This window comes from Gastrolobium bilobum, unplaced genomic scaffold, assembly GCF_033153095.1.
Source record: "Gastrolobium bilobum isolate Gb01-03AN ecotype WA unplaced genomic scaffold, APGP_CSIRO_Gbil_v1 utg49475, whole genome shotgun sequence".
NCBI classification, from domain to species: Eukaryota; Viridiplantae; Streptophyta; class Magnoliopsida; order Fabales; family Fabaceae; genus Gastrolobium; species Gastrolobium bilobum.
The window spans coordinates 39661-111749 of record NW_026895710.1 but is presented as its reverse complement, the minus strand read 5'-3'; the positions used below and the strand labels follow the sequence as shown (position 1 = coordinate 111749).

General features: G+C 36.7%; 4 protein-coding genes across 8 annotated transcripts in view; all 4 read right to left on the bottom strand.

Moving 5' to 3' along the window:
- Positions 1–22342: 22342 nt before the first annotated feature.
- LOC133293687 (photosystem II 5 kDa protein, chloroplastic-like) lies at positions 22343–22926 on the bottom strand. Its single transcript, XM_061492295.1, has one exon. The coding sequence runs from the start codon at positions 22854–22856 to the stop codon at positions 22539–22541; it is 318 nt and encodes a 105-aa protein (XP_061348279.1). The 5' UTR covers positions 22857–22926; the 3' UTR covers positions 22343–22538.
- An 851-nt stretch (positions 22927–23777) lies between these two features.
- Positions 23778–42657, bottom strand: LOC133293646 (uncharacterized). Of its 3 annotated transcripts, none has more exons than XM_061492237.1 (13): positions 42565–42657; positions 41774–41894; positions 41530–41656; positions 36569–36696; positions 36408–36477; positions 36202–36304; positions 31451–31568; positions 31295–31376; positions 30512–30573; positions 28503–28575; positions 28290–28370; positions 24640–24720; positions 23778–24122 (listed from the first exon to the last, which is right to left on the bottom strand). In XM_061492237.1, exons 2-13 carry the CDS (start codon positions 41806–41808, stop codon positions 23919–23921), a joined length of 1164 nt encoding a protein of 387 aa, XP_061348221.1. In that variant the 5' UTR covers positions 41809–41894; positions 42565–42657; the 3' UTR covers positions 23778–23918. The 3 variants fall into 3 exon arrangements, with proteins under 3 accessions (XP_061348221.1, XP_061348231.1, XP_061348225.1); XM_061492247.1 differs by having other exon boundaries at positions 23778–24073; XM_061492241.1 differs by having other exon boundaries at positions 41774–41858; positions 42565–42641.
- A 10116-nt stretch (positions 42658–52773) lies between these two features.
- Positions 52774–53783, bottom strand: LOC133293697 (uncharacterized). Its single transcript, XM_061492305.1, has one exon. It carries the CDS (start codon positions 53655–53657, stop codon positions 53085–53087), a length of 573 nt encoding a protein of 190 aa, XP_061348289.1. The 5' UTR covers positions 53658–53783; the 3' UTR covers positions 52774–53084.
- A 16253-nt stretch (positions 53784–70036) lies between these two features.
- The window catches only part of LOC133293708 (polyamine oxidase 1-like), a 10099-nt gene continuing 8046 nt past the window's right edge, over positions 70037–72089 (bottom strand). For all 3 annotated transcript variants that reach the window (XM_061492312.1, XM_061492318.1, XM_061492322.1), the window contains 3 exons: positions 71385–71639; positions 70365–70446; positions 70037–70248 (listed from right to left, as the gene is read on the bottom strand). In XM_061492312.1, coding sequence (XP_061348296.1) covers positions 70037–70248; positions 70365–70446; positions 71385–71639 — 549 coding nt within the window. The remainder of the gene's footprint in view (positions 70249–70364; positions 70447–71384; positions 71640–72089) is intronic.

Below are 72089 nucleotides of genomic sequence, written 5' to 3'. Positions count from 1 at the left end.
TCTTCTCATGTCTTACGTGTCCTCTTCTTTTTATTTCTTTTTAATAAAATATTTTTATTTATATTAATTTTTCTTCACTCAATTCTTTGGTAATAACTACCAGCACGGCTATATTTCCACTTGGAAAATAAGTAGGTCACTTTTGGTTACTTTGACTTCTTTGTGTAATAATTAATAATTTTACTACGTGTTGTCAAAAAGCTTCGTCGACCGAATTCTTGTCTCTCGTTTCTTTTTTAATTTCTTCTTACCAATTGGGGAAAAGGTCACCCATAAAAATCAAGTTCGTAATAATTACCTTAATTTGTCAAATGAAAAACATAATCCACACTTCTAATATAGATCGTGAAAATTAGATAATGGAATATTTTATTTCAATTTTCATCAGAACCATTTGTCTCTGGTTGGACTGACCAAGTGATCTTCCTCTACACAAATGATTTGGTGTAGCTTTAACCCATGGGTCTTCACTGGAACAAAATGAGGGGTGTACCTGCAAGACACTCCGACACTCTAGTCAATTCAAGGTTCAAGCAGGGTTCATTCATATAAGAAAAGATGTGTAAATTTGGTTAACACATTCATATTTATAGTAGAGAGATGTCCAGCTTGGTGGAAGGAAATATAGGGAGAGATGACCAACTTGCAAGTGGTGAGGCGACAAGCTTTCTAATTGACTTTTGTGGGTGGTTAAGATAAGCTTTTTCCTTGGAGGTGAAGTTTTGTAGAATCAATCACGGCAAACAACCTTTGTTTGACTGAACCTTTTCTTAATGGTAAAAGCTTTCAATATGGACCTCATATTTCATTATATTTATTCCATATCAAAAGTCCTACAGCTAGTTGCTTATGCTAAGAGTATGAGTAGCGAGATGCATAAGTTCACGAGATAATTTGCCTTTTTATCAACCCAAAAGATTCATTTCACTTTGCTTTTATGATCTGTATTCTACTGGTGTTTGAGAGTTTCACAATAATATTTATACCCTGCACCTTACATATATTTCACAATTCATAAGTAAGTTGTCTGGTGATCAAGAGAACCGGGTATATCTTAATATAGGGTGCTTGATGCTCACCGGCAAGTATACTGATCGCACAAGTAATATAATGAGTAAGTAGAGTATCGTCTCCGCAGGAATTGTAAACCAAGTACCACAATAATCAGTCCCCTTAAGTTGGAAAATTCGGTTGTTTTTGGAAAATAATGAATTGATGTTAAAATAAAGACAACAATTTAAAATATAATTTTCAATTTAGCAATGGTAAAATTTGGATTTTTGAGAGAATAATAAAAAAGATTGCAGCTAAGGTACACGCACCATATGATCCCCACTTTAAACTTTGGATTGATAAGAAAATTGTTCATGAATTTTAATAACTCAGACAAATTATCATCTAAACATAATTAGTTAAATCTTAATTCCTTGGTAATCTAACCCTTTAATCCAATTGAAACCCTAATTCCTTAGCAATTCCGCATGAAATTAAGCATTAACCACGATAAATTAAGCGACTGTAATTCACACAAGTCTATCCCTAGAGCATGTATAAATTGTTACTTTATCCCCTTTCGGAATCAAAATCCCAATATTCCTATTGCGAATCCTAATTCCTAAATTATTATCTCCTATTAGGTTGATCAAGTCTAACAGAAATAATAAACAATACGCACAGGGTAAAAATAAAATGTATTAAAATAAATGAGCGAAAATAAATCAATCCATCGTAAAAAGGGTTCACATAGGGTTTATGACCCTAACTACAATAAAAAAAAAATTAGCCAGCCATAGACATAGCTCACATACAATTATAAAAGAGAATTCGAAATAGAATTACTAAGAGAAAATGAAGAATGATCCTCTGCTCTTCTCCTCTTTCTGCAATCCTTGTTCTGCTCCGTCGTACCAATATCACTCTGAAAAAAGCCCTCAATGCGTCCTTTAAAACGTCAGGATCAGTCCACGCTGAAGTTCGCGCGGGTCGCGCCAAAGTGGCGCTGCAACCGCGCCAACTCTCTGGAATCAGTACTAAAATGCATACCCGCGCGGGTAGCGCCACTTCCGCACGGGTAGCGCAGTTCTCCTTTCCTTGTTTTTCAAATTTTGTATTTCTTCACACTTTTAACCTGTAAAAAATTATAAAAAATGAAAAATAAATTGAAATAGAAAAACTAAATAATAAAAGTGATTAATATACATAAATTGCTCTTTTATGACTAAATTTTTATTAATTTTGGCTTGAAAAACATTACATGCCAGAGGCACATCAAATCATTCCCAAATTTAAACGTTGCTGCCCCAGCAACGAACAAGACTCAATCCAGGAAACAAACAATCATTCCAGCATAACAATACATAGACACTCTCAGACACAATATACTAAGCATGACTGATCCAACATCACAAAATTCCAACAATATCATCAGCTTCTTTAAGATGCAAGTCTACATTGATTACCCCTCACAAAGATAAATAATATTCACTCAACACTCAGTGTTTTAGGGTATCATGAGCACTCAATCCAACACAGCTATAACACTACCATAAGCTTGATCATATTCTCACAATTCTCAAAAATGAAGAATCAAACACATGCCCTAATTGATCAAAAGGACTTCACAGGTTGTATCTTGGCCGGGTTAAAGGGTAGGAATATATGGATAGTAGCTCAAAACAACATTGAGATTGAAAATTGATACTCTTACAATTTAGCACATTCAACTTAATGGTTTTGCTCCACTAACATTCCCATAGAATTTCGGGAATTAATTCCTTTCAGCCACCTTTTATGCATAAATTGAAATAATTTTTTTTTGGTATATACACAACCCCTTATCACTTAACCTTTGTGGAGCTTATCTCAAGTTCTTTATTTATTTTCAACATATCAGTAATTCAATCTCAATCAGGGTAAGTCACATGGATATAAGCTAAGCCATCAATCAGGTCAACAGGTAATTTATCAACAACATATGCTCAGGCTCAAGGGGCTAGCAATGGAAAAATTTCTTATGGGTGGGTTATTTTGGCCATAGGCTAACAAGAACAAAATGCCTTAATCATCTCAACCAATGCATGCATCACAGAGAAACAAATAAAGTTCTAGAATGTTACAACAGTGAAATCTCTCAAAAAGAAAATTCAGTGTTTAAGCTCAACCTCACAAGTTGTGGTATCAATATAGACTCATGAAAATTAACCTCAGACATTATCAGAATTTCACAACATCAATTCAGAAAAACGAGCAATCACGTAATCCAATTATACCTATGCAATGCCATACCAGAATGTCATACAACATACTTCCTAAGATTCAATCAAGCAAGTTAACTGAGTAAGCACATTTAAACCTGAGAATTGCTTCAGAAATATATTTCCAAATTTTTTTTAAAAAAAAAAACAACACAACTAACAATTAACTAAAAATAGAATGTAAAGAGTTTAGAATATCTCCCCTGATAGAAAGGATTGCAGTTCCAGAGTGCTTTCCCAATGCCTACCATTCCCAGATTTAAAGAATTGCTATCCCCAGATATATTTAAACCCAAGATTATCGAAATATCTGCACCATGGAACAAACAGCAGTTTATAGAATAAACTATAATCCGCACAATAAAAACATCAGAATGTATGGGACATATACCAACCTACATCATCTAAATGACCCTAACATCAACCTATGGTCATAATAAAACAACAAAAGTTCTAAAAAAATAAACTAAAATAAAGAAAATAAAACAATCTCCAGCAGCAAGGAGATATAAGCAATCCTCCATGTCATCTCCCTCATCAGCATGGGAGGACTCAGCAAATGGAAGAACTGGTGGTACTGGATGCATCGGTGCACGAGAAGTGTCAGGTGCTGGGTAATACGGAGCTGGGGGCACAAACGGGTACTGCGGCTGGAGTGATGCATAGTCCACGCCCCCAGCCTGAGCTAATCCCTCAAGGATGCGAGTCTGGTAAGTGTGATGAATGGACATGAATTCCATCTGTACTTGTATGCGCAAGTAACTCGGTGAATCCTCGTAAACTAGCTCATCTGGTGGAATAGGTACTCGGGTGGTTGATGCAGAAGAAGCAGTAACTGGTGGAATTTCAGGAGCACGGGGTGAAAGAGGGACTCAGGGTGCTCTAGGAGATACAGGAGCATTAAGTCCTTTAGTGCCAGTCTTGACCACTAACTCCTGGTCAGATTTAGCACAAATATTGGCATAACTAATGAAGTTCATAAGAGCATCAGTAGTAACATCTAACTCTTCCTCTTCAGGGATCTCCAAACCCGCCTAGACACACAAATGAGAAATCAAAGAAGCATGTGCCAGGAGGTGCTCTTTTCTGCTACCCCGTATCATATGGCAAATACGATCAGATAAAATAGCTAATATATCTAACCTTTCCAACCCGGTCAGAATATATAAGAGTGGAGCTCGCTCCATATTAACATCAGTGAGATTAGAAGAAAGAAGGACATTAGAATTCATAAACTGATGCCAAAACCTACACTCACCAGTCAGATCCTTCATATGTAGCTTGTCAGGTATATTAGCAGACTTAAGCTTCCATTGAGAATAGGGAGTAGTGATCCATTTCCTAATCCTGTCAGCAAGCATAGGCATCTCCTCTCTATACAATAGTCGCCTAGCTGTAGGCATCATCCTATTGTACAAGTCAATATATTCATACGGACCAGCAGCATGATCATAACTAGTCTGCAGAAATCTCTCAACGGCCTCAGTAGAAAATGACACATCAATCCCTCTAACTCGGGACATCCTGGTCTGATCCAAGTCCTTCAGATTAGCATTAGCACAAAATTCTTTAATAATGGCACTGGAAGCAGGCTCAGCATAAGTTACCAGAACTTCCCATTGCCTTCTTCTGATGGTCCTCATGATAATATTGTCCACAGGCATGCCCAAACTGATGTTTCTTTCTCGAATGAAACCCCTGCCCTCATATTTGTCAAAATAACTTTCCTGGGCCTCAGCAGAAACAAACCGGAATTCATCAAAAGATACAGAAGCAGAAGTCTTGGCCTTTTTTGCGCTGCCAGTTTTTTTCGTAGTTTTTCCAACTAGTGAACCCTGAAAACCAGAAAAATTTCCTAATGCACAGATATGACAATAGGGCAATTAGATCACAAGTAATCAGACCGAAAGTATATAGCAACCCACCATTCCTAGATTTGATTCCAAATTTATCTCAAAAATAAAACAGTCAAAGTAACAGTTGGAATCAAAATTAGAAAACAGGTAACTAATTCAACATCTTAGCATACAACTCATCATCTTAATCCAGATAGTCAATATAGCCAAAGAAAACAAGTAACTAACTAGAAAACAAACATTTATTAACACCAACTAATTAATTAGAAAATAAAATAATAATACTGTTAAACAAAATAACTAATCAGAAATCTGAATAAAAGAAAGAATTACAGGTGACTTACCTGTGACGCCATGGGAAGAAAAAAGAAAACTGACAATTGAAGGAAGTTGAGAGGAAAAAGAGAGAGAGAAATGGAAGAATTGGAATGGAAAAATGGGAGAAATGAGGAAAAATGAGGTGCAGACCTATTTTAACTGGCGCGAGTTTCGCGCGGATAGTGGCGCGGGTCGCGCGGTCCTCCTGGTCTGACTTCGCGCGGGTCGCGCCATAGTGGCGCTGGTCTTGCGCCAATTCTCAGGTTTTTCCAAAGCTTGGTGCCATAGAGCATCCTTGATCCTTGCTTGCTAGTGTTTTATCCAATTGTTGGGAAATAACTAACTTTTGAATTTTGAATTTTAGTTGTTCCCTTGTCCACGCTGTCATGCTGTATCGATTGCTATATCATTACTTCGTCACCTCTCTACTACAGCATTCTATCGTCAATTTTTCCTGCAAAGACAAACACTCAACAAGTCATCTATTCTTATACAAAATCAAGGAATATTGTCTCATTTTCCATACTTAGTTATCTCAAAGCACTTAATCATAAATATACAACATTTAACTCAATTATCATGCAAACAAGATAACTTATATGGAATTTATGCAGCAAATTCATCACAAAAATATCAAATTAACTCTCATTTGGGAGAGTTAACACGACCAAATGGGAAACTTTGACCCTTCGTGAATTTCTTTACTGGCGATCAAGTGGGCAACTGGGCCCTTTGGGAATTTCTTTGTTGGCGACAGAATGGGCAACTTTGGCCCTTCAGGAATTTCTTTGTTGGCGACCGAGTAAGCAACTTAGCCCTTCGGGAATTTCTTCTTCGTATCCTGGAGGTCTTCAATGGCGACCGAATAGGCAACTTTTGCCCTGAGATTTTCTTTGTTAGCAACCAAATGGGCATCTTGGCCCTTCGGGAATTTATTCGTTAGCGACTAAATGGGAAACTTTGACCCTTTAGGAATTTTGTTGTTTGTGATCGAGTGGGCAACTTGGCTCTTCAAGATTTTATTTGTTGGCAACCGAATGGCAAACTTTGACCCTTCAAGAATTTGTTCTTTGTTATTCAGGATTTACCTGTTAGGTGATGTGCCTCTGGCAAGTGTGATTTTCTGTGTTAAAATTGATAAGAATTGAGTCATACTAGAGCAATTTAAATATATATTTGCTTATTATCTTGATTCTTTTATGTAAATGATATTTCTCACCTATTTATTGTGTTTTTACAGGAAAAAAAGAAATAAAAATTATAAAAGCTTGTTAACGCAATTCTAGACGGGTGCAACACATTACAAATTCCAGCAATATGGCGCGGAACGGCACCACACTGGCGCGGACCCGCGCCAGTTTGCGAACTGTGAAGCGGACAATTGCATGTGGCGCCTAGTGGCGCCAAACCCATGGCAAATCCATGGCGCCAACAGGCGCCCAAAATGAAGACTAAAGTGGCGCCACTCATGAAGCCACCTTGCGCCAATATTGAAGAAATAAAGTGGCGCCATTTTGGCGCCCGACTTTTCATAATGAGGCAGTGGCGTGGCGCAAACTTGCGCCAAATCGGCGCCAACTAGCGTCGGGTTGCGGGAAAATAATACCATGTTGTCCTGGGGGTATTTTTGGAAGAAAGAAAAGAGGCTTATAAATAGGATTCATACCTATTCTTCTGAAGAGAGACGACGGCGGTACTCAGAGAGGATTCCGGGGATCAAGTTCTTCTTCTACCTTCTCTTTAATTTTATGCTTTCATTGAATATTGGATTTTTAGCCATGAGTATGTTTGGCTAGTTTACTCTTTATTGTAGTTAGGGTCACGAGCCCTATGTGAACCTTTTTTACGCTGGATTGATTTATAATTCTTCGTTTATATAATTATCTTTATCTCTACCCTGTTCGTAATTTATATTTTCTTTATTAGAATTGATCACTCTAATAGTTGATAATAGTCTGAGGGTTAGAACCCTAGATAGGAATATTGGGGTTTTCATCCTGAAAGGGGGTAGGATAACGGTTCGTATGCATGCTAGGAATAGATGTGTATTGAATTGCGGATGCCTAAATTATTGAGTTCATTGCTTAATCTTCATGAGCGGTTGCTAAGGGATTAGGATTCCAATTGAGATTAAAGGGTTAAATTGCCAAGGGATTGAGATTTAACTAATTATTTTAGATAATAATTTATCCGAGTAATTTTATAAATGAATATTGTAAGTCAATCCAAAATAAGAAGTGGGGATCATAAGGTGAGTGCGCTCTAGCTACAATGTTTTTCATACATTTAGAAAAATCAATTCTTATTTTTATTGTCTGTTTCTCATAAACAAAAATTACAAAAATAAGTCTTTAATTTCAGTTCTCAATTTCAAACCAATCGACAATATTTGTCACAACCTTTGATCTCTTCCATTCTTAAAAGGAACAATTAATTGATATTCGACCCAATCCCGGTGGAGACGATACTCTACTTATCATTATATTACTTGTGCGATCGGTACACTTGCCGGTGAGCATCAAGTTTTTGGCGCCGTTGCCGGGGATTGGCGTATCTTTTATCAATTAATTTTGATTTTTAAGATTGGATTTTTTGTTTTTATTTTCATTTTTATTTTATTTTTATTTTTGATTTCTCTGCGATTCTTGAACAGTGCTACTAATCCCTTTTCTGAGTTGTATGCCAGATAAAGAGCCAGAATTTCCACTTGACTTGGAGATTACAAAAACAGTAGAGGAACAGAAAACGTGCTCGGAAGAAGCTTGCATTCAACGAGTCAGGAATTCTGTCTGAAGAAGCACACAAGATGGCAGCAAACGATGAAGCAGATAATCCATTCATGGATTCCATTCTCACTCCATTATTCAACAGGCCCAATGCGAGCATTGTTCAGCCGAATGTTGCCAACAATTGGGAGCTCAAGTCCTCCCATATTCAATTGGTGGAGAGAGCTCAGTTTGGAGGAGAGGAGAGGGAAGATCCTCACTGATTTATTGACAGATTTTTGATGATCTGTGACTCCACCAAGCATCCTCAAGTATCTAATGATGCGATCCGGTTGAGATTGTTCCATTTTTCTGTTAAAGGGAAAGCTCTCAATTGGTTGGAAAGACAGCCAGCAAGAAGCATTCCAACCTGGGATGATTTATCACAGAAGTTCTTTGCTAAGTTCTTCTCGATGGAGAGGTACAACCAGATGGTGAATGATATCACCAATTTCACTCAATCTGAGGGTGAATCAATGTGTGCAGCATGGAACTGGTTCAAGGATTTAATGAGGAGGTGTCCTTATTATAACTTGACTACTGGTAATCAAGTTAGAATCTTCTTCAATGGTTGCAAACCTGAGGTGAGGATGGTGTTGAATGGTGCAGCAGATGGCAGTATTAAATTCTTGAGAGCTAACGAGGCTCTTGAGTTGATCGAAAGGATGGCTGCGAATGAGAACCAAGGCTTGTCATCCAAGCCTAAGAGAGGTATCCTTCAGCTGGAAGGTAATGATGTGGTGCCGGCCGAAAACAAATTGTTATCTCAGCAGATAGCAAACTTGACCTCAAGGCTTGACAAGATGCAGATTGCTGGTGTTCAGACTCAAACTGTTGCTGCTGTATGTGAATATTGCCAAGGCAACCATGAATCTAATGAATATTCTTCTCTGATGGCTTCGGATTCACCTCAACAAATGCAAGTGAATGGCATTTGGTACGATCAGAGACCTCCACCACAAAATATTCCGAGGAATCAGAATTTTCCTTCTGGGAGTAATAATTTTCAGAGGAGGGTGCAAGGAACTGGTCTTGATTACCAATCAAATAACTACTTGCAGCCTCCACCAATCCAACCCAAGGAACCTTCTGATTTGGAAGAGGTTAGTTGGACAAATGGCTCAACACTCTAGTGCTTTCATGGAGGAGACAAGGGCCAATACCAAGAACACACAGGCTTTTATCAGAAATTTGGAGAATCAAATTGGCCAACTGGCAAAACAAATGGCTGATAGAACTCCAGGTACCTTCCCTAGTAACACAGTCACCAATCTGAGGGAAGATTGTATGGCCATCACAATTAGAAGTGGAAAAATACTTCCATCTCCTGAGGTTAAAGAAAATCTAGACACTGCAGGTGAGCCAGAAAAAGAAAAAGAAATTGAAAAACCTGTTGAAGTGGTGAAGCCAGTGGAAAAGAAGAAGCGTGAATTGAGTCCCGAATATGTGAGGGCTATGGCACCGTATCCAGAAAGATTCAAACAGGACATTCAGAAGAAGCATTATGAAAGGTTCTTGGATATTTTCAAAAAGCTTCATGTTAATATTCCATTTGCTGAAGCTTTGGTCAATATGCCAAATTATGCAAAATTCATGAAGGACCTGTTGTCAAGAAAACACAAGCTGCAGGAATGCCAAACGGTGACACTCACTGAAGAGCGTAGCGCTATCATTACGAAGAAGTTTCCTCCTAAGCGTCATGATCCAGGGAGCTTCAATATTCCTATTGAAATTGGGAATACCAAAATTAGCAGGGCATTATGTGATCTAGGGGCTAGCATTAATTTGATTCCCCTTTCTGTTTGTAATTCCTTGGGGATCACCGAGTTGAAGCCTACTTTGGCATCTCTTCAACTTGCTGATAAGTCTGTAAGGAAGCCTAGTGGAATAATAGAAGATGTTCTTGTGAAGGTGGACAAGTTCATCTTCTCTGCTGACTTTGTAGTGCTGGACATGGAAGGGGGAGCAAAGATGCCTCTTTTGCTGGGTAGACCTTTCTTAGCTACATCTCGTGCACTGATTGATGTTGAAAGCGGGAAGCTCGAGCTAAGAATGAATCATGAAACCGTTACTATTCATGTCTTTGATTCTTTAAAACAGTCTTCTCACAAAGACGATTGTTTTAATCTTGAAGTCTTAAAGGAAGAAAAAGATGTAGCGGTTAAGGTTCCTGAAAAAGCTGATGATTACAAAGAAGATGGGACCTCAAAAGTGGAATTGAAGGAGCTTCCTCAAACTCTGAAAGATGATGTCAAAGAGGTGAGGACGTCTCAAGGGAGGCGTAATCCTACAAAGAAGAAGGCAATGAGAAAGGAAGTGGTGAGACTCTTTGATACGAGTTGGAAGAGACACTGGGAGCTGAAGTTTGACAAGAGACACCGAGACTCTATCTCTCGGAAAAAGCAATGCTTCAAAGAGTTCCTCACATGGATTCATGGTTTGAATCAAATCTGGGAATAGTGGTCTCATACACCAAGGCATCCAGTACCACCAGATCCTCCATTTGCTGAGTCATCCCACGCTGCTGAAGGGGATGACATGGAGGGTTGATTATATCTCCTTGCTGACGGAGATTTTGTATATTAGTTTATTTTTCTGTTTCGCATTTTTAGTTTCTTTGCGTTGGTATATTTCTCTCTGATATTTTAATGTGCGCATTATAGTTTATCCTATATGCCACTGTTTGTTTCATTGTGCAGGTTTTTCTTCCTTCTTGTGGTTTAATTATTGCTGAGGACAACAATTCTCTAAATCTGGGAATGGTAGGCTTGCATCTTAGAACTGCAATTCTTCTATCAGGGGAGGTATTCTAAACTCTTTTAATTTTTCTTAGTCATTTTAGTTAGTATTTTGTGTTGCTCTTTATCTTTAAAAAAAAAGATCTGTTTTTCAAGCAATTCTCAAGTTTAAATGTGTTTATCTAGTTAATGTGCTTGACTAAATTTTTGGAAGTATGTTGTATGAACTTCTGGCATGATATTGTATGGGCATGAATAGATTTCATGATTGCTCATTTGTCTGAATTTTGTGCTTGAATGATTAACGATGCCTGATGTTTCTTTTGGAAGTCTAGCTTGACATCATAGCTGGTGAGGTTTTGTGCTTAAACACTTATTTTATTCTGAGAGACCTCACTGTGATAGTATTCTAGATCTTGCTTTGTTTTTCTGTCATGCATGCATTGATTGAAATGATTAAGGCAATTTTATTCTGTTAGCCATGGCCAAATAGCCCACTGTTTGTTTTCTCCATTGTTAACCCCTTTGAGCCTGAGCCTTTTTGTTCATAATTTCTGCTGATTGCTTAGCCATATTCCTATTGTCTTACCTTAATTGAGATTGAATTACTGATGTGTTGAAAATAAAACAAAGAAATTGAGGTAAGCTCCACAGAGGTCAAGTAATCAGGGGAGGTAAAATTTCATCTGTGCCCTTAAAACAAAGGGAGAAAAAGAAAAAGAAAAGCAAGAAAAAGAAAAAGGGTGAATGTAAAGAAAAGGTGGTTGATAGGAATTAATTTCCAAAATTCTGTGGGAATCTGAGTGGAGCAAAACCATTGAGTTGAATGTGTTAAAGTGAAATAATACCAGTTTTCAATCTCATTGTTGTTTGAGCTACTGTCCATATATTCCTACCCATTAACCCGGCCAAGTTACAACCTGTGAAGTCCTTTTGATCAATTGATGCATGTGTTTGATTCTTCATTTTTAAGAATTTTTGAGAATATGATCAAGCTTATGGTAGTGTTATTGTTGTGATGGATTGAGTGATTGCTACTCCCCCAAACACTTGAGTGTTGAGCGTTATATGTTTATCTTGGTGAGGGGTGTCCAAGCTAGATTCTGATATTTTCATGAGAATAGAAGGCATTGTTGGGAGTTCTTTGCATTGATTCAGTCATGCTTTGCATATTGATCTATTGATTGTCTGTGTGATGTTATGTTGGATTAATTAATTGTTTCCTGGATTGAGTCTTGTACATTGCTGGGGACAGCAACGTTTAAATCTGGGAATGGTTTGATGTGCCTCTGGCAAGTGTGATTTTCTGTGTTAAAATTGATAAGAATTGAGTCATACTAGAGCAATTTAAATATATATTTGCTTATTATCTTGATTCTTTTATGTAAATGATATTTCTCACCTATTTATTGTGTTTTTACAGGAAAAAAAGAAATAAAAATTATAAAAGCCTGTTAACGCAATTCCAGACGGGTGTAGCACACTACAAATTCCAGCAATATGGCGCGAACCGGCACCACACTGGCGCGGACCCGCGCCAGTTTACGAACTGTGAAGCGGACAATTGCATGTGGCGCCAAATTGGCGCCAACTAGCGCCAAACCCATGGCAAATCCATGGCGCCAACAGGCGCCCAAAATGAAGACTAAAGTGGCGTCATTCATGAAGCCACCTTGCACCAATATTGAAGAAATAAAGAAGCGGTCCCGACTTTTCATAATGAGGCAGTGGCGTGGCGCAAACTTGTGCCGGGTTGCGGGAAAATAATACCATGTTGTCCTGGGGGTATTTTTGGAAGAAAGAAAAGATGCTTATAAATAGGATACTTATGACAGAATTAGGGATTCATACCTATTCTTCTAAAGAGAGACGACGGCGGTGCTCAGAGAGGATTCCGGGGATCAAGTTCTTCTTCTACCTTCTCTTTAATCTTATGCTTTAATTGAATATTTGATTTTTAGCCATGATTATGTTTGCCTAGTTTACTTTTTATTGTAGTTAGGGTCACAAGCCCTATGTGAACCCTTTTTATGCTGGATTGATTTATAATTCTTCGTTTATATAATTATCTTTATTTCTACCCTATTCGTAATTTATATTTTCTTTATTAGAATTGATCACTCTAATAGTTGATAATAGTCTGAGGGTTAGAACCCGAGATAGGAATATTGTGGTTTTCATCCTGAAAGGGGGTAGGATACGGTTCGTATGCATGCTAGGAATAGATGTGTATTGAATTGCGGATGCCTAAATTATTGAGTTCATTGCTTAATTTTCATGAGCGGTTGCTAAGGGATTAGGATTCCAATTGAGATTAAAGGGTTAAATTGCCAAGGGATTGGGATTTAACTAATTATTTTAGATAATAATTTATCCGAGTAATTTTATAAATGAATATTGTAAGTCAATCCAAAATAAGAAGTGGGGATCATAAGGTGAGTGCGCTCTAGCTACAATGCTTTTCATACATTTAGAAAAATCAATTCTTATTTTTATTGTCTGTTTCTCATAAACAAAAATAAGTCTTTAATTTCAGTTCTCAATTTCAAACCAATCGACAATATTTGTCACAACCTTTGAACTCTTCCATTCTTAAAAGGAACAATTAATTGATATTCGACTCAATCCCTGTGGAGACGATACTCTACTTATCATTATATTACTTGTGCGATCGGTACACTTGCCGGTGAGCATCATTAGGCATTTCGAACGCTATGTATTTGGATAGATTAGTCATATGTTTACATTTGGTTGGGCTTAATATTGAATAAATTGTAAGATTTGAAAGAATAGAAACATTCAGGGCATTGTTATATAGATAAGTGAACTGTATATACCAAAATTACATCTCATTTAATCTAACCGCCCAACAGTTAACTAACTATAGTATTTCTTCATCTTGTCAGCGTTTCATGCCTGCAATATAGCCTTTCCATCGAGCATTTCTAGAGAGTATGCTCCTCCTCTCAATTTGTTTGCAATTTGGTAAGGGCCTTCCCAATTTGGGGCGAGTTTTCCTTCATGAACATTTTTATTTCCCACATTCGCCCTTCTGAGTACTAGGTCTCTAACTTGGAAACCTTTTGGGATCACGTTCTTGTTGTACCAAGCAGCTGATCTTTCTTTGGATACGAAATTAATGACAAAACTTTTTTCTCTGTGTTCGCTTACTAAGTCCAGTTCTTCTCTTAGGTTTTGACCGTTTGTTATTTCTTCACTGTTCTCCTTCCTCCATGAGAGCACTCTAATTTCAACCAGAATCATGGCGTTTATCCCATATGTCAATCTAAATAGAGTCTCTTTCGTACTGGTTTGAGTGGTCGTATGGTATCCCCTGAGAACTTTGTCAAGGTGTTCTGCCCATGCTCCTTTGAGTTCTTTCACACTCCTCTTGATTCCTCTGCTCAACATTTTATTGGCTGACTCAACTTGCCCTTTGGACTGTGAGTGCTTGACGGAGGCAAGGTGGTCTTTAATTTCTAAATTCTCCGTCAACTCTCTGAACCTGGCGTTGGTAAATTGGGTGCCCTTATCAGTGTTTATTCATGAAGAACTTTCTTACTTGTTGAGATGTTATGATGAAACTGGTTCGGCTTCAACCCACTTCTTGAAGTAATCAACTAATACAATTATCCATTAAACTTGGTCAGTTGCCTGGGGGAAAGGGCCAACAAGTATATTCCTCACTTGTAGAAAGGCTAAGGGAAAGAGATGGTCGTTATCTCTTCTGGAGGAGCACGATGAATGTATACATGGTGTTGGCATTTTTTGCACTTCCTTATGTGTTCATGAGCATCTTTTCCAACGGTCGACTAGTAGAAACCAGCCCTAAGTTCTTTTCTGGCTAGAGAACGGTCGCCTAGGTGATGCCTTTTATTCCTTCACGAATTTCTTCTAGCACGTATTGAGCATCATTTGTTTTTAAGCATTTCAAGAGTGGATAGGAGAAACCTCTCCTGTATAACCGACTGACAACGAGGACGAAACTTGCGCTCTTTCTCATAAATTTTTTCCTTTTTTTTCCAACTAACGATAAGCTTCTTTGGGCAAGGTATTTTATGATTGGGGTCATCCATGATTCTTCTTCAACTTCAATTGCACCTTCAGAAATGGCCATAATTATGCATAGGTTGGGTAGATTTTGTTGTACAACAGACAGGGCTTTTGGTGCTTACTAATTTGGCCAGAATGTCTGTACTTCTATTCGCCTGATATGCTCCACCTCTACAATCTCGAATTCTTTCAAAAGCTCTTTAACCTTCTCCAAGTACTTTTCCATCAATGGTCCTTTGGCTTGATATTCATCGCTTATCTGGGAAGTCACTAATTGGGAATCCCTGAAGACTTTGAGGTTCTGCGCGCCCAGCTCTTTGGTGTGCAGCCCGCAATTATGGCCTCGTATTCTGCTTGATTATTGGTGGTGATGGAATTGAAAGTCAAAGAGTTTTCAACTGCTACTTTTGGATTTTCCACAATAATTCCTGCGCTTGAGCCTTTGGAGTTCGAGGAGCCCTCGACATATAATTTCCAAATGGTTGGGTTTCTAGGGGCTTGGGGGAAAGGGGCTGCGTCATTTCTACTAGAAAGTTCATCAGAGATTGTGCTTTGATGATTGTTCTTGGTTTATAATCTATCTGGTATTCTGAGAGTTCAATCTCCAAGGACATCATTCTTCCTTCCAAGTCAGGCTTGTGGAGTATTTGTCTGATTGGTTGGTTGGTTTGGACTATGATGGGGTGACATTGAAAGTATAGCCTCAATCTTGTTGTAGCAAAAACTAAGGCCAAGGTGATCTTCTCCAGTTGTTGATAATGTAGCTCTTCTCCTTGTAATACTTTGGCCACAAAGTACATCGATCTCTGCCTTTCGATAATGTATTTGCCAAGTAGAGTTACATGGTTTCTCCTTCATCCGGTCGTGTAAGTACTGGTGGGGAAGACAGTACTATCTTGAACTGCTAGAAAGCTGCTTCACATTCTTCATTCCATAGAAAATTGACTAAAAAGGGGGAGGGATTATATGCTGAGTTTGCTAGGGAACGGGTTAGGGCTACTATCCGACCGGTTAACAACTGAACCTCCTTAGTTGTTTGTGGGCTTCGCATTTCAACAACTGCTTTGCATTTGTCTGAATTTACTTCTATTCCTCTTTTTGTTAACATGAATCTGAGGAACTTTCCAGTTGGAACTCCAAAGGCACATTTGGCAAGATTCAATCTCATATTGTGCTTTCTTAACTGGGAAAAAGTTTCCTCTTGGTGCTTCAGGTGGTCTTCCTTAGAGAATGAATTCACAATCATATCATCGACGTACACTTCGAGTATCCGGCTGATTTAGTCTTTGAATACTTTGTTCATCGTCCTCTGGTAAGTTGCTCCAGCATTTTTCAGTCCTAACGACATCATGGTGTAGTAGTAATTGGTATTCTGTGTGATGAATATTGTTTTATCTTTATCCTCTTTATACAAGGGGATATGGTTGTAGCCAGAATAGGCGCCCATGAAGGAGAGTATTTTAAAGCCTGAAGCACTGTCAACTAGCTGGTCATTGCTGGGAAAGGGATAGGCATCTCTAGGGCAAGCTTTATTCAGGTTTGTGTAGTCTAAGTACATTCTCTAGTCCCCACTGGGTTTCTTGACTAGAAGTGGGTTGGCTAGTTAGGTGGTGTAGTCTATCTCCCTTATGAATCCAACGTCCAACAGTCTTTGGACTTCAACATCATTGAATTTTTGGCGATTTGGACCATTCTTCCTTTTCTTTTGGGAGACTGGTTTTGCTTTAGGGGAGATGGATAACCTGTGACAACAAAAATAAGGGTCTATACCTGGCATACCAGATGGCTTCCATGCAAAGAGATATTTGTTCTCTCTAAGCAGCTTAACAAGTTTGTTTTCCATTTCTAGGACTATGATCACCCCAATCGTTGTGGTTTGTCCCTCAATTTCTCCGAGGGTCAAATGCTCCAACGCTCCATCAGGTGTTGGTCGAGAATGCTTTACTCGGGGGTTGTCTCTGGCATCGAATTCAACCATGCAGCATTGCGGGATTTTTTTTCCTTTCTTTTCTCCCAGAGGCTTTTAAGCGCTATCATGCTTAATCTCATATTTGAATTTAACTACTAAGGTGGGCGGAGGCTTATATTGTAACAACTTCTTGCTACCTTTTGGTCTCCTCGTATTGTCGCAATCTTATTATCTCTAGCCACAAACTTCACGGCCACGTAAGGGTGAGAGATACTGGCGTTGTAGGCGGCCAGAACTCATCTTCCCAATATGACAGAGTAAGCATAAGGTAAATCATTTACCAGGAATTTCACATTGACAGACTTTGAAGTGGAAGGGGTCCCTAGGGAGACATCCTCACTAACAATATAGTCCCCACACGGGGAGAGATAACAATCTCTGTAAATTAGGGGTCCTCGAAGGATTGCTCTTCTCCTAAGTTCACTTCAGGTATAATCATAACAAAAATAGTATAATCATAATAGAAACAGTTTATCATCATAAAACAATATAATGCATCTACATATATACATTATGCGTGTGCAGTAAAAAATCATATTGGCCAGAGAAAATATATTTATAATTTATGCAACATCTTGCTACATACCAAGTATAAAGAGTCCACCTTATACCCCAGGAGTTACCATCTTGTGTGGTGTCACACCACACTTAACGTATTTATTAATTTACCATTTTACCCTTCATGCGTATTTTGACCCAAAACTTAGGATTTTCAATAAACATACCCTCTAACCCATAATTTAACTATTAATATGCATTTTAAATATGTGAGGTGTTATAGTTTGCATATGTATATATGGTATACTATTTTGTTAAATTGAGATATCGACATATGTATATGTGATATGTTTTGTAACTAAATTGGTGGTATAATGTATTGATATATGGATGTGATGTTGTTACCTACAATAGCAGGTGGTGATCCTGAGTGTAAGGCATAGGGGGAATCCTTACGTTTTGGGTAGGTTGCAGATTTGTGTAATGCCTACATTGTTCTCTGGCTAGTTGAACCGAGTTGCACACGTTACATGATATATACTGTATTATACTATTTATGAAAATTAACTGTTTTCCTATGATCACACTGCTTAATAATTATTATGCTAAAAAGTGAACTTGGAGGTGGAGAAATCCTTCAAGAACCCCTAGTTTACTGAGATTGTCATCTCACTCCATTTGGGGAACATTTTTCAAGTGCTGAGATTCATGAGATGGGTGCATCTCGAGGCAAGAGGCCGACTTAGAGATATTGGCATGATGCATTATTTTCATTTGATATTATTCATATGAGACATGATTATTATTTATCGTACTATGTATGTTATATTGGAAGTGAGCATAGGGGTTGTCTATGCCTTTGAAAATAAACTTGTTTACTTTGTTTAGATTAGGTGTAAGCTTATGAGTTGAGTATTTGTATTATTTGGTCATTGGATGTCATGACATAATTTACTATGTTGATTATTTATCGAGAGAATGGTATGCATATGATAGCTATTGCAACGATGTGCTAAGCAATATCATGTATGCATGTATGCGTGTATGACTTGCATAATGTATTGAGAGACGATGATGTGAGTAGTAAGAAATGTATGAATATGAATAAGTAATGTACCTAGAATTCACATGTCTAACTTAATGACTAGGTAATGAAAGAATTTGGTAATGGTTGTATGAAATGTATAATATAAGTACTGAAGCGCTAAGTATGGTCAAATATGACAAGTAAGAGTGTAATTTGATAATACAGACATCCAGACTTGTATGTTTTAAGAGGGGACATTAAGCTTAAGGACATTCTCTCCTAAGATAAAGTTCATGAAATGTGTAGATAATCATAAGGGTGTTCGCGGTCTGGATTGGATCGGTTTTGAAGCAAAAAACCATCCGACCAAATTCCTTCGGTTTGGTCATTACATCATCCGATCGGTTTGAATTTTTTTCAAATCCGATCCAATCCAATCCAATTTTTTCGGTTTGCATTGGATCGGTTTTCGGTTTTTTGAAAAGCCAAAAAAACAGAACTTATAAGAATTATTTTTAGAAAAAATGAGGAGTATTATTTGTCATGGATCCTTTGTAGTTTGTATTTCTACATTTATATTATCCGAGCTATTTAATGTTCTCATCTGTAATTCAACTTTGACCTTTATATAACTAGCAATTGAGAAGGATTTCTACCTGAATCTAGTTATGATTAAGAATTGGTTTTCAAATACTTATACATTTATATATGTTGCTAGGCAAATGCCAAAATTTGTCATCATGTAGTGTTTTTGTTCTTTCCTTCTCTATTAACTAGCTACAATTTTGAAAATGTAGATACATGATCTCCATGATAGTCATTGGCTTTGCAAAAGTGGCCACTATGAACACCGGCCAAAACATATATGATATGATAATTCTTACCAAAATAATAAGATCTGTAAACAAAGAACACAAATTAAACAACAACACACATATATGATATGATAATTCTTACCAAAATAAAAAAGGGAAAACATAAATTCTTATGCAAATCTGAGCAAAACATAAAAAAAAAAAATTAAAGAAAAAAACATATGAGAAAAATGAAATCAAGATTTCCATTCAACTTTTATCCCCCTATTGTATCCATACCTATCCAATCAAGCCCACCCCCAACAAGAGAAACGAGAAAAGAGAGAGAGACAAGATTTTACTTTATGAGCACAAGAAACAAAAAAACAATAAGCAGAGCTCAACCACCTCAATCATCACATCACTTGGCTCCATCCAGTTATATGTTAAGAGTATTCATTAATAAACAAAAACAAATTGTTTTTTTTGTTAATTCGTATTTGTTATCAAAACATACTTCAGAAAATTGAACTGACAAATCAAATAGCATTAATTCTCAGCTCATTAAGTTGATATAACGAATGTCTAGAAGCCCAACCGAGCAAAACAAAGAGCAGTAAACAAACTAAAACGAAACACATACAGCAGAAAGAGACACCCATGAAATGGAGATCCCGAAAGAAGCAACACCAAAGATGAAAAATCAAAATAGAAATAATAAAATGGATACAAAAAGGAGCAACCTAGGTAGACAGAGACGACGATGTTGATGCAGAATTGAAGAAGTAGGTGGTGCAACCCAAATTCCAAATCAAATGTCAGTTTCTGGTTTGTTGAGATATTATTATTTTATTTTTTCCCCGCAGCAACCTATCGAAGAACGAAAAAAAGAGATGAAAGAAGCGTTTGTTTTTTGACTATGAGAATGTGACATTAGAATTTGAGAACTGTTTGGAAACTCATTGACCGACGGAACAAGAAAATAATATTAAAGGTTTCTGTACTGTTTGAACTGTGAAAATTGAGATTGAGATTGAGAGATGAATAATTACCTACCGACACGACACCGTGTTTCTCTTCTTCTCAATCGGACTCGGACAACTTTGTAATGGAGAAATGGTGCCAAGATGCCAACAGAATGCTCTTAAAAATGGAGTTTCCCACGCCCAATGAAGATGGCTTCGGGTGTGAGACTGTGAGTGACTGAGAAGAGTGAGAGACTGAGAGAGCAAGACGACAGCAAGACCCTCACCCACAGATGCCAGAGCGTAAGTTTGGATGGATTAGGTTTAGAATTTTTGTGCGTTTCACTTCAAAGCTGATGGGCTAATGGGTGGGTTTATAACTTTGGGTTATTATTTGGGTTAGGCCCAATTTGGTAGAAAATAAGTTTGGATCGGTTTGGATTCGATCGGTTTTCAACATTCAAACCGAAAACCGATCCAATCCAGTAAATTTTTTCGGTTTTTTTCGATTTTCGGTTTTTCGGTTTTCGATTTTTCGGTTCGGTTTTTGCGGTATGAATCAGTTTATGAACACCCCTAGATAATCATGTATGTAAAATTGCAAATAAGATAATTGAAAGAACAAGTAATACAGAATGTAATTAACTTGACATCAAAGTGATTATTATAAATTGATGCACAATTGAAAAAGTTAGTTGCATTTTTATATGAGAATAATTATGAATTAATATGAGTAGCTTTCGCATTTAGTTGATTAATTAGTTGTACTCAATACTATAAAGCAAGATAACAAACCGAGAGCTCACAGGGTGATACAAAAGTAGCCCAAGTGGATTCCCTATGTTTCGGGTGGAAATATTTTTATTTTTATTTTTGGATATAATGGTGGAAATTGAACACATAGTTTAATGCAAACTACAAAAATCCCTCACCACTAGACCAATCATAATGGCTTCAGGTGGAAATATTTAAGTGTGCCCAGTGGTGAAGTCTCATATTAATTAAAAAAGAATGAAGTGAAGATTATGTAAGCCTAAAAAATTCATTGGTGTCTTAAAATTTTGGTTGGAGACATGGTGTTAATTCACTTTATCATTTGGCCCATTAATATATCTATCTTTTGCCAAAGATTTTGGGCTCTTCATACCATTCTAACAGTTCGTGGTAGAGGCTTCATGATTTTTACGAGAGTTGATTTCGAGAACTTGAGAAAAGATATTGCTCTAACAGAGATGGAGGCTAATGTAGGATATGTTCCGGTGATTGCTTCTTCTCCAACCATTTGATCACATGAATTTTTTGGGTGACTTTCAATCACATTAACTTGGATATCAACCAATTGTTTTGCATTTGTCGATAGTTGTTTGTCGAGACATCACAATTGTTCTGTGCCACAAGGTGACATAGGCGTTAAGCTCCAAGACTCCTATTTTCACCATTGGCTTCTATGAGATCGCATTGGCTTTATACTTACTAGAGGCCATGGTGTCCATTAAATGTGAGGAATAAGCCGAACCATGATACTGAAGAAAGTGAAGAATCCAACGATGAGATCGATGAAGATAAGTTGACACTAATTCTTAGGATTTATAAAAAGTTCTTTAAGGAAAAAAAAAAAAAAAAAAAACAAGCTTTGCTTCCATCCCCTTGCAAGTTCTGATATGCACCCAATTTTCTTGGTTCTTGGTATAATGGAAGGGGCCTCATATGAAACGGTGATTTCACAAAATACAGCGTTTTTCATTTTATTTTATTTTTTCATTTTTATCAAATTGCTTCCAGTTAAATCTGCAAAAATTGCTTCCTTATATCTTTGTAGATTGCAAATTTTTTTCTTCCCCCCTCAAAGGACGATAAAGTAAGCTATAGTTCAACTTCAAACCCTCTAACTAAGGGAACAAAGAAAAGCAAGCAAACACCAAATGATGGTAGCTAGTTCAGTTTGCGTCACGGAGCATGTGAAGGTGAGAACATGTGTTCGATCATTTCCAATACCGTCTTTAGGAAGGGTTTAAAGCTTTAATTTCGGAATCCGTCACGAATCAAGCTAGTTGCGAAGCGATGAACCAATTAGAATATCTCTAAAAAAAAATAAAAAGCAAGCAAACAAAAAACAAATTGTGAGATTATGAAAATTTATTAACTAATTCCTTGGCTGATCATTAAATTTGCGACATCAAAGAGACAAGGCAAAGCTGATGGTTTTATGAACAACTAGTACAGTGAGGATCACATGAAATCAAAACATTACAACCCCATTGTACACTTCCAATAAGCAAAGTAAATCATAACCCAAGACCCTCACTTGCGACAAATCCTAGCTGTTGGCATGGTGACACAAACAGGGGCATACTTTTTCTTGGCTTCTGGGGTACCACGTTTAGGCTCATCATCCGCCACCGCAATCCCAGCAACCGAGCAAACCGCAGCCGCCGCTGCCGTAAAAATCAAGTTCCTCCTTCCATGGATACCGTCCTTGTCATTGTCATAACTTACCATCTTTTCCCCTTCAACTGCTTTGGAAGCTTTTACTATGAGTCCCCTCTGTGTTGCCACCACTGAACGGTTGGTGATGGTAGTGGAGCCAAGGATTGGGGCAGTCACGGTGATTGATGCCATTTCTATAATGTAATCCGAATCCTGAACTAGTCTCCTTGCTACCTTCTATAGTGCAAGTAGTTGGATCAAAGAAAGAATATATGGAACGTAAATCACAATAAAGGACCGAGAGTTGGACCATACAATATCTTATCTTATTCATGAAATGACCAATAAGCTATTGCCACGTTGAATAATTGATAATAATAGAACCTAGTGGTCCAATGGCATGCGTAGTTCTAATGAAATGTAAATTAGGACGATCAGAAAATGAAGATGGATTTTATGCTTTTCATATTACATGAGAAAGAATCTTCTTATGTAATAGAAACACAAGTCATATGAAACCCATATATTAAAAATAGGAAAATATGTATCTCAAGTTACATGAAATAATCTTTTCTTGTGCACACACAGAAAGTAATTGGGATCCACTTTTTTTTCTCTCTCTTCTCCTTAGTGGATCCCACCTTTTTTTTTTGTGTTGCATAAGATAAAATTGTTTCATACAACATGAGAAACATATTCTCCTAAAAAAAATCGTGTGAAATTATCAACACGAAAATTGAAGAATGTGTAAGAAACCTTTGTAGAAACACAAGTCATATAGAACCCATATATTAAAATAAATCATGTGTAAAACTCATATCAACACGAAAATCAAAGAATGTATAAGAAAATTACTCTTCTCATATTACATAAGAACTATAAAACCCAAGATTGTATTGGCTTTGACATTTTTCATTTCCATTATGTTAATTTTTTATTTTTTATTTTTGGTTGGGCTGGGCTTATCTGATATTGAGGAAAAAGAGCCACCGAACATTCAGCTTAACACACAACACCCATTACAAATGTCAACAAAATCAACAGCAAAAGCAATCGCCACAAAGAAATTGCAATCCCCTAGTTTTTACTTAAAATCTCTAAATCGAATGGACTACATTTCAAAGTCAATCACATACAATAGATAACTGATAAATTTTTATATATTATTAATGTTTTGCCATTACATTACATGAGACCTATCACTTCATTTTTCAAAAACTGGCAGTGAATAAAAATTGAATTTCAGTGAAGTAGCTACAACTCAAGACTTGGATTTGTAGAGTACACATGAGCCTGGGCATGTGTAGCATCCTCTTCTCTTGCTCTGTATGGCGGAGGCAACAAACTGTCTATGTTGGCAAAAAGATCTCCACGGCCAGATCGTGGTCCCGTAACAGGTGAATCCAAGACTGAGTCAGGAATTGTAACAAGGGATTCTTCAAAAAATGATTTAACTGTCTGTATGGTTCAATAATTCAGTTAAGTGTTCGAAGCAATTAATGCAATAACTGAAGTATAAAATGATTATTACAGTAAACTAAGGTGAGATATGACGAAAATATTAAACCAAAAGATAGCTACAGCCGGTAATATGGTATCAGCATAGCTCAAAGTAGACCTAGCTAATCCAAATAACTTATTAATAAGTACCTTGTAAATAACTATTTATACGTGTACATCGCTAATTTCCATGACACTGACGACAGAATGCATTTATTATAATATATGCACTTCTTTTGGCCATCAACCTCACTCTCCACACTAGTTAAGTAGTTCCAGGGATAACCTCTCTCTATCTCTCTCCATCTTTTAATTTCTAGAAATCAGGGAAAACAATTGCAAATTAAGACTAGGTAAGATTTGCTTGATGATTGAAGTTTGTTTATCCTGTGTGATGACATCTAAATACATATGCGATAAAAATGAAATCCTGTTCAAAGAACTCAAATCATTAGGTTTTTCAAAGTAACTATACCGTGCAAGTTAGGAGAACAGAATCTGCTTTGCGCTTCCAAATTCCATTCCGAGGCTCAGAATGAAAAAAGCTGAATAAAGGCTGCAGCAAAGTAACATGACGGTCATATATCAACATTACATTTCTCTCAAATAAACACGATGTTCATAAGATAAAAAAAGCAAATTATAATTGGATGTAAAAATTTGAATATCATTGACATATATATAACTCGCTTCATGCAAATTGAAGGGAGGAGGAAAAGGGAAAAAAATAATCCTCCAGTGCAAGTCCAGACTTTTAAATTCCAATATAAAAGGGGGAACCCTAAATTGAGTCAAGGGTTTAAACCATAGCAAGAAGACTAATAGGATCTGATTTTTACATACAAAAGAAACAAGAGACTAGCTCCCTACAATAATAGAAAATGCAGAAAATAAAGAAACATCAGAGAAGCAAAATGCTATGTCTACTCTATGGCTTCAGCCACCGCAGACTCTCAAATGATCATATGCACCTTACACCAACCTCCATTCCCTTCATATTCGCGTTCCCTTCCGTTATACCAGCACCCTCCGCACCAGTTCCTGCTGCCAAGTATCCATACAGTAAGAGCCACCTTTTCCTTACATAACCATCTCCCCCCACTACACTTCCCAGCTGATTCCCTAATCTACCCTATTCCCCCTCTCCTTCGTCATAACACGAGTTGGAGGACGATGGGCCATTAGCATTGGTGTATAAACGTAAGAGGTGGAAAAAAAGGAATACAGGGCCAAGGTCAACAGCCCAAGTTCAGTGGACATCCTAGTGACGATAACAGAAAGGATAGTAGTGGAGAAAAAAGGGAAAAGGAAGGAATGAAGGTTGTTAATGGGGCGGACACGTGGCTAGCTTTGAATGGTGAAAAGAGTGAGTGGGGAGGAAAATGTGGAGTTAGTTATAAGGAAGGATGGGGTGAATGGAGGGGCACCAAAGAGCTAATGAATTGATGTGTATGGATGGAACTCAATGAGAAGGGTGTAGTGTCTCGTTGAGGGAGCTGGAAAATGGAGTGTCACTGATTATGATTTGGTACCATAGTCATTGAGTAGATTCTTATTTGAACGTGTAACAGTGCCATCCCACTGGTGTGTCTATTGTAATTAGGATTGAGTGTCACTTGTTATAGTGTAATTTGCTTTGAATCTGTAATCACAATACTGAACCTGGTGGTTTACTGATTGTTTTGCAATACAATTATTTTCATCTTAATTGTGTTGGTTACTGTTTGGTCCTTATCAAATTGGTATCATAGCCTTCCACTATGCCTCCCGGTTGCAATCGAGCGGCGCGGGTGGTGACATCGGCATTGCAGTGTTCGCCCGGGGCTAGTAAAAGACTAGCGCAAAGTCAGCCCGCGTGGGCGCCGGGGCTGCGGAGCATGGTGGAATGTTACGATCCCATTTGCAAGGTATGGAACTTAGAGTCCCACATTGGTTGTATGGGCAACTAATGTGGGGTTTATAAGGCCTTGGCCACTCCCATCCTTCGAGCTAGCTTTTGGGGTAGTGCATCTCAAGGTTCTTATCAAATGGTATCAGAGCTCCGATCTTGGAGCTCTGTGGGATGGTGGTTACGAGAAATATGGAGAACCGTTTGGATGTTTTGGAAGAGGGGCTGCGCAGGAGTGAAGCTCAACATGGCGAGGTGCTTCGAAGGTTGGAGGCGAATGAAACTGGGGTCAACGAAATAATTCGTAGGCTAGATGAGATGGCGGGACGAAGGCGGAGCGATTCTCACGAAGAGAACACTTACCATCACAGGAACGGCACGGGTGTGAATGGTAGGAGGTTTAATCCGAATGCACCTGTGACCAAGCGACTGGAAATCCCCCTGTTTAACGGCAATGACGCTTACGGGTGGATAAATAAGGTGGAGAGGTATTTCGCTATCAACGGAATAGCTGAGGAAGACAAAGTCGCTGCGGTGATGGTGACCTTGGAGGATGAAGCTTTACAGTGGTATTTGTGGTGGGAGGTTAACAATCCCAACGCTGATTGGGAATTTTTCCGGCGAGAATTGTTGAGCAGGTTTCAGCCGGAGGCCCTGGATAATCCTTACAGAGCACTATACACACTCAAGCAAACTGGAACGGTGGCAGAATTTAGGCGTGAGTTTGAGAATACGTGGGAATCCTTTGATGTCATCAACAAGCAGTTTCCTTACTTCCACCTTGAGGACAAGGTGCTTGAATTGGGGGGGAGTATTGATACAACCCAACAATTCCAGCCCAAGCCCACCGTGTATAAGAGAGACAAGCAAAGGAGAATCTGGGCCCCAACCAAATCTGGCCCACATGGTGACTCATCTGCTGACTCAGCCATTCTGTTACAACAGAATGAGGCAACGCAAGGAAGGGGAGGATTAAGTGACATTGCTGAGGAGAGGGAAGGGTATCGAGGATCAGAATAGAGAATTGGGATCTTGGGAGAGAGTGGAGCCTCTCCAATTGCTCCATATTATCTTTTACCTTCTGCATTATTTTCTATTTCACTGTAATTTGTGTTTCTGGAATATAGTTCCGGACTAGGCTGCGTCATTCTGTAACTTGTCTTTGCTATTTCCTTTGAATCTGTAATCACAATACTGAACCTGGTGGTTTACTGATTGTTTTGCAATACAATTCCCTATTTTCATCTTAATTGTGTTGGTTACTGTTTGGTCCTTATCAGATTTACACTGAGTAAGTGAATTTGTAAGGGGTTTTCCCCATCGTTCTTGTTGCAGTGATCAATATAATTTTCTTTTGGGTACCATCAATTGGTATCAAAGCTCTTAATCCCATGAGTACCCTGAACGGTTAGGTCACACATGGAGGCATGAGTAGAAGAATTAGAGCAGAGGCTGGGAGAGATTGAGAAATGCACAGGGGGAATTGATGGTCGATTAGTGGTGGTGGAGAATTCCATTCGACAACTGAATGTGACAATGATAGAGTTTATGGATCGTTAGGGGCAGTGAGCATAGAGGAATGGTCATGACCATCGCAATGGAACAGGGGAGCAAGGAGATGGATGGTAATGGCGCGAACTACCCCCAATGGAAGATGGTGATTGAGATGTATATGAAGGGCAATGGTAAGGAAATCACCTCACTCAAGATGGTCCAATAGACGTGGCTACTTCATACCTGTTGATTTGGAAGGATATGAGGCTGTATACACAGATTCAGCAAACCTTAGATCCTTGGGTTAATGACATTAACATTCACCGGAACACTGTCAAGGAGTTATTGCAATATCTCCAATCCCTTTTTTCTAGGTCTGATGATTTATCCCTTCTCTATACCAAGACCGAAGTGTCCATTCAATTAGAGCCACCTTTTCCTTACATAACAGTCTCCCCAACTATACTTCCGAGCTAATGCCCCAACCTATACTTATTCCTCCTCTCCTTTCTATGATAACATGAATTGGAGGCCCATCAAAAACAAAAACAAAAAATATGGATATAACTATTACACTGCATCAAATTGCATGTATATATAAAAGAATATAGCTTTATGCCTTTATTCCGTATCAACTGTAACTATAACATAAATGATACTGTAGAGGAATTTTCATCAAACTAGAGTAATTTTAAAAGAAGTTTGAAAATCAACTAATGAGGGTTATATTTGTCTGTTCTCACCCTCACAATATCTCGCACAGTTGGTCGGAGTCCATATTGTTGCAACACTGAGTTCCCATATGCTTGATATTTCTCAAGGACCTTGATGAAATAGAGAAAAATTAATAATCATAATAATCCAAACATAAATTGGCATACCCTAAGTCATGCCAAAAGTTAACTCAGGAATTTGTGCACCTTAATCCATTCAAAACCAGAGATTGTGTAACTAACCTGCCGACGTGTAAGACCACTGCTTGGTGCACCATAAATTGCAGTATCAACGTGTCCCAAAATATGCCAAGGGCTGTTGAAATTATCAAAAATAAAATTAAGAAAGTTCAATCAACAATGAAAACAATATTTTGAAGATATACAATTTCTAGACTTCAACTTAACAATTTATGCCACTAGAAATTACGATAATTGGTTCTTCACATGGTAATGTTATTCGATACCACCCTCAAGGAAAAATGGAAAATTTAGGGAAAGCAATTGGGCTGAGTCAGCAATAAGACAATTAGGAAGGAATATTCATGTATTGTGTCATCTGGTAATTACTAACAAAATGTGAGTAAAAAGGAGCTATGCAGCATGGGCAACATGAAGACTATGCAGCGGGTATAAAAGGAAAGTGGTGCTGCTAGGTGGATTATCTTTAGGAATTATTGGGATATTTTTGGATATTGGGAGTGACCCTTTGTTTCCTTTCTTCCACATATGTTTTATTTTCCTTGTAAACTTGCTGGTAGTTTTGTTTCCTTCTGGTGTATCTAAAAGCTGCTGAATATTATCTAATAATATCAATCTCATTTTTATTTTCCTCTATAAGTTCTCTTTTATCCTGTAAAGAACCAATTCAACCCAACAGCTTAAGCTCTTGGGTGAGGTTACATTAATGGTTTTATATATCTCAACACGTCCCCTCACACTAGAGCCCACTGGGCTTGAAGGGTGGACAATGCACAGGCCCACCTACCTGTGCGAACAAAGAAATTCCACTTGAAAGAAAGTGGGGGGCGGCGAGGATCGAACCCGGGACACGAGGCTCTGATTCCATGTAAAGAACTAATTCAGCCCAAAAGCTTAAGCTCTTGGGTGAGGTTACATTAATGGTTTTATATATCTCAACATATCCCAATCCTCCTTTGGTTCCTATCATAATGGAACCGCAATAACTAACTCGTCGAGAGTTGTATCCTTGTCTCTGCTCATTCTTTTAAAAATTAAATCTCATCTTAAGGTATGCTAGGCATATGCTTTGTCCCCTTAAGCCTAAAGGGCATTTTTGTTAAAAGCCAGGTTAGATATAGGATGCCTAACATGGAACTCCGCTTCAGAGTAAGCTCTTTAGACAGTTAGTTCTTGACAAATATGCATATTTGAGAAAGACTGTTTTACAACCACAATAAAAAATATACAAAATATAAGAAGTGAATCCTCTCATGTGTTATTTAACATGACCACGTCATGTGAGAGGATCTTAACCATTGATGAACAAATAAACGGTGATGATTTTACAATTTTCTATCTCATTATTTTTTTTTTCTCTTCTCTTATTACCACTAGTTCACCCTTGTATGGTTAGAATCTTCCCACATGACATTACCATATTAAATAACACATGAGAAGATCCACTCCCCAAAACATGTCTATTTCTCAAAAGGTTTTCACAAAATGATATTACTTTATATACATAGTTTGAGATCATGTAGTGCACATCCAATCATTTTTCTCACTTGTAACACTAATGGTGACATAAAATACCATGCACAAAGTGTCTAGAATCTAGATCAAGATCTCACCCAGCATTCATACTTTCCACAGGTTGGCAAGTCATAACTAAGAAATAGTACAGCTGCATTTTCTCATAAAAGAAAAATATCAAGCAAGATTTTTTTATTCATTTTGTTTCTAAACTCCAATGTAAATTTATAGCAATATGTTCAAAGTCAAAAAACTTCTGCTATCACAAGTTTTTCAACATGCAGGATAAATCTAGTCAGACTAAAAAATAAAGCAAAATTCCAGAAAACTATTTAAGGTGAAAATTGACTTCCAATTCTTGTCCAACATCAGATTTAATAGACATCCTACAATTTTTTTCTGAAATCACATGATCCTTTTTTATGAGGAGTTGAAGGAAATCTTGTTCCCTATTTATTGAAAAACAGACTCCTGATGTTTAAAAGCATTTGAGATTTCATACAGGCAAAAGGATGGAAATTTTGTATAACACTTACTTATTGTATGCTGCACGCCCAACCATAACACCATGAGCCCCAGCCTTTCGAGCTGCATTAATCTACAATCAAAGTCTCAAAGAAAGTGGGCAAAAAGATAGACACATCAGAACAATATGTACCTTACATAAGAAAAATAATTTCAATGCTAGAAAACGCATGTATATAGATTACACATATGACTAGACCAAACCATCTCAAAAGCCAGAAAGAAGGGGAAAATACAAGAGAGAAAGGAAAATACAATATTTCCTAAGGGCCTGTTTGGATGGGTTTTTTTTGCCTAAGAAGCAACACTTTTACAACAACAACAAAAAAAAAGAGTGTGCCTCTCAGTTTATTATGTATCTGGAATTGGATGCCAACTTATAAACAATGTAAAAGCCACAAAAGAAGCCAAAATACTGTTTTTTTTAGGAAAACATTCCTCGCTTCTACAAAATACTGCTTTTTACTTGCTTTTCAAATACTGCATCCAAATGCAAAATAACTGTCTTTTGAAAAAAGTCCTAAAAAAAGCATTGCATAAAATATCTTTTTTTAAAAAGGTCATCCAAACAGGCCCTTAGTATAGTATGCTCTCCCGCAATTTTTGGAATTTGGTGTGTCCTAGTGCAGTGTCTCATGTCATGTAAGTGAATGTTCTTCATGGGAAAGTGCATTTTATATATAATGTGATATATTTGGTATGATCATAAGAGTGTAGAAAATTCATTTTGTAACAGAAAATTTCTCTATAATGAATACTCAATGACATAGAATGAACACTTGGACACAACTCACCTCATCAATGCTAGTAATACCACCATTAATTGTAAATGTTAAGTTAGGAAAGTCGCGTACAAGGCCATAAAAGTATTCATATCTGCATTGAAAAGTGAGATCATCTCCAGTTCTATATACATAATGACTATAAAAATCAAATTTCATGGCACATACTTCAGTGGAGGAATACTCCGATTTTCAGCTGGGCTAATGCCATTAAGTAGTGCCTTCCTTGAGTGAATTATGAAATGCTTAGTAGGTGATAGAGAAGAAACCTTGTAAATAAAATCACCTGGCGCATAATAAAAGTCATAACATAATGATCAATAGGTAACCCCAACAACAAACGTACAAAGATTTTAAAGAAATTATAACCTAATATAAAAAGTATGGCTTTAAATTCACATCAATAACAGTTTGGAATAGAGATTTATTAGGCTTTTACCCATCTCATTAACAGCAATCAAACACAGAATACTAGATAAAAAGCGAAATAACAAATTCATTCAACCTTTAGATCCTAATAGGGGTTTCCTTCTTACCCAAAATGCCAAAACAGAAAGTAATTTAACGAATCTTAAAAGATTTCTTCTACAAAAACAGATCTGGAAGTAAAAAGCTCCAGCTGAAGTCAAGTGTATGGTCTGGACAACAGCACGTTACCGAATTGATAAAAAAAAAACCTTGTTGGCTTGTTACAAGTTCACAAAACACTACTATTTTACCAGATATTTGTTGAGTACTACTCTGGCTTAGAATCTTTACGGGGAATATAACACCTCATAAATTTGAAATACATACTTATAATTAAAATGAGGATTAAGGGGTAGGATTAGTGAAAATCCTAAGTTCTAGGTCAAAATACGTAAGAAGGGTAAAACGGTAAATCAATAGATACGTAACCCTAAACTGTAAAATGATAGAATTAGGCCTCAAATGATAAAAATAATACTGGAAATGGATTCAAAATGAAAAATTGAGTGATTAGGCAAATTTCTGAAAATTTGATGAATAGTGTTGTTAACGGATGAAATACTGCGATACAGTTGCACCGAAAAACACACCGAGTGAGATTAGTGCTCTAGGATTTAAAATATGTTGGAAAAGGTACTTAGGACCAAGAAATATGATTATTGGTAAAATTTGATGGATTTTGGGGAAACATGCCAACGGTGCACAAATCACGCTAAAATAATGATTTCACTGAATTACCAGGAAACTCCGGATTCATTTGTTCAAGGGTAATTAAAGGACTTTAATGAATGTTAAATTTTGGATTTAATGAATAGTTTATTAATTAATTGGAGAATAGTGGGTTAAGTGGATGATTTGAAATAATTTGAATTGTGTGAGGTGGCATATGGGACCCATCCACTTGAGTGACTTAAGACACCTATGCAATCAGCCACTATTCATTGTCTTCCTCCCCTCTTCTCTCTCCAAAAACCGAGCCTTCCTCTTGATTTAGGGCAAGAAAATTTCTCCTCCATTTCTTCATCAAATCCACTCAAGTTTTACATGAAATTTTAAGTAAAACACCCAGTGAACCTAACCCACACCTCCATTCCTCTTGAAAGTCTCTAGATTTTGAGATATAAAATTTGATGAAATTGATGTCAATTGAGCTTGTTGCTCGAGTTTTGCTTGGGGAACATTCATAGGAGTTTGGACATTGATTTGTGATAAATTTCCATACCTATTATTGGATTTTCATTGAGATCATAAAATTGAAAACCTAAGCCTATGTGTGGTGAGTTTGGGTAGCTGGAGACCTCAAAATGATAATGTATTAAATAAATGTTGCTTAGAATGATGAATTATAGTGATTGAACCCATAAAATTTATTGTGGAAAATTTTGTAACTTGATGAAAATTTCATGGATGAGCCTGAATTTTGGAGAAAATGAGTTGTTGAAAAATGGTGAAATTGAGTTGTGGATTAGTAAGAATAGTAAATTACATGATGTGTGATGTATTGGATGATTGAAAAATGAAAAAAAAAAAAAAAAACCACTCCCCGTTAAACCCGACTAGCGAGTGCGGGGTGGAAGAAATCCTTGTACACAGCCTTACCCTTGCATAATTACAAAGAGGTTGTTTCCTGGATTCGAACCCATAACCTTTCAGTCATGAAGAAACAGTTTTACCACTGCTCCGGTTCGCCCCCTTTTATTGGATGATTGAAAACCAATTGAAAATCTCTTGGCCATGGAGAGGTGTAGGTTCGGCCACTTATGTAAAAAATGAGCAAGAGTGTGCAAAATTGTGTAGTTGGACTTGTGTTGATTTGAATCATGTATAAATAGATTGTATTAGTGTGCAATGCATGTGGATTGAGAGAAAGATCACTCGGCCATTGTGAGGGATTTAGGGTAAAATTGTGCAATTGGATGTTTGGCTTGATGAATTGAGCTAGTAAGTGTTTGAATCAACTAGTGTGGACCTAAATGAGTGCTTTGAACCTTGAAATTGCAAGGAAAATCCCTAGCCCCTTTCATGCTTAACCCACGGCCTTATAGGGCAAATTGGAAGGAAATTGTGCAAAGTTATGAATTGTTGAAATTGTGGGATAGATATGGTATTATGTATGGTTAAGGAAACCATTGGAGTGATTGAATAAAATTAACAACATGAATTGTGTAATATGGCCATAATGGCCGAATTATGAACATATGGGGAGAGTGTTGTGTTGTCTTGAATTATGACTTGTTTAACAAGCTGATTGATGATCATGTGTATGTAATCATTGTAGGCTACCTCCCTCGGACAAAATCATAGAAGATTAAAGCTTGGAGCTTGTGGATTGCCTTTGGTCCTTGACCAAAAGGATATTGGTAAGTGTTGAATCACTTGTTTGCATGATAGTTTGGATAACCAAATGGGTTATCATTGTGGTACTAAATGACGATGGAAATGACCTTTTGTTGTAGGCATTTCTTGTACAAGTTGAAGCTTGGAAAAACTTGTGATAGAAGCTACCTAGCTCGGGAGCTTCGAAGAGGTAATCCCTTGGTACTAGGGTTAATCCCCGTATGTGCTCCACCATGTCCATTGGGGTAGTGGTCGGAAGTTGTTTGTTGCAATAGTGTGATTATAACATGATCATGTATGTCCATGTTGGATGATATATTTGAATTTATACCATATCTCTGGCCAGTAGATAGTTACCGTATGCCATAGGAGACTTCGACTAGAGAGGCCTCCGTAGGGATTTCCAGTTAGCCTGGGGCCATAGAGTTGTGATCCGTTAAGGAGCACTCTAGAAATGTCTCGGGAATTATAGCCTTGAATTATATCACAGGGATATATTATTGGATGAGGACCCGATTGAGAGTGCCATATGTCATATGCCGTATGTCGTAGGCCATTGGGCCGTGTTGTTGTGTATGTTCTGATTATAGTTATATTATTGTCATTGTACATCTGAGTGAGCCATTGGGCAGAGTGATCCTCCAGAACCTTTGGGTTACTGAGATATATTCGTATATTTCACCTCGTGTTATACGGCTATATTTCAGGTGGATGTAGCGGTGCAGGTGTGTTGGGCAAGAGGCCCACTGGATGATATGGAGGAGAGCTTTTCGGAGTGCACCATGATATATGACATTTTGCATTTTAGATTTTATTAGATATGCTAGACTTAGAGCATGAACATGTTGTATTGCATGAGTGATGTATACCATACCTTCTTGTTGTTCATGTCATATTTTGGCTAAGTCTAGTGGATACGTAATTCCTATTATTTTGGCTAGTAGTTATATTTGTGGAGGATTAATGTAATTGATGTATAAGGACCTTGTGTAAATTAATGATGAATGTATGTGATGGAAGGACAATAAGCCTATTTTAGGTTATGATGTTATTCAAATTGATAAATGCATGTAATTGAATCATGTGATTGAAATGAGTATCAAAAGGTATAATGATTAAGTGTTAGATTACATAGTGAATTAATCAAAGAATTATCGAAATTTGTTGTGGGTTGCAAGAGCACCAAGGTATGTTGAACCTTGTGTGCCCCATAGGTCTATTAGGTACATTTTGGAGGATTAGAACACACTTTGGGAAAGTGAGATTAGTTAATAAAACAAAGGAAATACCATCAAAATTTCTAAGAAAATGATCAGTTTTTATGCCAACTTTGGGAGACCATATCTCCCTCCACAGATGTCCAAATGGGGCGTTCCATACATCATTTTAAAGCTTAGGATGTCAGTTATGTTGTCCCAAAATTTGGTGACATTTAGAGCTGTGTAGCATCCTGTAGGTCGAAAAGAGTAAGGACTGCCCAAACCTGACCTGTGCAGTGGCAGCTTCAGGTGTCAACTTAAAAAAATCACATCTCCCTCAATTCTTACTCAAATTAGGCTTATGATATATCATATTAAAGATCAAGGTGTCTTCAATAAAGATTAATGGCTCATATCAGAAGATCACTATTTGGTTTCAATTAATACATAGCAATTTCAATTTTCAACTTAATGGTAACACAAACCATGGGTTTCGAGATGATAAGAACCCACCACATACCTAATCAGATCGAGTTAAGGCAAGACATTCTTTGAGCACAGCTGAGTAACCAAAACTTTTCAAATATAGCAGGTGGAAAGGAAAACCATGCAGCCATACTAATATAGATCTTATTATCCGGTGGACATACTATTCTACCATGAGGGTAGGCTCAATTGAAGGATCAAGCCGCGTCGACTCAAAGGTCTTGGGTTTGATTCATGCTAGCGATTCTTTGCTAATAGTGGTAGGTCATTTGCAAGTACCACTATAAACCCTCGCTAAGGCTTGTTGTGTGTGCCTTGATTTTGGAATGGGGCAAACCTCCCTCCCATGGGTTGAACCCGATTCTAAAAATTCCTAACTTTACATCCTTTCAATGTGAAACAACTAAAGGTTTAAAAAAAGAACCTTACACAATTCATTGTAAGAATCATGATCATCCACGCCGATTCGACATTTGACACTAACTGGTACATTTGTATTGGCAGCAATTACTGAAGTAGCCTCAGCAACAAACTTTCCTTGTACACATTAGATTTTTACATTAATGCACATTGATGAAGAAAATATATATTCCATCTGTTTGCATGTCATATTTAACTAAGGATGACTTTCTAACCTTTGGATCAAGCATAAGACGTGCCCCAAAGCATCCATGTCCAGCTACTCTAGGACTGGGGCATCCACAGCTGGTACATTGTGAAAAAATAAATTAATGGATCTGTCAGAGATCAATATAACAATAAACTCCAGATTTAAGGTGATAAGAAATAAACGAACTTGAAGTTAATCTCATCATAGCAGTAAGCATTAGCAAGTTCGGTTGCTTTTGCCAAATTTTCTAAATTACTCCCTCCAATTTGAAGCACAATAGGATGTTGATCTGGAGAATACGCCAAGAATCTGTCCTGAGCATAGCAGACAAAAAGAATCAACGGCTTTTCAGAACCAATTTATCCAGAAATGGTGGTGTTAAATACCACCCCATTATTTTGTGCTCTTATGCACACTAAAGAAATCTTAGAATAAGAAATTAGGAAGAGGGAGAGATAGCACACAAAAGACTGTATTTTTTCTCTTATTATATCCAGCTCTAACTATTATATTTATACAAGATGAGTATTTAATACTATAACAACAAACTTGCCAACTAATAACCAATATAGTTAATGCTACCTACGAAAAGAAAAAATAATAAATACTAAACACCTCTGATGCAGAGGAGAGAAGAAAACTACGAGCCTGTTCGGATCCTCTCTTTTTTGAGCTAGAAGCTACTTATAAGCTAAAGCTAAAAAAAAACTTAAAAAAAAGCTAAAAGCTGTTTGGTAATCACATAAAAATTTTAGTTTAAAAGTTACTTAAAAGCACATATTTCAAGAAAATTATCTCTCTCTCTATCTTAATAACTCTTCATTTTAAAAAAAAACACACCATTCAAGAAAAACAGATAAGAGCTTAAAAAAAATCTCCTCCTAGGAGCTTTTAGTTTTCAGCTTTTTTCTTCATTATAAAAAAAAGAGCTTTTCATTATAAGAGTTTTTTCCAAAATCTGTTTGGCTTAGCTTATGTTTATAAGTAGCTTCTAACTTAAAAAAGAGAGGATCCAAACAGGCACTAAACACAAATCATTTTAGCTTACTAGAGAGTTCATAAGACAATAGAAAAGTAGCAGACAATTAGCAAGCATATCTGAACATCACATTAATTAATTATGACTCTAAATAGAGCTGAATTTCAACACACACATATGCCCACTGCAATGAGATAAAACAATAGCCTTTGTTAGCACAAATACACAGTTGAAGTATGAGAAAACGTAATTACTATTTCTTATATAATCATGTAAATTGATTTATAATATATAGCCTAATAGGAATAACTGCTAATAATTACTTTCCTAATTAAAAAGCTAATTCTACACAAACAATAAGGAGAAATCTGATCCACACCAACCAGGAAATAAATCTAACACAATGGATTATGGAAAAGGAACACAGATCTATATATAGATGTATCTATATCTGTATTACAATATGAAAATGGTAACCACTCAGAGACAATTTAACAAGAAAAGGGAAATACAATGAACTAGAAATGCTATAACAGAAAGGGAAATAGTGTAAGATAATTCTAGAGCAATTATAGAGGCTCTAGACTCTCCCAATTACCCAAGAGGTGCCCAAAGTTCCAAGTCCCAAAGATACTTCCATCCTTCTACTATTCCCAATTTATACTAATTCTTTCCCTTCATTCCAGTGTTGCTTCTCACATGTGACACTAACAGAATTGCCTTCCACTCATATTTGCTTCTAACTGCCTTGCTAACTCAGCTTCTTCTAGAATATACCTTTAGAGGTGGTTTAAGGGTGGTATTCTATCAATACTCTCCCCAAAACAATCACCTTGTCCTCAAGGTGATGATCATCTTCCGGGGTCCCATTGCTTGAAATGTAATGGCCAACTAATGCATGAGGCAATATATCCTCCACCGGAATCCCATTGCCCCTCTTCCATTCCTTCATTTGGTTTTGTGAATAAGCTTTCAAGAGTCTCAGTAGTAGTAATTTTCTCAGCTTTCCTTGCCACACCGGTCATAATACTGCCAATATCCAAAAATTTTGTTGCAACCTCTATTGCTGCCACATCCATGAAATTGGAATATATATGATCATTGGCACCCCTTGATCCAACCAAAGCCTCTATAAAGGATGAACTTGCTAAAAATTCAACCATTTGACGAAAAGCATGTTGATGGGTTTGGGCATGATGCCCAACCTATAAAGGTTTACAAGAGGGATAAAAATAGGAGGACTTGGACTTCAATTGCTGAAGTTGGCCCAAGGGAGAATGTTGGTAGTGTTGGTTCAAGTGTTGATGACCCAAGAGGAGGGGATGACCAAAATACCCCGCAACAGAATGTGAGCATGAACCACCAAGTTGGTTACGGAGGAAATGGTTAAGAGGAGATAGAGGGTGCTGTGTGCATGCAACCTGTAACCCTTGGAGTGGAATCTTGGGAGAGAGTGAGGCCTCTCCAACTGCCTCACGCCTATCTTTATCTTTTTGCTTGTTATTTCCTTGGAAGCTTATGTAACCATTTTATGTTTTTCTGCAATTGTCACTATAAATTGTCTCCGTTGTATTTCCTTTACTGATTAAATGAAAAGCTGAATATTCAGACCAATATTCGTTTGTTGATTGTGTTGACCCTTGCTAGTACTGAGTGAGTTGTATCAGAGTTCCACCTCCTCAATTGTTTGTAGCTTTAACGGATCTTGTGCCTTCTTCATGGAAACATTCCCCTCATCTCTCTCATCCATGGCGTCATGAATTTCCTCGATCTCTTTTACTTCCATGGTCTGCTTCTGCAATTTTTTCTTGCCTGTGCATCGTAGAAGTTCTCCGGTCTCCTTCAATGCCCCATAGTTATCTGTCGAACCACCATAGGTTTCCACCTTCTCCGGTAAAGACTTTTCCTGCATCTTCGTCTCTGATTTCAAGGATTCTTTTTCTGCATATCTAAGGGATTCTTGAATCTCCTCATTCTCCTTCCAATCACCTTCATCCTTCTCCTTCTTAGACGTGTCTGTTTCTGCTGCAGGTGATTCGGCTTCATCATCTACCAAACAGATTTCTGGTTGGAATTCATTGAAGAATGCTTTTAAAAATATACACCAGCTAACTTATGTATACCAGTATCGATACCAGATTCGAGCTTGACCGGTGAACGCCTTCCTAGCTTCCAATGGCTTTTCAGTATCTGGAATTCCTTTGCCTCGAAGTACCTCTCAACTTGAAGCAACCATTCCCAAGCTTCTTCTTCCCCAGAAAATATAGGAATCTTCATTTTATAAAATTGATTTCTCATTTTTTTTTTCTGAATGGTGTGGTTCAAAGCCCCCTGGATCAGAGAGCTCCGACACCAATTGATACAGACCAACCAGAAAATAAATCTAACACACAATGGATTATGGAAAAGGAACACAGATCTGTATATAGCTGTATCTATATCTGTATTACAATATGAAAATGGTAACAATTTAACAAGAAAAGGGAAATACAATAAACTGGAAATGCTATAACAGAAAGGGAAATAGTGTAAGATACTTCCATCCTTCTACTATTCCCTATTTATACTAATTCTTTCCCTTCATTCCAGTGTTGCTTCTCACGTGTGACACTAACATAATTGCCTTCCACTCATATTTGCTTCTAACTGCCTTGCTGAATTAGCTTCTTCTAGAATATACCTTTAGAGGTGGTTTAAGGGTGGTATCCTATCAAAATCAAATCTATAATAATTTCTCCCTATAATCTGATTAATCATAACCTATCTAATAAAGGAAAAACAAATCAATAACAATTACAATATATACACCCAGTATTCACAACATTCCCCCTCAACCTAACAGCTTAAACTTTTAGAAAATTTAGTACTTGACATGGTATCAAAGACACCATGACCAAGTGGTGGGGTTCAATCGTGGTCATCTTCAATCTTCTAATAAAAAAAAGAAGTGCATTATTCATGTTTTAAGTCTAAAGAGCACTTGCATTTAAGGGTGTGTCAAATATATTAAGACATTCATAAGTGATAGAATTTGGAGTATTGGATGATAATAGCAGAATAATACTATATTATCACATAAGTTATGCTAGTGATATCAGTGTAATATAACACTGGTAGATCTATAAAGAAATAGTAGATAGAGAGAGAGAGAGAGAGAGAGAGGATATCTCACGAAATTCAAGAGGTCTGGTTCTCTTCCACCTGTCCCAATCAATCCTCCCCCTTCTCTCTCTTATTTTCTGTTTTTATCTTACTACTAACCGACCAAAGCTTTTCTTCCTTCCTGCTCTCCCACATTCTATATTGATGGGCTTCAAAAGGTCTATAGACGTAAGCACAAGGGAAAAGCTAAGACCCATTTAGTAGGAGCAAATAACAAACTGATGACTAAGGGAAATAATGAGAAGTTGGTTATTTGGGAGGCTACATGGCAAGCAATGAAGGGAGAGGAAAGGTTGGGAGATAGTAGAATGGAAGATTCGGGGTAAAAGGAAATATGAGGCAGCTAGGAGAAGTGAGGGACTCACGCATATTCTGAATATTCAGGAGTGGTGATGGGTCAGAGGAAGGTTCTCTAAGTTGCTGGGAAATTCTAATAGGGGCTGGGATTACTCTTGTAATCAGGTAGTAAATAGTTGGTTCCTGAGTCTTGTTTCTGTTGTCTTGTTGAAGAATTACTGTTGAGACACTTGTAGTTTTGCTGAGATTTCCTTGTGTGTGAGGAGCTAGTCTCCAATTGTGTTAATTGTTGAATTTGAGATACTAGTACCATCATATACCGGGTGAATAGGAGTATATTTTCCACCCAGTATGTATCATGACTCCTTGGCAAAATGATTGTGATTGGTGTCGTCGCCCTATGATCCAGAGATCACAAGTTCGATTCATGTATTAAGCTTTATAGCACCAAGCTGTCTGGATCTAAAGTCTCTACATTCCTCCTTAAACACACCTTAGTCTGGAAGCTTACTAACAGTAAGTCTCTACCTAACAGCTTAAGCTTTCAGGAAAATTGGTCCTTGACAAATTGCAATCATGAACTCAATTAATCACATAAGGTGAAAAAAAAAAGAAACAGAAAAAAAAAAAATCAATTAAAGCACCATAGTCACTTCTAAGGTTTTTTATTTTTTTCAGATAACAAGCATACATATCTTTACAAACTTACCAGATTTCCCTTTTGGTAAACAATTGTTTCAGCTGCAAGCATCTCAGTGTACAGCCAAGCATGTTTTGAAATGAGGCGTGCAAGAGTCCTATAGTGATGATCTGTCCACTCCATCATTGGAGCCACACTGAAATCCAAGCAAAAACAAAACAATGTAGATAAAATCATTATGCCTTATAGATATTACAAACAGAGAATAAGGAGAGGATAAAACAAAAGAAAGCACAGAAACCCAGCTACCCACCTAAACCAAGGAGGAAAATAGTAATCTGCAACCATCACAGCTATGTGTTTATTCCTTCTGAGTATAAGCAGAAAACAACCCTAAGCTGCACAAATTCCACTATGAAGTACCAACCAATAATCTGCAACAATTTTTAATGATATTAAAATTTATATAAGACAATCCTGAAAAATTCATCATCCCTTTAGAGCAAACCATAGTCTGCTTCCTCATTTACTCATCCATCAAATGAAAGGAAATAGGAATGTTTCGTTAACCCAATGGAAATATCACTTTATATAATAATAATTAGGGAACAATATTTGTCCTCTCTTAAATGACACACAAGTTATGTCATTTTACTCTCTCACACATACCTTTATTTATTTAATTTTTTCATTCTCTCTCCATCATTTATCTCTTTCTCTCACTTTAAACGAAACAACTTTTAAGTCCTTAAAAAATTACATTCATTTTTCCCTAATAATTAATAAAACAACGAAAAGAATAACAACACTTATGAATAGTTAGAAATTAAGAAAAAATAAAAAGGAATCCTTATGATAGAACATAGAGGAGGCAGCAGCGTCCAACAAAAAACAACATGTATCTGATAGAACTAGTATGGTTAACGATTCTCATGTTAGCAAAACCAATTTTAAACCAAAAGACTCTCTCTTTTTTTCTTTTTTTTTCTTTTCTTTTTTTGTGGTGGCGAAGAATGTGAATTGGGAGGCATCAGAAAGGAATCATATAAAAAAAAAAAAATTATTACATGAACGACGGAAACAGATGCTAGTGGAAGATCTTACCGTTCACCAAATCTGGCCGCAAATTAGTAAGCTTGAGTTTTTCTTCACAATCTAATGGAAGCAAGTGTGCCCTGATTGCGCGTGCTTACGCTAGGCATGTAGATAGGTGGGCAGGGTAGGTATTGCCGGCTTTTGTTTTAAAAAATAATTTTTTATTTACTTTTTTTAAAAATTGACAAAAAATAATTAGTTATTATTTTTTAAAATAAGCTAATTTAATCCGCTATTAACTTAAATTTTAAAATTCCTAATGGTCACTTTTAACACTAAGAAAAAAAATTAAGATATATGAAAAGTTTAAGTTAATATACATCTAAGTACAAGTACTCAAAATGAATTTCACCCATCGGGTTAGCCCAATTAACCTATTATTGGGTTGAAATTTTCAAACCGTCACCCATTTGAATACAACTTACATAAAAAGAAGGGAAATATTACTTTCATGTTATATGAGAGTAGTTCTCTCATGCTATAGAGAGAATCCAAGTGGGATCCACCATTAAAAAGCAAAAAAAAAAAGAGAGAATGCGATTTTTGAAGTGAGAGAACATGAGATAACTATCTCATGTAAAATGAAAGTAATATTTCCCTAAAAAGAATGTTTTTGGTGGTCCTGGGTCCCATTGTTTTGGTGGTCCCTTCTCATAAATAGGAGGAAAAAATTGGATAAAATTGGGAAAAAAATATCATTGTAAGAGGGAGCACCTAATAATTCAATAGTCCTGGACTATATTAAATTTTTTCTTGCATAAGCTTGGGCATTCAGGATGACACGACATGACACAAAAATGAATACACTCAACACAAGCACGACACGAATTTGAAGCCGAGTTAAAATATTCGACATAAACATGACCCGCTTATTTTGCGGGTTAACACTACACAATACGAATAACTCGCAACTTCAAAGTATGTCGTTTATTATGCAAGTTGACATGACACGATATGATACAAATAACTTGTCAATCGCAAAGTATGTTGCTTATTATGCAAGTTAACATGACGTGATAAATATGAATAACCTATTTACGACACGACACGAATAACTTGTAAGAAGATTAAAATAAGTCAATTTCGGGTTCATAGGTTGACATGCAACACGACATGAATTTTTCATGTCAATTTTTGCCAACACAAACAAGACACAAATTTGAAAATAAGTCAACCCAAACACAGTTTTTGTGTAGTGTTCATGTCGTATCAAGGGGTCGTGTTAAAAATTGTCTCCCCTAACATTTAGGCTTGAGATTGAAAAAAATTAGCTAAAGTGTGAAATGAAATTAAATAACATTATAAAACTCATAAATAATACTTATTTTTAAGTTTTTGATTTTTTGACTTATTAACGATTTGACCCATCAACCTGCCAAAAATTAGGCACATTCATATTTGACCCACTTTTAAGAGGTGAACCATCTCACCCACCCTTTTTTTGGCTGACCCATTTTGTAACCTAGTCAAAAAAGATTTTTTTTTTATATTTAAATATTCTCTTTCAAAATTATAAATCATAAAAGTAATTTTGTTTAAAGATATAAGAAAATAGTTTCTAGCAAATATGTTTGGATAGTAAAATTATAAATGTTAAAAATTTAAAATTGTAATTAAAAACTCATTTTTTATTCAGAACATGTTGATTAAAAATATTTGTTAGTTATTGTTGATAAAATCGATATATTTATATTTGAAACCTAAAATTTAGAGATAAAAATTATAACCATATACTATAAATTTATAGAGACCTAAAGAAAATTTCTATACAATTTTAAATATCCTAAGTCCATTTGATAAATAGAATTGGAATTTCATTTTAAAGTTTAATTTCGTTTGCACTTTAAACAAAATTATAATTAATTTAAATATGATTTTTTACTTTAGAATATTATATATGAATTATTAAGATATAAATCAAAATTCAAATCATGATGGAGGTGGTTGAATGACAATGGTTACTTTGATATCATTGATTTAGAAATATTGTAAGAACCGCATGGTTAATTAAGGAATTTAATTAATAAATTATGAGAAAATAGGAAATGATTCCATAATTGACCCTAATAATTATTATGAGGCTTTAATAATTATAGTAAGTGGGTAATATTGCTGAAAGTCGCTTTTCGGAAGAAAAATGCAGATACTGGTTCTGCTAGTCGGTATAAATGAGTACCAAAAAAGTATCCCGGAAAATTAAAATAAGTGCATGTTAATTACTAGAATAATATGTAGGACTTGTAAAACGAGTTTCAAGTCCAGATAATGAGAACTGGTGCTAGAAATCGGTACTGGCTTGGAAAAGCGCGTATCGGAAAGGTGCTCAGAAAATTATAAGAAAAATATGATAAATCTTAGAAAATTATGTAGTTTCATAATCCAAAGTTTGGGATTAAAATGCTAAGCGTAGCAATTAAAGTTAATACTGTGTGTTTAAGTGACTTGTGGCTATAAATACTCATTTCTAATGGCACAATGCCCTAGAAAACAGATTTTGAACGTGAGAGTTGAGGGTGGCTGATCAGCTTGGCTGACTTGGTGAGGGAGAAGGGTGCTTTTCTCTGAGTGCTTTTCTATGAGTGCTCAGCCACTGTTGGTGAGAGTTTTGGGGCTGACTTGGTTGGCTTGGTTGTGGAAGCTTGAGTTGGGCATTTTGTTGCTTAAAGAAGCAACCTTTGGGTAGAAAGGTCAAGTCTTGGTGTAGCATTTTCGTACACCATATTCCCAGTAGCTGTTGAAGCTGTTTTGGGAGCTTCATGAGCAGTTGACCCTCTGTTTTGGCCTTTGGTATGTATACCAACCTTTGATCATGAGTTTAATGCTTAAAAATGAAAGTTTGATGCATGTTAAGGCTTAAAGATGATAACTTGTTGTTGGATAATGTTGAACACAACTAGAAATGCATGTTTAGGTGCTTTAAATCGTTAAAAACCCAACCTTGGATGGATATCTTCACGAAAATGCAGAACTGCATTCTGTCGTGAAATATCCGGATATCTGTCCGATGAATATCCGGATATGTGATATCCGGATATGGGGTTTTGGATATCCGGATATTTGGTATCCGGATATGGGGTTCTGGATATCCGGATATGCACGGTGAGATATCCGGATATTGAATATCCGGATATGGTCCCGAGGAATATCCGGATATTCTGGGATTTCGAAGAACAGTAGCTGTGCTGTGAGGACAGGAGGCTATTGGGGGTTTGTGGACCCTAGATTGATGAAGTTGAACTTCTGTTTTAATTAAACTAAGTCAGAATCATGGGATTAAGGGCTCGTGGCTTTGTTAGAAGCTTTAAGACTTGAAAACGCAATGAAAAGACGTTGTCTTTAATTTGTATGCATGTGGTACATGTTTATTGATTTATATTTGGTCCATATCAGATTGTGATCTGCTGTGATTGGACTTTGAGCTTGTGGCATTGGATAGCTAGCTTAGAGGTAAGCTTTCGTGTCCTCGGTTTAGCCATGTTGTGGTTCCACCATGTCCTATGGGGGTATGGTTTATGCATGCTGTGTACATGCTTTTGGATATTTGATATGTTGATTGAACTTTACATGTAATGGCTTTTAGCCTTCGTTTGGATGGGCTTCTCCGTGGTCAGAAGTTGCTTTTTTTATACAAAAAAAGTGCTTTTAAAATTTTAACAGTGTTTGGTTGGTAACTTTAAAAAAAAGCAAAAGTTAATGAAAAAGTTAAAAAATTTGACTTTTTTTCAAAAGCTAAAATTTCTGACTTCTTAGAGAAGCAGAAGCCAAAAGCAAGTAGCAGGTATCGTGGACAGATTGGACCCTCAGCTCCTACCCCATTTCTCCTTCCTTGCCATCTTCCATCTTCATCTTCAAGCTCAGATCTCTACTTTGAAGTACTATATTCCTTGCCATCTTCCATCTTCAAGTTCAGATCTCTACTTTGAAGTACTATATTTCTATCTTCTTACTCTCTTCGTTTGATTTTTTTTAAAATGAAACGTGCCAAAGATAGGTTAGATTTTCATTTGAGATTCAACTCCCAATCAGTGTTACTGTACATTCACAGAGAAAGGAGTCCATTTCAGATTTGTCATTGTCAACTAAACTCTGATCCCAATTCGATAAAAATAAAATAAAAAAATACTAACTTGTTGTCTTACACTAACGAAGTATTTCAAACTCGTGAGCGTCCGAGGCGAAGAGAGCAAACCGAATGATTTCAAAGAATGAACGCATAGGCGACGCTGGACTTTGCAGGGAGGGGAGTCGAGGTGGTGGTGGCTGTGAGCAGCAACACGAAGCTGAAGCTCTTCGATGGCTAAAGGCACTCCTCTAGGCGTCAGAATTTTCGGTCATATGAGGAGAGGAGGATGAAGGGTACAACAGTATTTTTTAATTAAAAAGTGTTTTTTATATTTTAACATCCAAATGACATTTATACTTAAAAGTACTTCTCAAATATTACATCCAAACGTAAAATAATATTAACTTTTAAAAAAAGTTCTTTTAAAAAAAGTAAATCATAAAAAGTCCTTATTTTCAAAAGCCCATCCAAACGGACTCTTAATATGCATGTGTTGTTTCATCTTGACGGGAAGCCTGAGTATGTAGCACCATACAAGACAGTGTACCGGGGTGAATGCAAGTGGTACTTGCACGGTGTGTAGGTGATAGACGTATACCTGCACTGTCTTTGGCCAGTAGATTGGTATTGACACACATGGCATGATTATCTGCTGCATTGCATTGTTTTAGAAATGATAAATGATAAACTGCTTTTGAACTTATATTGCACGTGTAAGTGAGCTTGAGGTGGAAGATCCTTGAGGACACACTGTCTTACTGAGATTTCTAGCTTAGAGATCTTACCCCACGTTTGGGGAATGCTTATTTCAGGATCAGGTAGTATGGGTACTGATGCCTCAGGCGGCAGGAGGCCAGAGCTTAGCTGATTATGTTTTACTGCTTTATGTTAGCATGACTGGATTTGGATGCTGTTTATGCTTTCCGCAATTTATGATATGTTGTTGTTGAGACTGGTGTTGGGCATGTTGCCTTATTTGAGTGAGCATGGGGATTGTCCATGACACTTTCTGTTAGTACTTTTTAGATTGGAGTTGTATAAACTGTTAGATGGTCCGGTCTACGTTGTTGTAGTTCCGTGACTAGAGCCACACTTATATTATCTATGTTATGAGGTATTTCAGTTAGTTGTTTTATTGCAATTACATACAGGCGATGTTTTATTAATTGATTATTAAGCAAGTTGGTAATGTTAATGGCATCATAATTGAAAAGAAAAAGTAATTCCGCATTTTTAATTAAGCGCAGCTTAATACGATATTATGATAACATTGCCGGATATATACGAGGTGTTACAAATATCATGCACGTGCCATACATTATTTTGAAGCTTGAGATGTCAGTTATATTGTGTCAAAATTTGGTACCATTTGAAGCTATGTAGTGTCTTGTAGATCCGATTGAGTGAGGACTGATCCAAGAGGCCCTGTGCAGGGGGTGTTCACGTCTCTAACTTTGACAAATTGTTTCTCCCTCAATTCTTACAAATTAGGCTCATGATACATCAAATTAAAGCTCAAGGTGTCTAGTTTTCTGTATAACAATTTGAGAGCAATTGGTTTATTATATTGTCCAGAATCGCAAAAATGGTGAGGGATGTTTGGTGCGCTGTTTTGGGTTGGCTGACAGTTTTGTTTGTCCAACTATAAACAATGATAATTGGAGCTAGAGAACTCCAAATGAGGCATGTGATACCTTGTTGGATAGGTAATTGAGTCTAGTTTAACATAATAAATGATGAAAAATTAATAATAAGTAGGTCTCTCACAGTGACCAGAAAATAGAAATATGTTCAGTTATAAAAAAATAGTAAAAGTGAGATTTTTGCTAAGAGAGTTTATGAGAACCCCTTAGTAACTTATAATAAGTAATGTATGATAGTTAGGCATGTATTTTAGTAATTCCACATTTAGAATTTGGTTATGATCACAACTTATATCATTTCGTGTTGTTATTGCTTTCAAACGTTTACGTAATGAAAAGGAAAAAGTTTACTCACATTTTTGAATGAATTGATGTGATTGTAACTACGTTTAATATCATAATCAATGTTAACAGCACCGGTATGTAACGGGCTGTTACACCTACAGATGCCTCTCCAGTGAAAGTCCTCTATGGCATACGACAACTATCTACAGGCCAGAGATTCGATACAACTCACTTGTACTATTCAACAAACATATGCATGATCATGTTATACTTACACTATTATATCAAACAACTTCTAACCACTACCCCAATGGGCATGGTGGAGCACACAAGGGGATTAATCCTAGTACCAAGAGATTACCTCTTTGAAGCTCCCGAGCTAGGTAGCTTCAATCACAAGTTTCCTCGAGCCTCAAATTGTACAAGAAATGCCTACAACAAAAGGTCATTTCCACATCATTTAGTGCCACAATAACAACCTATTTGGTCATTAATACAATCATACACACAAGTGATTAATCACTTACCAATATCCTTTTGGTTAAGGACCAAAGGCAATCCACAAGCTCCAAGCTTTAGTCTTCTAGGATTTCGTACAAGGAAAGCAACCTACAATGATCACAACATATGATCATCAATCCACTTGTTACACAAGTTATAATTCAAAACAATGCACTCCCCCCAATCATATTATAATTCAGCCATTAAGGCCAAATCACCCTTTTCATGTTGTTCATTTTACACCATCATTCCAATGATTTCCTTAATCATCCACAACACCATATCCATCTCACAATTGCATTAAATCAAACTTAGCATAATTTTTCCCAATATGGTTGAATAGTGGACAACTTAGTGGCTAGGGATTTTTCTTACATTTTCAAGGTTCAAGGCACTCATTTAGTCCTACACTAGTTCATCTAAACATCAACTAACACCATTCATCAAGTCTAACATCTGACTGCACAATCACACCCTAATTTCCCCTAAATGGCCGAACCTATGCTCTATGTACACCAAGTGACCTTTCTTTCAATTCACATGCATTACTCACTCATATAACCTATTTGTACTTGATTCAAATCAACACAAGTTCAACTACACAATTTTTGCATCATTTTGCTCCTAATTCCCCTGTATGGCTGAAATTCAAATCCTCCAAGGCCAAGATATTTTCAAGCATCAAACGCACCACACACCATGTAATTAACCATTATAACTAATCCACAACTCAATTTCATAATTATTCAACAACCCATTTTCTTAAAACCATGTTCATCCTTCAAAATTTTCCTAAGTTATTAAACTTTTTTCACAATAAGTTTTATGGTCTAATGCACAAAGTCCATTCGAGGTTTCCAACTACCTCCAATTAACACACATAAGCTTAGGTTTTCAAAATCTGATCTACAAGAATATCCCACAATAGGTAATTAAACTTACCAATAATCAAAGTCCAAGACCCCTAAGAATGATCTCCACGCAATAGCTCAACCAACAAGCTCCAATGGCTCCAAATTTTCGCAAGCATGGGTGGGGAATATCTCAAAATCTTGGGACTTTCAAGAGAAATTGAGATATGGATTAGATTCATTGGGTCATTTACTACAAATTTCATGTGGAACACTAAGGGCGTGTTTGGTGTGATGAATAAGGCTTGATAGTATAAGCTTATACTATACGTTATGACATTTTCAGTTGTTTGGTGTGACCATCGTATAGTATAAGCTTATACAGCAGAACCCCTTAATACATCAAAATAACTTAATCAGGCCTAAGGGGGTGGGATTAGGCCTGATAAGGGTGATGTATTAATATTGCTTACAAGTACAATTCTCAAGAACTAATATATCATTTACATATTAATATATTAAAATAATTTGTTTTAATATATTAATTTTTAAAATATTGGAGGATATTATCTTATACAATACTATACCAAACGCTGGATAGTATTAAAATTTAATCAGGTCTTATACTATCATGTCTTATACAATCAGGCCTTATCCAATACTATGCACCAAACACACCCTAAGTGTTTTGATGAAGATTTGATGGAGCAAAATTTCTCCCCCTTTGGATGATGAAGAGCTCGGCCTTGAAGAGAGAGAGAGAGTGAGGGAAGAAAAAGGTGAATAGTGCAAGACCATGTGGTCTTTTGATATTTTAAGTGGGGTGGGTCCCACTTGCCACCTCACATATTTTAAATTATTTCAAATCCCCACTTAAACCACTAATCTCCAATTAATTCACAAACTATTCATTAAATCCAAAATTTAACATTCACTAAAGTCTTTTAATTACACTTGAACAGATGAATCCAGAGTTTTTTGGTAATTCGGGGGAATCATTATTTTAGCCTGATATGTGCATCAATGGCACGTGTCCCCAAAAATCCTAAAATTTATCAATTCTCATCAATAATCATATTTATTGGTCCTAAGTACCTTTTTCAACTTATATTCAAACCTAGAGCACAAATTTTACTCGGCACGATTTTCGATGCAACTACATCGCTGTATTTTCATCAAGTAAAAACAATATTCATCAATTTTTCTGAAACTTACTTAACTACTCAAGTTTTCATTCTAAATCCATTTCTAAGGTTATTTTTCTCATTTGAGACCTTATACTATAATTTTACTGTTTAGGGTTACATATTTGCTGAATTACTGTTTTACCCTTCTTGTATTTTGGCCCAGAACTTAGGATTTTCACTAATCCTACCCTTTAATCCTCATTTTAACTATAATTATGTGTTTTAAATCTATGAGGTGTTATACTACTTAAGATGCATGATTAAACAAGCTGATATTTTACTTCTTTTGAGGCTATTAAATTTTGGTTATTTATAATAGAGTTTAATTTAGTTCATCATTTGTTAGGTTTATAAAAAAATTCTACACATGTGAGCGTAGCCCGGAGTAACTATTGTAGGTAGTAGGGGTGCTAAACGAATTAAAGACCTTTCAGGGGCCTTTAACCCGGCTCGTGAAGACTTGGACATACAATACATATCTAAAATTGGTTGTTGGACCCAGACTTGAACTTGTATAAAAGCTCATTTTTTATTTTTTATTTTTTATTCTACTCATAATAGCTCTCTCTCCTCAACCCTTTTCACCACATTTTATTGGTTAAACAGACTTTTTGAATGATTTTTTTCTATATTATACTGTTTGGATATATATATATATATATTGAATTTATGAATCTTTGTAGAATTAGTAATCTTGTTGATCATATATTTTATTTCGATAAATTTTTGTTGTCTTATTGTTTTTTAAGGGGATAAATCAGATTTTTATGACTTTTATTTTTTATAAATAAGTTAGGCCATAGACCGATAACTATATTCATAACAAATAATATGCTAGATCATACTTCTACATTTAAACACGAATTTAATTTTTAAGACCAAAATCTGACCCGATTCAATCCGTTAACACCCTAATTGTAGGTTTGCAAGCCCCGTTTACGACTTTCAATAGAACTCTTGCGAACTGTTTAAACTTGGTCCAATTTTTCGTCTAAACGGTCAAACAACCGTTTTATTAGTTAACCTTCAAGTCACAGATTTTATATGTTCCATTAGTGTACTTTTCCATCTCATTGCTCTATAGTCTATACATTCACCTACCCTTTGTTTATTATTTCATAGACAGCGATTGGTAATTTTAATTTTGTGAATAATAGATAAGCAGAAATTTGAACACAAGTGGCATGCGATTTTTTTTTTTTCATTTCAAGCTTGGTTTGCATCAATTGTATAAACAGTATGCAAGTACTATATTCTTTTGCTATTTCTATTCTATATTCCTATATTTTTTTTCACCCCGTATATCCTAAACGTTTTATTTTATTGAATTTCCTTAATCAATAACACTTTCAATTCTTCAATTTGATTGCTCAATAGTTATTCCATAAAAGAATCACAAACTAAACGTCCTTGAAACTGAGAGATCAAGCAGACTAAATAACAGCTCACAAAAACAGTCCATTACCATAGTAATAATAAAAATGTGACCGTTATATAAATATTGTCCATTAAACCACATGCACAGTGGATCATAGAAGAGATATACCAATAAAACAAAATAGAGTAGCTTTACGCCTTTACCAGTAACAAATCAATATTCACAATCATAATCATAATTATATACAAATATAAATTTCTCATGTTTCCCAATTACTAAATATGTCTTAAGAAAAAATATAATTGGTTTACATGGAGAAAAAAAAAAAACATATACAATATACTATAGCATTGGTTAAGAATCTGATTGCAACTTGCTGCAACAGTACCTAGAACCTCAATACAATTTTTTTTTCCTATATATACAAGAGAAAATATTATTATTTTTCTCTCCTACACGTATATCGACTTCTGTGTTACTTTTTTTTTTAAATGAGTGAATCCCACTCATAACTATAAGAGAACTTCTCTTATGTCGGCCTGGATACAAAGCTGTAAAATTTGTATATAACAAAGGAAAAGTTCCTTCTTCTTTTTTTCTTCGGTTGGTTTTAAAATTTAATCAACTCAATAAAGGAAGTCTACTACTAGAACCCAGATTTTCAACATCTTCAACCCTTCTAGAATCTTCTTCTTCTTCATCGCCTTGATCATCACCACACTCGTACATCGATCCAACCAGAAGAAGCTGATCCTGCAGGTATCTATGCAACAAACCTTTCTCATCCTCGTTCTCGTCTCCGCCGCACCAGCAGCACCCCTCCTCGCAACGCCGGAGCCGATCGCCGCCGTCGTCGCCGGAGGAACCTCGGAGGATCTTCTGCCAGAGGCGTCGGCGAAGGCAGAGATCGGCGGCACAGAGGAAAGGGATGGCTGCACAGAGGAGGACGAGGAGAAGCGGGGAGCAGAGGAAGACAAAAAAATACCGGATTCGCCTGTTACGCAACCACGAGGAGGCGGCAGCGACGACGGTGGTCAACAGGAACGGCGGAGATACGGCGGCGCGGCGACGACAGCTGCGATCATGACGATTATAGGGTTGAAGGGTTGGGCAGAAAACGACATCGTTTTGTCGGGGCGGCGCGGGTGGTGGGGGTGGATATGTGCCTCCACATGAGGGGTTAGTTTTGTGCATCAGAAACTATGCAGAGTGAGGTTTGAGCATATGATGTTGACTGTGATGCTTCTTGCTGTCATTTTTTCGCTTTCTATGTTATATCATATTTTAAGTTAAAACCGTTTTCCGAGTACTTTGATTCTCAAATTGGGCTCTTTTAAGGGCTCTCAGGCCCATAATCATACTTTGTGGATCACTTCCTTTTTTAGGACTCTTTTTCATTATCTTAGCCTTTTAGTAAGATTCTTTTAACTTAAATTTGGTATGATCTAAGACGTTTTGTTTTGTTTTATCCATATGTACTTACTTTTTCTCTTTAATAAATTACAAAACTGTTTCTGTGTGATTCAAACGTAATGGTTCAAATTTGAAAAACAAGTCTCTTTAAAGGATTGCCCTTATCTCATTTATCTTTTAGGATTTATTGTGAAGTGGTTTATTAATTTGACAAAACACTTATTAATTTTCATATGTTTCCTTAAACAAGAGTTGATAGCTAAATATACCCAAAATAAGAAATAAATAAGATTGGATATTTGAATAACTAAACAGAAGTAGATTATGTTAAACTTTAAAAAGTTTTATCAGATAAATAACTCTATTTGTCTTTAAAAAATACTCGTAAATAGATTTTGCCCAAAGTATAAATGGGTAATAAGTATTTGGTTGTATATTTGAAACATAACATTTTCCGAAGTCTTTTGTTTAATTATTCCTTTACCTCTAATTATGTTTTGAAAATAGAAAAAGAAAAACTGTTTTCAGATAAAATAAGAAAATCTAAGAAGAGTGTATTCGATTGAGATTTTAAAGGATTTTAATGGATTGGTTTTAGATAAAAAAATTCATTGGTATTCAAATAAGATTCTAAAGGATTGTAAGAAAGTCATGAAGTATTCAATTAGGATTTTAAAATATTATTTTATAATTCGTCCAAATTAGGAGGTATTCAATTAGGATTTTAAATAAAGAAAAAATAATCTTGTTGCATTCAAAAATCTGACGATTTTAATCAATTTTTAATTAGTGTGAATTTTATGAGATTTTTTAATGAGAAGTATAAATAACATAATTCTCTCAATATCTCATCCTAACCCTTGTTTTTTCTTGAGATTTCTCTATTGCAGTATCTCACAATCTACCTCAGCCTTTTCTCAAAGCCAGGGTATATTTTTTTTTACTCTCATATTTTCTCTGTTTTTGACATTCCTCTTAAGCTATTATTCTTCATAATTAATTGATGATACATGATTGTGCTTGTTGTCTCTAATTATGTATTCCTTTTTATTTTTTTATATATTTATCGTAGAAATGGTAATACGTTGACGATAAATATGTTTACTAAACAGTATATCGCTGATAAAAATTTCTTAAGATTTTTTTTATGCACCATATTAGGAACACAATGAGAGACAAAATTTAAATATTCATTTGTTGAATAACAAGGAAAAAAATTATTGTTACTATTGCATAACCTGCTTTCGTCACTAAGTTAAAAGAGTATCTACTCAACAATTTATTGGTTGTATTTTTATTGAATTATTTGAGTTATTCATATGGAATTTTCTTGTTCAATTATTATCCTTTCATGTTAATTTTAATTCCTTATATGAACACCATTTTATTATATATATATATATAGGGCAATATCTTTTGACATCAGTGTCAAACTTTAAAATTTGATACCAAATCGTAACCGTTGATTTTCGCTAATCAACAGTTATCATTTATTGGGAATCAAACTTATTAATTAATTATTAATTTCCAATAAATGATAACCATTGATTGACATAAATCAATAGTTATCAAAGTTTGACACTAGTGTCAAATTTCAAAGTTTGACACCAAAGCATTATACAAACCGCCTCATTAAAAACCTTTAGCTAAGAAAAATCCTTTGAAAAAAAAACATAGCAAAGGAAAACAGAGTACAATAATAAACCTTCAGGGCTCCATCCTTTAGGGATACATATAATTAATTTGCTCCTCCAGATGAAAATAAACTATTAAGGAAGTAGTGACTAGGCTTAGCTTTACAGTCTTCCATAACATTGCAGTACTTCCACAAAGGGATGCATATCTAATATGTGATTATTAGACATATAGTCAGCATCAAAATATTCAACCAATATAAAATATCCATTATGGGCAGATCCTTGATAATAAGCAAAATATAATTAACGTTATTCCATTGTCATAGAGAGCAACATTATATCTAGCTAGAACTTTCACTGCAAATGCAATATCAGGCCCGATTGCAATTTACATATTATAACAGTGTTCCTTATGACGCTTAAGATTAGGAGCTTTAGGTCCTAATACTTTCTCGTTAATTCTTTCGATAAATGGATCTGTATTCACTTCTAGTGAATAGACCATCATTAGGTCACTTATATAGTAACATTGGTGAAATAACCATTTTGGAAGAAGCTAGATCTGCAGGTCGAGACATATAATGATTTTTGCAGCTTGATATTAATCATGCTGCGAATTTCATTATCTCCATATAGAGTATGGAGAATTCTTTAGGGATTTTCATATAAATATTATCGTCAAGTGACCCTACAGTCACGACGCCCATTAAATGCATCTCAAGATGCATACTAGTTGCCATACTTATCGAGTAACGAAACATAATATAACTCATTTCAGGAGAATAAACATCATAATTGATGTAGGGTCTCTGCGAAAACCCTTGTTCTTATTTAATTGCCTCCTTTCATTCATTCACATATGAATGCTTCTGGTATTCTTGAATAATTTGGGTTTTTGATCCAAATTTTCTTTTGAGACAACAAGATTTACTGAGAAGACAAAGGTGTCGGCGAGGACAAATAATATTGTCATATTTTCTCCCTTATCAATATAATTTATTGCAACTTTTATGTCAATATCAACCAAATCTTCATTGTTTCCCATGACATTTAGCCATTCTGTATTCCAGGGATTGTTGCAATTAGCAGCTGCATTTATTTCACCGAGTTCGCTTTCTTCGGGATTAACCTCTTTAGGAGGCGCGATGAGTGACTTTATTTTTCATTTTTCATTTTTCACGGATTTATGTGTTTAGTCTCATTCATGCTTTCGACTTTAGTTCAAATAGAATCTCCACTATAGGTGGTGCATATTCTATAGGGATATGAGACTTAATCACTCTTTTGTGATCAGAAATATTTGGCATTTATCTTACTAAAGTTTACAAGTTAATGATATTTTTTTGAACCTCAAGTTCAATTATACTTGTACGTGGACCAAAATACTTCATTTATTTTTTTAGTTCAAAATAATTTCCCGGGATTCATTAAGCTTATGGCTTTCTCTCCCTAATGCCGGGAAAGGTCCTTCATTAAATATTTAATCAGTGAATTATGTATTAAATAAATCGCCCATCAGGGGCTCCAAATACTTGATTCTATATTAAGTCTCAAAACTCACGTAAATGTCAAACTTTCAAGTGACATAAGGACATACATAATGCAACCAAAACCCGCAGATGAGAAATATTAGGTCTACATCTGTAAGAACCCGCACCGTTAATTAAGGAAGTTAATTAATTAATTATGAGAAATTAGGAGATAATTCCATAATTGACCCTAATAATTATGAGAAGGCTTAAATAATTATGGTAAGTGATTAATAATGCTGAAAGTCGCTTTTCTGACGAAAAGTGCAGATACCGATTCTGCCCCTCGGTATAAATGCGTACCGATGAAGTATCTCGAAAAATTATAATAAGAGTGAGAATATTCCTAAAATAATATATAGGACTAGCACACCAAGTTTCAAGTCAAAATAATGAGATCTGGTGCCAGAACTGATACTGGCTATGTAAAAGCGCGTACCGGAAAGGTGCTGCGAAAAATAAAATAAAAATATGTTAAATCTTAGAAAAATGAGTAGGTTCAGAATCCTAACTTTGGAATTAAAATGCTAAGTGTAGCTATTAGCACTAATGCAGTGCAATTAAAACTTAAGTGGCCTATATAAGGCCTTGACATATGATCCTAAGTCATTTTGTGCCTTTCCTCCGTGAGAATTTCTGAGTGTGGAGTCAGCCACCCTTGCCACCCCTTCCTCTCCACTTTGTGAGCCAAGAGGCCACATTTCCTCTTGGTTTCTTCACCAAATCTCCTTGTGTGAGTGTGCTTTGGGCTTGAGAGAGTGTAAGGTGCTTCCTTTTTTGAGTTTAGTCTCAGCTTGGTAGGGTTCTTGAGGCTGAGTTGGTGTTTGGGTTGAGAGTCACCATTGTGGGGGCATTTTGAGCTTCAAAGAAGCTACCTTTGGTGAGAAAGAGCCTTTGTGGTGTGCCATTTTCATGCACCTTCAAAGTCAGAACTTGAGGAGCTGTTATGAGAGCTCCAAGAGCCTTTGTACCTCTGTTTTGAGCTTGGGTAAGCTTCACCACCTTTGATCATGAGTTTCATTGTTTAAAAATGGAGTCTTGGCATGTTAATGGTAAAAGTTGAACCTTTGAGTGATATCTTCGCGAAAATGCAGAACTGCATTCTGTCGCGAAATATCGGGATATGATATCCGGATATTGATATCCAGATATGGGGTCTGTAGATATCCGGATATTGATATCCAGATATGGGGTTTGTAGATATCCGGATATGGATATCCGGATATGGCCCCGACATATATCCGAATATTCTGGGCTTCCGAGAACAGTAATGGTACTGTTCATACAGAACTGAGTTATGGGTTTGTGGACCCTAGATTGGTTAAGTTAAACCTTTGTAATAATTAGTAAAGTCAGAATCTAAGTGATTATGGGCTTATAGCTTTGTGAGAAGCCTAAATACATGAAAAGTAAAGGAAAGACGTTGTCTTTATGTCATATGCTTGTTGAGTATGATTATTGATATGATTATTGGTCCAAACATATTGTGATTGTGCTGTGTGTGGACTTTGAGCTTGGTTGGACTCTTGGCTTGGATAGTTAGCTTACAAGGTAAGCTTTCGTGTCCTCAGTTTAGCCATTGTTGATTCCACCATGTCCCATGGGGGGATGATTTATATGCATGATGTGTTTTCATGTATTGTTTTATTGAAATGCTATTGAGCTGTTAAGTGCAAATGCCTTATGATATGTATGTGTTGTCCGCTTAGACGGGATGTGATCCTGTGGGCAGGTATGGCATGGGCGTGTACTATGTAGGTAATAGACGTATTCCTGTATTTCTCTGATCAGTAGAATAGTTATAACACACATGACATGATTATCTGCTGCATTGCACTGGTTTTGGAACTTATACTGTTAAACTGTTTTAGAACTTATATTGCACATGTAAGTGAGCTTGGGGTGGAAGATCCTTGAGGACCCCTTGTCTTACTGATATTTCTGTTTAGAGATCTCACCCCACGTTTGGGGCACCATTTTCAGGTTCAGGTAATGCGGGAGTTGAGACCTCTAGCGGCAAGAGGCCGGAGCTTAGTTGATATTTCTGCTTTTATGATGATTATTCTTTGATGCTGGATTATGCTTGTTGCTATTATGCTATTAGCTTCATGTTATATTTATGATTATGTTGTTATTGTTGAGACTATGTTGGGCTTGTTACCTTATTTGGTGAGCATGAGGATTGTCCATGCCACATTGATTGACTATGTCTTAGTTTAGATTCGAGTTGTAATAATGTATCAGGATATTGTCCGGACTATGTGTTGTAGATTCGTGACTTTAGATACTTACAGTTATTTATATATTGAGGTTATTCAGTGAAGGTAGCTGTCTTTTGTAATTTACATACATGCACTGTTTTGGAAATGAATTAAGTAATTCAACTTGGTAATGATAATGACGTCATAATTGAAAGTAAACAGTTATTCCGTATTTTTAAATTAAGCGTGGCTTAATACAATGACATGTTAACAAACCGGGTATACACGGGGTGTTACATTTTATGGTATCAAAGCACTTTCTAGGGAAAAGCCTGTATGTATTGCAATAACTTAGGATGTTTGTTGTGAGTCGTGTCTGTGTGTTATCTCTATTGGGTTTTGCTATGATGATGCATATGTGACCACATTGCGTGGGCCTGATCAACTCATTCTTTGTGTAACTTGTGCAGAGTCATGGTACTACCTCGGAGGAACCGAGACACTAGCGGGGATCAACCTGATCCTGTCCTGGATGCATTGCCTGAGATGCAGGCGACCCGACTAGCCGACCAGGAGGCCATGAGAATGGCAAACTAGGCTATGCTGGACGCCGTCAGAGAGGCGAACAGGAAAGCCACCGAGGATGTATTGGAGGTGAACCGCCTGGTGAACATGATTATGATGAGGGTCATGTTGGAGGAGATGAGGGTTGGTCCTGCTGTTGGTCAGTTCCCTCCGCCGCCACCTCCACCACCTCCACCACCTCCACCTCCACCTAGCCTTCAGGACGAGAGCCTGAGTCACGTTGAGGGTGCCACTCCTCTTACTGGGGTTGTAAGAACCCGCACCGTTAATTAAGGTATTTAATTAATTAATTATGCAAAATTAGGAAATGATTCCATAATTGACCATAATAATTATTAAGAGGCTTTAATAATTATGGTAAGTGATTAAGCTGAAAGTCGCTTTTCGGAAGAAAAGTGCAGATACCGGTTCTGCTAGTCGGTATAAATGCGTACCGAAAAAGTATCCCGAAAAATTAAAGTAAGTGCATGATAATTACTAGAATAAAATGTAGGACTTGTAAAACGAGTTTCAAGTCCAAATAATGAGAACTGGTGCTAGAAACCGGTACTGCTATGAAAAGCGCGTACCGGAAAGGTGCTCAGAAAAATATAATAAAAATATGATAATTCTTGAAAAAATGTGTAGTTTCAGAATCCAAAGTTTGGGATTAAATTGCTAAGCGTAGCAATTAAAGTTAATACCGTGTGTTTAAGTGCGTTTGGGCTATAAATACTCCCATTATAGGCACAAAACCCTAGGATCAGATTTCTCTACGTGAGTTTGGGGCTGACCATTTGCTGGTTACTATTCCATTGGCTTTCCCTTCCATTTCTTGAGCCAAGTTGTGATCTTTCTTGACTTTCTTCACATTTCCACCTTGTAAACACTTGGGAGCATCCTTGTGGGAGTGAAAGGAGGGTCTTTTCTGAGTCTTAGCCATTGTTTGAGTCAGTCTTGAGGGTTGAGTTTGGAGGTTGAGTAATGGAAGCCTTGGTCTTGCCATTTGTGAACTCCTAGTGTCTATCTTTGTGGAAAAAGGAGCTATCTTGTTGTGCATTTTTGTGCATCTACCTTGAGTCAGACTTGAGGGGCTGTGTTGAGCTCCAAGAGATCACCATTCTGAGTTTTAAGCCTTGGTATGTTGTATCAACCTTTAACTTGAGTTTTAAGGCTTAAAAATGGTACCTTGATGCATCTAATGACTAAAAGATGATAACTTGTTGTTGGGTAATGTTGAACACGCCTAGAAATGAATGATTAGGTGTTTAAAATCGGTAAAAAGGGAACCTTTAAGGGATATCTTCACGAAAATGCAGAAACTGCATTCTGTCGTGAAATATCCGGATATTTGTCGAACAGATATCCGGATATTGGATATCCGGATATGTGGTTTTGGGATATCCGGATATGTGAATCTGTATATCCTATTGTATATCCGGATATGGACAGTGAGATATCCGGATATTGCATATTCGGATATGGTCCCGAGGAATATCCGGATATTCTGGGATTTCGCAGAACAGTAGCTGTGCTGTGTGTACAGTAGGCTATTGGGGGGTTTGTGGACACTAGTTTGATGAAGTGAACTTCTGTATTTAATGGACTAAGCCAGAATCATGGGATTAAGGGCTCGTGGCTTTGTTAGAAGCTTTAAGACTTGAAAACGCAATGAAAAGACGTTGTCTTTAATTTGTATGCATGTGGTACATGTTTATTGATTTATATTTGGTCCATATCAGATTGTGATCTGCTGTGATTGGACTTTGAGCTTGTGGCATTGGATAGCTAGCTTAGAGGTAAGCTTTCATGTTCTCGGTTTAGCCATGTTGTGGTTCCACCATGTCCCATGGGGATATGGTATATGCATGCTGTGTTACATGCTTTTGATGTTTTGGAAATGCTGTTGAGCTATTGTATGTTAGTGCCTTGTTGATATGCATGGAGGTGTTCCACCTATACGGTAAGCCTGAGTATGTAGAACATACAAGAGGGTGAGGCTGTGGGTGAGGTGCAAGCGGTGTTCCTTGTACTATATGTAGGGAATAGACGTATTCCTACATTTCTCTGGCCAGTAGATAGTGATTACACACATGCCATAGATATCTGTTGAACTACATAGTTTTGGAACTGATAATGATATAAATGCTTTTAGAACTTATATTGCACATGTAAGTGAGCTTGGGGTGGAAGATCCTTGAGAACCCCTTGTCTTACTGAGATTTCTTGTTTAGAGATCTCACCCCACGTTTGGGGAATGCTTATTTCAGGGTCAGGTAATGTTGAGACCTCAGGCGGCAGGAGGCCGGAGCTGAGTTAGATTGCTGTTATATTATGCTGCCATGATTGGATGCTGGATTTGCATGCTTTTTATATGCTTATAGCTTCAGTTATGTTTATGGAGTCTTATGTTGAGACTGGTTGTTGACTATGTTTATTTGGTGAGCATGGGGATTGTCCATGACACATAGTATTGTTATGTCTTGTTTATGTCTTGAGTCTTTTGGAGTTGTAATAATGTATCAGGATATTGTCCGGATTATGTGATGTAATGCCGTGATTTAGATACACACTTTATTTATATATTGAGGTATTTCAGTAGATGTCTTATTGCAATTTATATACATGCGTTATTTTATGAAATTGATTAAGTAATCAAGTTGGTAATTTATAACGACGTCATAATTGAAAAGAAAAAGAATATTCCGCATTTTTAATTAAGCACCGCTTAATACGATGTAATGTTAATATTCCGAGTATACACGGGGTGTTACAGGGGTGATGGAACCCTACTTGGAGCCTGCCGAGGACCGTGATCTGATTGACTGTCGACTTAATGCTTTTCGCAAGCATAAGCCACCTTCCTTTGATGAATCTTATGATCCTATTGCTGCTGCGAGATGGCTTCAGGCGTTGGATAAGATCCTCCGAGTCATGCAGTGTACTGATCCGCAGAAGCAGATGTTTGCGACGTATATGCTGGAAGGTGATGCACACGAGTGGTGGATGAACACCTCTCACGCTTATGAGATGCAGGGTCATTTTATGACATGGCCATTCTTTGAGGATTGCTTTCTGGTTCGATACTTCCTTTACGATGCACAGGAGAGGAAGCAGGGGGAGTTTGACAGATTAGTGCAGGGCTCGATGTCGGTTGACGAGTACCTGGCGAAGTTTAATGAGCTGGTTAAGTTCGCTCACTTTCGGATGGCTATGCCTACTCCGACCTTTTTGGCTGCTAAGTTCCGCAGGGGACTTAATGAGGAGATTGCAGAACGTATTGCTGGAGCAGCATTGAGAGATTTTGGTACACTAGTACACGACAATTCTATCAAAACGCGAAAAACACCAAAAATCACCCCTACACCTTGTAGGTTCGGCCTTCTTAGGCTTATTTCACAATTTATTTTCTAAATTTTCTTTCTCATTTTATTATACCTCCTTAGGTTGCTACAAGGCTATATACCAAGTGCCATTTTTCCATTTTACGTCTTTTAAACGTCGTTTTGCTTAATATTTCACTCTAGGATCCTTTATGACTCTCAACACCATTTATTATTTTTCATTGATTCTTTCATTTTCCAACCACCACACAACCCATCTAAATACCATTTAATACATGATACATCATTCAAGCCATGCCAACAACATCAAATCCCTAATATGGTCGAATTGTCAACTAGATAATTCCAAAGGATTCTCACTCAATTTTAATCACTCCACACCTCATACAATCTCATTATATCAACATCCCATCATGCAACAACTCACAAATCCAATCCTAACACATTTCCAAAATCCAAAGTCATGACAACCTAAAATTTCTCTAAGTTAAAAATCTATTTTTTCCTCAATAATTTTTATTGCATTTATAGATAATACACATTATTCTAAGACACATTCAATCAACTAACACCTCTTTAGGGTTCATAAATCAATTCACATGATTCAACCGTTTAAATACAAGGAAACTTACTCAAATGCAAGGCACGAGGCTCCTCCTAAACATACTCCACCATTGGAGCATCTAGAAGCTCCATGAACACAAATTTAAGCAAGTGAGCCGCGACCTTTAGGGGAGGATATCTCAATATCCAACGATTTTCAAGGCTCAAGAGTACTACCAATGAGTTTAGAAGGTGTTTTCCATCAAGTTTCAAGCCAAAAATCGATGGATTTGGTGGAGAAATGATCAAGTTATGGTGAAATGGAAATTTGGAGGAAATGGGTCATGGAGGGGCTGTGTGGCGCGGGTTTTTGCTGGACAAAGGGAAAGGAAGTAGATGATGAATAGTGAATCCTAGGTGGCTTAAGTGGATTTGAGTGGGGTGGGTCCCACTGCCACCTCACGCGATTTAAAACTAATCCGAATTTTTCTAAACGTCCGTAAATTCACAACCTATTTAGAAACTCTAATTGTTAACATCAACCATTGTCCTTTAATTATACTTGATCAGATGAATCCGGAGTCTTCCGGTCGTTCGGAGAAATTGCTGTTTTAATCTGTTGCGCGCGCCGTTGGCACGCTTCTCCAAACGTACTTATTTCCATCAAATTTTATCAGGAATCATATTCCCTAGTTCTATAAACCATTTATAACTCATATTTTAAACCTAGAGCTCAAAACTCAATTGGCACGCTTTACGATGTAACTATACCGCGATACTTTTACTCGGTAAAAATACTATTCACTGATTTTTCTGAAACTTTCCTAACCACTCAATTTTTCGTTCTGAATCCATTTCCAAGATTATTTTTATCATCTGAGACCTTCTACTCATTTTTATCTTCTTAGGGTTGCGTGTTGGCTAATTACCGTTTTGCTATTTCTTTGTATTTTGGCCTTACTTTCAGGATTTTCACTAATCCTTCTCTTTAATTCTCATTAAATATTTTAATATTTAAACTTAGAAATGCGAGGTGTTATATCAACTGCCTAGACGCATAAGCAACCACTCTCTTTTCTTGCATCAGAACACTCCCCAAACCTTTCTTGGAAGTATCACAGTATAATTCAAACTCACCTTCCGGATCAGGAAGAGTCAACACAGGAGCAGTAGTCAATTTCTCTTTAAGAGTCAGAAAACAGTCCTCACATTCCTGGGTCCACACAAAAGGAGTATCATTTCGTGTCAATCGAGTCAACGACAACACCATAACAGAAAACCCCTGTATAAATCTACGATAATAACCAGCAAGACCTAGAAAGCTCCTGATCTCAGTCACAGTCTTAAGTCATTCCCAGTCACTTACCGCTTCAATCTTACTTGAATCCACAGCAGCACCACTAGCAGAAATCACATGACCTAGAAATTGCACCTCAGATAGCCAGAATTCACACTTAGATGGCTTAGCATACAACTTTTCATCTTTCAACACCTGCAACACAGTCCTCAGATGTTCCGAATGCTCCTCTTTACTTTTGGAATAAATCCGGATGTCATCAATAAATACTATCACAAACTGGTCCAAATACGGTTTGAAAATACGATTAATATAATCTATGAACACCGCAAGGGTATTAGTAAGCCCAAAAGGAATCACCTGGCATTCAAAGTGTCCGTATCTGGATCGGAATGCCGGTTTAGGAACATCCTCAGGCTTAATCCGAATCTGGTGGTATCCGGACGGGAGATCAATCTTAGAGAATACACAGGCACCCCTCAACTGATTCAACAAATCATCAATACGTGGCAACGGGTACCTAGTCTTAATCGTAACTTTATTCAACTGCTGGTAGTTAGTACACAATCTCATGTTACCGTCCTTCTTTTTCGCAAATATTACTGATGCTCCCCATGGAGACACACTCGTTCTGATAAAGTTTTTTGCAGATAGTTCTTCAATATGCTTCCTCAACTCAGCCAGCTCTAGTGGTGACATCCGGTATGGAGCTAAAGAAATAGGCCCCACAACAGGTAACAAATCAATAGAGAACTCAATCTCTCTCTCTCAGGTGGAAATTCCTGTATCTCATCAGGAAATACATCAGCAAATTCATTAACCACTAGAATACTTGAAATTTCTAACTCCTTGTCACCAACCAATCCACCCAAGAATACATAACCCAGATCACTAGCCTTCAAGGCTTTAATGGTTTGACAGACGGACAGATAAGGAGACGGACAACCAGCGGGCCTCTCAGTAGATAAAATCAACCTCTTTCCGCAGCAATCATTCATTGCGCAGTTTTGAGACAACCAGTTCATACCCAAAATCAGATTGACAGAGGTCAGGGGCAAGATAATCAAATCAATAGTGTGGCCCCTGCCTTCATAGACCTGTAGCAGTAGTAATACGCATGGGGAGAATTATCCGTGTTACACTTAAGTTCAACCCCTAAGCCACATATTCCGCCACGAACGAATGTGTCGCTCATGAATCAAACAACACAGATAAATCAATATTAGAGATGAAAATTATACCTTTTACAAGATTCAGTGTCTTCTCTGTCTGCTGCACATTGGTAGTATACATCCATCCCACAATAGGAACAGTTGGCAAGGCCTGCAGATTCGCAGCCTGCCCAGTATTACTGTAACACTCTCTAGAAAAATGCCCAACTTTACCACACTTGAAGCATGAATTTGGAGCCGCGGTATAAGGACCCTTGTGGTACCTCCTACACTTATCACATTGGGGAGCAGAATTTATGTCATCGTAACCACCCCTTTGGCCACCACCCCTTTTAAATTGGCCAGGAGGTTGCCTTACCTACAACCCCCTACCTCTGTTGTTATTATGATGATAGCCACCTCTATGATTTGAACCAGAAGGACCAACTGTCCTCTTAACTTCTTGATCTTTTGCAGTATTAGATTTCGGATATCTGCCATAAACAGTCTCGACCCTCTTGCACTGGGTCACTAAGTCAACAAAATTTTTTAGCGTAGTATTTGACATCCTTTTTGCAATCTTTTTACTCAGCCCTCTTTGAAACTTAGCAGATAAGAATTTCGGGATAGGCAGGACACCCCCATAATTGGCAAACTTGACCAATTCATTGAACTTGGCCAAGTAAGCATCCACTGTCATAGTTCCCTGTACCAGTTTATCAAAATTCCCTTGCTTTACCTCTCTGATGTCTCGGGGAAAATATTCTTCAAGAAATAAGCTCTTAAATAGAGCCCAAGTCAGCTCCTCTCCCTGAATAACAAAAGGGCGAGATGCGTTGCACCATAACTAATGGGCATCACCCTCTAGCATATATACTGAGTACATTAATTTCTGAGGATCCTAGCACCTCATAACCTGAAATATCTTGTCCATTCCCATCAGCCAGGTAGTAACAATCTTCGGGTCCTTTGACCCCTGAAATGCTGGCGGTTTATGTTTCCTAAAAGATATGAGTCTCAGCTCATCAGCAGCACCGACATCCAATTGCTTAGTAGCCCCAGAAGACTAAGCAACAAATGTAGGATCAACAGTGGGCTGACTAGCCTCACCAGAATGGTGACTAGCCCCACTCCCCTCCTGCTGAAGTGTAACAGATGGTGTAGGAGTAGGAGTCACCGTAGCCGTATGTGGAGGAGAATCATCCCTCCTACGTTGAGCTCTCTCAGCCCTCATCTCAGTCATGAAGGCCTACAACATATCTTGATTATTCTTCATCAGGTTTTCTGTCATGGTTCTATTAGCAGCCATCTTCGCATGCAGAGCATTCATAACTGTAGTAACCGGATCAGGCGATGGAGGATCTGCACCTTGTGTTCCACGACGACCACAAACCCTCCTCATGACAATTGTACATGTAACACAAAGGAATGAGCTGATCGAACCCACATTGAGGAATCACATATACATTAATAATAAGAGTTTACAGGTAGCTATGCAACACAAAATACAGTCATACATAATCAGAGTTCCCTAGTAAACTGCTTTGATACCATAAGATGTAACAGTCTGTTGTACACCGGTATTGTTAACATTGATTATGATATTAAGCGCAGTTACAATCACAACAATTCATTTATAAAAATGCGAGTAAACTTTTTCCTTTTCATTACGCGGACATTGCAAATAATAATAAAGCGTAATGAACAAAAGTTGTGACCGTAACTGAAAACTAATTGCAGAATAATTAAAACAAATACCTAAATATCTTACAATACTTCTGTCAAGTCACTAAGGGGTTTCCATAAACTCACTTAGCATAAATCTCACTTTTACAGTTTTTACCTATCCGAACTTGGTTCAGTATTTTAATTACTGCAGAAAATCAGCGTGTCGCGAACCTCCCATATTTTTGTATGTTAAGTCTAGAGGAAGTTGAGTTTCAAGGGTCCTTTTGGCTCTTCAATGGTAGCACTCTCGGTGGTTGAAGGAGAAGTGAGTTTGGTGGAGTGAAATTAAGTCACTTAAGTGCATTCTCATCATTGCTTGCTGGGCTCCTCGCTCCAGCGTACAACCCTCTGCGAGCTCTTTCCACGCTCGCTGGACAACTCGCTCAAGCGAGCTCCCCAACGAGGAGTGGCCGATAGGGCCCTTAACCTAAAAGCTCATTTCCTCCCACTTAAGCCCACTTTAACACTTAAAAGGGTGTTGTCTACCTAAAAACACGCTCTTCACATTGATTGAACTAAGTGTTACGCTTATTTTATCTACAATATGGTTAATTATCATTTACTCTAATTTAATTAAGTCTTTCATTTAATTAGTCTACATTATACATAATTAAATAATTAATCCAATGCAATTAGACATTTTACATATTACAGTTATTATAGTGAGAGAAGTGTATTATAGAATTATGTAACAGAGAACAGAGAAACATTTTTTAAAATATATTTTGCAAATACTCGTGGGTATGCTCGCTGGAGCGAGGAAGGCTGGCGAGCAAGGTTATTGCTCGCGAGGAATGCTCGCTCATGCGAGGAGAGCAACAAGGAGCAACAAAAATTTGTCTTTGCTCGCGAAACATGCTCGTTGAAGCGAGTGTTGCTGCGAGGAGCAAAAGAGATTTAATCTCCAAATTTTTACCTCTTAAATGATAATTTTCCAAATTAATTTCAATGCATGTTCATCAATCTTTAAATCAAGTTTTCAGTATCAACAAATTCAATTGAATATAAGATGCATGCATGATATGCATTGGAGCTTGATCATAATGCTTAGTGATATAACTAAGTGTGTTACAAAAGTCTAAAGACATCTAGCCCACAGTTGTTTCACATCTTCAATTTGAGTTCTTCTTAGGCTATGACATCTTCAAAACTCTCTTTAGTTTGTAGGAAGTCCTTCACTGACAAATCAGAGCAAATTGTTGGTCCTGTAATTCTTGTTATTGGGTGTGACTCCTACATTCTCATAAATTGTTGCTCATGAAGCAACTCAACAGCATGGAATTGCTGCTACAGACATTGATTGAGGTCATGCATACCTATGTTGTCTGCCATGGGAGCTTGAGAGGGTAGATGAAAGCACCAAAATGTAACAAATTGGGAGGGGCAGATGAAGATTTTAGAGAGAGAAGAAAGGAGAGAAAATGATTCAAATACTTCTTATCATTTCTAACAAACTTCTGCACACATATACCCGTATCAGTATTCTCAACGGTTAAAGGAAAATTACATGAAAAATAAAACTGGACTCTTAAGCATTAAATTAATCATTCGCTTGGGCATCGTGGACATTGAGCTGGTTACAAGTAAGGAGACTAATGTAGGAGTCTTTTCGCGTGATTTTAATTTATAAATAAATAACACTAAATTAACTTTTGAAAAAAAAAAAAAATTGGTTCGAAAATTGAGATGCGAGCACCAAATGACTTCTATAATTAAGCATAATCATAACTGATACAATAATAAACACACATTTTCTTTATTTAAAGTATAAATAAATATTTTCAGCCTTAAAAATTATGAACTTCGCATTGCACGTTATACTGAAGGAATCGAGTAAAGTTCGTTTCCTTTAAATGGACATCACAGACCAGTAAAAATTAGGATAAAAATATAAGCCAGCATCCTGACAATGTAATCTTGCTTCTCCCTATAAAGAACAAAATAATCGTAAGTGTATACCAATCAATTGCCTTAAAAAATCAGAACCTAGTAAGCTCAATTAGCAGTGAAATGGACCGAATTGAGAAGAAATATGTGCAGCGTTTCTGGCTTCTCTTCACCTTCCCCAACATACTTCTCATCAGTATTTTGTTAATCTACATTACCAATGGCACCAATTCTCATTAATTAAGCTTCTTTCATCATAATCTATAGTGTCCCATATAGTCATAATATTGCCTCTGGAATCCCTAGCTTGCCACTGAGATAAAATTGTGTAGGAATATCGCATTTGTGGATATTGGAGACCGTGTCTGGTTTCGACATTGTTAATGACCCTGTCAATGCTAGCAATGGCTCTAACAAAAGGGTTTGGCTCTCATGTTTTCTTTCCTTCTCCTTCCTCATTTCTTCTAATAACGCCTTGGTGGTGTCAATACCTGTTGAGCATTCAGGAGGGAAATAAATTTGCATCCAAATGTGAGGTTTTATGTTATTGCTCTCAAGAGTTATGAATCATTAGGAAAACAAACTTGAGATTAAGTTAATGCCTCACCTGCGAGGTACCCTCCATGTACGTAGCCATTAAATCTTTCACTGGTGTGCTCTCCAGTGAAGAAAATGCGACCTACAGGGGCCTGAACCATACCAAAAAAGACAAATCGCAAAAGGGACAAAAGAGTTTATTTAGTTATTCTTCGGGTCTTTAACTTCATAGATGAACAGCAAAAACTCATATAAGCACAAAAGAAGATGAACAAATTAAAACTGCCAACAAAAATCCAAAATACAGCACGGGATCTCAACCACACAAGGGAAAAAACACCTTTCTTGATTTTCGAAATTTCAATATCATATTTAAAAGTAAGCTTTAATAGTAGCCTTGCAGTATTGATATTCGGATTCCCCACTTCCCCATTCATTAATAAGCACGGTTACCAGAAAATGAAAGTAACATCAAATTTTTTGATTCACAATTGAATGTGAATTTAATGATTTGAAATTATACTAAAGAAATGAAATTTAACTATGTAGCACTGTACTTTGAACCAATTGTCCCCCCTTTACCCAAAACATGCACCTTTTTTATATTTTGGGGAAGATAGTTCAGGAACGATACCAACAAAATTAAATTATATTAAATTCAGGGCCTGAATAAATGCATTTGTTGAATTTTAATAAATATTTAGTGTATCTGTTCATTCATTTCATGATACGTGAACAAAAAGATATCATATTATTTAAAAAAGCAGATGATATGATATTTTTTTATCCATGTGTCATAAAATAATTAGACAAATGTATTAAATCTTCGATGCATCTAATCTAATGCACTAAAGATTTATTCATTATATTTGCTAGGTGAGATAGGAAGATTAGTATTATTAGACGGAGGGATAATTAATTATAATCTCAGCTGGAAGCTCCAGGTCATCACTTTGTTTTGTCATTGGATGTAGTGCAGAATATAAAAACAAAAATAGCATCGCATGATATATCTAAGAACAGAACACATACAAAAGTAAATTGTCACACAATTATAAAATATATGAAAATTCATCATGAAGAAGCAAACCTTAATATTATGAAAAATTTTAAGATTGGACAAAATGGGATAGTTGCTGTAGCTGCCACGCTGAAACCTGTTATTCCACCAGCGGGGAACAAGTATATCAATGGCATCGGGAATGTTGGGTCCAAACATATCCCTTAGCACCGCCATCGCTTCTCTCTGAGTCTCTTCATCAGATTGAGCTTCCACACGTTTTGATTCCTCATTTGTCAATGTCACAACTAAGATATTGGAGCCAGGATATGCGTTGTCCATGTGCTGGTGACAAAACAACAAATCATCAGATAACTAAAAATATTTGGATGAGCAAGCAAATAAAGTATACAATTATTCTGATTCCCAGTAAGATTTGGAAAACACTGGACAATTCAATCATCCCCGATGTTATTCAAAATCATTTTGATTCAGATTTAAGTTATTTTCAGTTATCCTAGAAGTTCAGATCCAAAGCCAATGCAAGAGTGGATAAGTATTGACAATAATGGAAACTGACACTGTGTACCAAAATTCAACAATAGGTCAGAATTTTTTTCCCCTGTATCGTATAAATTCAATTTTTTCCCTTTAATAATACTTTGTTTGAAATATCTTATGTTACACAATATTCTATGTGAACAAAAAACCAATCATAGCTGGAGTAGTTCCCATTACGAAAGGTAAACAGATAACTCCAAGGAATGCCAATATGACGAACACCGTAGAAAGATA

Excerpts from the sequence above, each read along its gene's own strand:
- LOC133293687 (XM_061492295.1), bottom strand. The coding sequence starts at position 22,856 with ATGGCATCAATCACCGTGACTGCCCCAATCCTTGGCTCCACTACCATC.
- LOC133293697 (XM_061492305.1), bottom strand. The coding sequence starts at position 53,657 with ATGCACAAAACTAACCCCTCATGTGGAGGCACATATCCACCCCCACCA.
- LOC133293646 (XM_061492237.1), bottom strand. The coding sequence starts at position 41,808 with ATGGTTGCAGATTACTATTTTCCTCCTTGGTTTAG. Across the intron at positions 36,305-36,407 it reads GTCTTATGCTTGATCCAAAG|TTTGTTGCTGAGGCTACTTC; the intron begins GTTAGAAAGTCA and ends GTACAAGGAAAG. Across the intron at positions 24,123-24,639 it reads CTGTTCTCCTAACTTGCACG|ACAGTTAAATCATTTTTTGA; the intron begins GTATAGTTACTT and ends TGAACCATACAG.